We start from the raw sequence: 72,089 nt of genomic DNA on the forward strand, positions 1-72,089 counted from the left end.
GGGTGGATGAGCATGTGGCTGCATGCATCTGGTGCCAGGCGGCTTCCCCTGCCCAACGATAACCCGCCATCAAGTTGATGCCCAGAGGTACGTGTCCCTAGGAAGTCGTACATGCAGTCTTTGGGCCCACCACACAGGGTACACTTCCTGGGGGTGGTAAACGAGTACTCCAGATATCCAGAGGTGGAGTTCGTCGAGTCGGTGGTGTTTGAGCATGTGGTGGTGGCCCTGGAGAAAGTCTTCGCCTCTCTCGGTTTCCCCCATACCCTGTGCTCGAACAATGGGGCACCCTTCCAGGGTGAGCAGTTTGCAGAGTTAATGGATGGGTATGGGATTCAACATCATAAGACCACTACGCTCTGGCCAAGAGCCAATGGGGAGGCGGAAAGACTAATAGGAACTCTGAACAAGACATTCCGCGTTGCGCAAGGCCAGGGACGGTGTCTGAGGAGAGCACGCTACCAATTCCTGTGGGTCAACCGGTCCACTCCCCACACATCCACGGGGGTGGCTCCGGCAGAGGCACTGTTCAAGCGGTGCCCAAGGGGACTGCTACCAGAGGTCGGAGAGAAAGAACTAGGGGTCATTGATGAACAGCAAGTATAGCGAGATCGCCGGCTGAGGACCAAGCAAGAAAAAGCCAGGAGAGGACTCCGGCCCCAACACCTGGTGCCTAGGGACGAGGTGCTAATCAGAAACAGGCACCCTCACGGGAAACTGTCTTTTCCCTATGAGCCAGAGCCGCTCAACGTCATAGCCGTGAAAGGCTCGATGGTGACAGCCTCAGATGGAAATCATCAGTCACCCGGAATGTGAGTTTTTTCAAGAGACTGGGGAAAATCAAGAACTGAAACACCCCAGGACCCAGACAATGTGGAGGTGCCCGACAAGGGTCTGGTGCCGGACCCTTCCCTTCATCTCCAGCCGAGGAGACAACCGCTGATGGAACTCCTGTGCCAGAGGTGAGCAGGAGGTACCCCCTGAGGACAGGGCGAGGGAAACCTGTTCACCTCAGTGACTACATGTTAGGACAGGTATCCTGAATGACCTTGAGGGGTGTGGTACTCAGATGGGGACCCAGGGCGGCTGCTATTAAAGCGGTATCGTTGTGTGATGTGTTATGGTTAAATTGGTTAATATGTTTGTTGGGTGTTTAAGTTTAATAGAGTAAAATTTGTTGTCCTCATGAAAAAGGAGGAGTGTGGTGCTCCCCCTTTAAGGGATGGGGCACGTGGCGGAGTGACATTGCACTCTGCCGCGTGTGCTATAAATAAAGGGGCATGCCTGGCCACGACAGTGCGACTGGGGAGCCCGAACACTACAGACATCTGTGGCTGAGTCATTGGGGGTGCTGGGGGCTCACGGGCATTGCGAGGGGGCTTAGGCAGACCCCCAACACTGGCAGTCTCTTTGGTACACTCTGCACATGGCTGTTGACTGAAAGGTTGGTGGTTTAACCTTGTTGGTGGAGTTACTGTAAATTCGCTGAACTTTTATAACATGTATTTGCTTTGGTACATAATGTGAGCCAAATGCAGCTGAAAGATTAATATGAGGACATGTACATGAAAGGAATAGTTAAGTGAAAACTCACATATTGTATTTGAGACTTTTAGTTATGGTATATATTTATTAGACAATTCTTGTATACATTTTGAAATCGTATGGAGGCAATAAGGACGCTATTATCTAAATCGCATTAGAAATGTCATTATCACACCATTAGGAAATGGAATATTACAATAGGATTTATCCCAAAAAAATATGGTTTTGCCACAGGAAAGGTCTGCCAACATGTTTCTCGTGTTTCACACAAAGTGCTCTCCTTCAAGGCATAATAATCTAAACATATAGAAACATAGTATCTTCCATAAAACCTGATAAAGGGAATTTTGAATTATCCTCAGATAAATACTGCCCAACTTTCAAAATTTATATTGCAGCAAAATGATGCAAAAACATGTGAGCCGAATACATCAAATTATTATTATTATTATTATTATTATTATTATTATTGTATTTATTGAGCGAGGACCTAGCTTCAAGAAGCAACAGAGCGCTTTACAGAGGTATACACCAATACATATATAACGGAGCAGTTCACAAAGGTGTACAACATTACAAATGCATAACAGAGCACTTTTCAGAAGTAACAACAGAACAGATATACAGCGGGGGTAGGATACAGAGGGGTGCAGAGGAGGCGGGTGCAGAGGAGGCGTACAGCTGTCCCAGGTAGCGGGGAGGAGAGGGGCGGGTGGCGTCTAGCGAGTCAGTTGGTACGAGGGGCGACGTATTTGCTGGGTGTTTCATATTATTTCTTGACATCTCTTTTTTGGAGTAAGACCATGTTTCAATGTTGTCTTCCAAAAGTTAGATTTACAATAATGTATCCTAGATTGGTCATGTTTTGTACATGGTTTTTTACTACAGTTTGATAGTGGATGCCAGGTATGCACTTCAGTATGTAGAAAACAGTGGGGTATCTAAGAAGACGTTCTATTGTATGTAAACTGCTCGGACTTAGCTCTGATTCTAAGCATATTATAACGTTTTATTTATTTATTTGTTTATTTATTTATTTATTTACAGGAGGAAAAAAACGCTTTTGATCACATAAGAATGTACAATAGATAAGAAATCAGATTGGATGGGAAGCAGTGAGCTACATAGAATGGGGTGAGTTTGAGGGACATTCTGGCCAGGTTTTGGAGGGGAGTAAATGGAACAGTCACCAGGGACAATACATAAGTGTACACACATAGATTAAGGACATCCAACATAGGACATTTCTAAGCGAATGTAGGCGGTACGACCAGCTGTGCTCAGGATGTGACCATGATAGGTGAAGTGCTCGAGTGGAGGCAGAGGAAGATAGAGACAGAGGCAGGTTAGAGGCCAGTGAAAAATGTTAGCTACCAGGCAGATGAGAAGTAGGTTAATAGGGTAACTCAGAGGCGAGGAAGTAGGATTTTATTTTGTTTTTGAATAAATCCATGTGGACTGTTTCTCAGATGTCCATAGGGTAGGGAATTCCATGCAAGTGGAGCAAGAAAAGAGAAAGAGCGGAAGTGAGAGGATACACAGGGAGAGCGAGAAGCCACAAGCGTAGTCGAGAAGGCTTGTAGAGTTGGACAGAGGAGGATAGATACAGTGGTGCCTTACTATGGATAGATGTGTGAACCAGGACAAGAAATTTAAATCTGGCCCTGCTTTGCACCATCAGCCATCCAGCCTGGTGATGTACAAGGAAGTAGGTGTGAAGTGAGGGAGTTGAAAGTGAGACCTGGTAGCGAAATTAATGATTTTATTGAGATGACAGAAAGCATAGTTGGGAAGACCAAAAAGGACGCTGGCACATTAGTCCAGTTTAGAGAAGACAAGAGTTGCTAAGAGATGTTTGGAGGTGTTGAACGGAAGGAGGTGCATGATTTTCCTAATTTTTAGAAGGTTCAGGTGAGATGAGGTTGCAGTTTTGAAGATGAAAGTAGAGAAGGTGCGAGAAGGGTCATAGATAATGCTGAGGTTTCTAGATGAAGAAGAGTAGAGAATAGTGTCAGGTGGGAATTGGATAGACAGTATCCAGGCATTGCATCGAATACATAGTTTTGAATGCAAAAGTATCGAAAAAAATGCATTGAAAAAAGATTTCTTTTGTAGGTAAAGTTTTTTTGACTATAATGGGTTTTAAGGGGTAATACATTGGGGTTTAGGGTGGACGCCCCCGGTTACATTTTTTTATTTTTAAAAATGCATTTTTTCGATGCATTTTTTTTAATGGTTTCTGCATTTGAAGCTTTTGCATTCGATGCAATCACTACGAACCGGATAGACTATTTGTGCCTCATTACAAGCTGGGCGGGGTGAATTATATGCAGTGTTATTACCGTATACCACCACACAGAGGCGTAGCTGGGTGGGAGCTAGAGGGCCTATGGCCATGGGACTTTTGATTGTAGCCCCAGATAGAAGCACAGGAGCTACAATCAAAAGGCTAGCTAGCCCTGAATCATACAGTCCTGACATTAGCGCAGCTCCGGATCTTTTCCAGATCTATCAACACTCCTGTCACCGCATTACCACACCGCCCAACTATAGGTTTGGTGGAAAAGTTGGAGGATTCACCTCCAGCCATGAGCTAGAGGTAAATCTACCCACTTTTTGCCAAATTTGGGCGGAATTACTGCTGCAGAATTACTGCTGTGGTAATTCCACTAAAAATAACCCCATTGAGCCCTACAGACTCAAACAAAATGGGGATTTACACCACAAGTGCCACTTGTAATCCAGCGGTAATACCACCGGACCAAGTGTCAGTAATGGTAATACAGTTTTATGGTATCTGGGCAGATTTACTACCCACATACCACCAAACTCGTAATGAGACCTATTATGTTGAGACAATAATATGTGTGCATGGGATGCACACAACAAAAATCTAGCGGGAAAAGCTGGGAAGCATTGTAGTAATTTATTCAGTATATAGCATTTCATGCTGGCTTCTTCCAGCTTTTAAGAACTCCAGTTTAAAGTCGACAATTTACCAACCTCTTAAGATGAAAGACAATGCCAAACCTCCCCCCGGGATGCAAAAGGCAGTGTGCTCTTAAGTAAATGCAATTGGCACTGGGTCAAAAATTGCCATAGTGCAAATAACATATTCTTTCAGTGGATTGACCTGGGGCAAAAATGGATTGAAAGAATGTGTTTCATGCATTTGATTGCAAGTCTGCAAAGTTCTTTAAATATGGTCTCACAATCACATGCATTTGTTAAACTGATTTCTGGACTTGATGAATTACAATGCCAATTATTTTGACTGAATATTGTATGTATTGGTTTAATTGCTACTTGAACGATTTATTTAAACATGATCATACTTAAAAAATAAGCACAAACACAAAACAATTCAGTTCAGTTTCTTGACCATACATCGACAGAACGTCATCTGGTCCCAATGCGCACAATTGCATATGAAATATTAAAACACTGTGCATCTTCAGAAATATCATAGATAAAACCACATTTTTAAAAAGTAACCTGATTGCTAAATTCACCAAAGAAAGTCTCTTCAACCATGCTCTGTGAACAAACGTGGCCACTGAATATACAATCAATGCATCATCTGTTCTGTGACAAAGTACCCTAGGTTGTGCAGTGCCTCTAATTCCATGCTCCAGAACTCTAGGTTTTAAAAATATTTCCTTAAATTCAAGAACAGCAGGAAAGACAACATAAAATGTGAAGCACCCATATCTTACAGTGACAACTTGTGTCTGTTCTACTGGTAGTCCACTTATATGTCACTTCAGCAAGTGCAAGAGTACCTATTCTGAATTTAAAATGGAGAGCATGTGAGAACTTTTCAGATGATCAAGATACCACACGTTTGTTTTATCGTTCCTTCCACAGTAAGCACTGAGGCTCCTGAACTCATAGATTTTGTATAATAGATGGTTGTCCTCCTCAGTATTATAATCCCTCAATATGATCTCTTTTGACAACGTGTTCATTTCCTTGAGAGTGCTCCATGCCTCTCTGTGTACTATGTTACAGAAGAACCTCTTTAAGATGTGCCCACCATGCTATTTTCGATGCACCCTTCTAGGAAAGAAAATCCTAAACAGAATCTCTATAATTTATTAGTAACCCGGCTAGAGACAATCTGAATGCAACAAGCATTCTGATTGGCTCTGGCCAGGTCCCTACCCGGCCAGGAATCCCTCTGTCGGGATTCCACGGCCTTTGTCCCCGGCGGGGGGCGTGACAACCCCTCAGCCAATGAGGAGGCTCGAAGCGGGGCCATCCCCGCTCCGAGCCTCCCCGCGGCTGAGAGGCTGCCTTCGCTCCCTGCTGGGGACTCGGGTAAGTCTTTTTTTTTTTTTAATTCCCTTCCCTCCCTCCCACCCGCCCCCCCCCCAACTTACCTTCTTGGTCCTGCGTCCCCAGAGGGGGACGAGGGAAGCCTCCACACAGAGACTCGGAGCGGGGTAAGTTTTTTTTGTTTGTTTTTTTTCCCTCTTCCCCCCGTCCCACTCTCGCCCACCCAACCCCACTTACCTTCTTTTTGATCCTTTTTCTGGAGCGGACGCGCTGGGAATACGTTTTCCCTTTCCATGGTGGCGGCCATTTTCTTTTCTTTTATTTTTTGAAACACTGCAGCGCCCAAAATGCTGCAGTGTTTCGGGTAAAAAAAAAAGCTTTTAGTGCCCCGGTCACACAATTTTTGCGGGCCGGGGTACTAATAGCAATAGAACCCTCGCGTCAGGGGCATTAACGACTCTGGTAATGCCCTGGGGCCTTCGGTAAGGCCCTCGCTACACTCAGGTCCTTACCTATGGGCCCCGGGGCATTACCGGTAATGTCCCCGACGCTCGGGTTATATTGCTTAAATAATTTGAGAGCAGTCCTCCTTCTGGCTCAATAACCCACAGTTTAAAATTTCACCAAACATTCTATTCCCTGTATATCAATTTACAAGGAAAATTGGATATTGAGTGAACTAGTGGGCAGGCCTAATATGGATTGATAAATCTATTTTCTATAATGGCTAGAGCTAGAGCACGGCTCCATATATTTCTGCCTGTAGGGCCGATCTATACGCTTCAATCGAAACTCTTACTAAGCCATTCCCATGTACTTTCATAACTCTGGCAACTGCACCGCTGTATCTTTCAAGAGTAATCCCTGCATTCTCAATCTGATTGTTCGATTTGTAGTCTTCCCTAACCTGCAACACAAGGAGTAATATGAACTCACTTGCTAAATCACTATCTCCTCCAGTTTTCCTCCAATATCGAGATTGGCCGACAGTGAGAAGGCTCGTCTCTACCTCCCCTCCCCCCTCTTATATAGCAGGACTACTTTGGCCCTAGTCCAAATTTGGGAACATAATTTAAAGACAGGGCAGCATTGAAGAGAATGCATTACATAAGGTGCCAGAATTGATACTTCAGACTTGAACAGGTCTATCGCTATTTTATAGGGTGAAGGAGCATTTTAATTTGTTTGTATTTTGATAGCCATACTAATCTCTTCCACTGTAAACACTAAGGGATACAGGTAAGGTGGTCTGCAGGAAGTGTACCAGATGTAGAGTCGATAAATGTTCTATCTTCATAGTACACATTTTTAAAAGATCAAACCACTTTACCTATGGGATGTTACCACTGTGATAAAGATGTATTTTCTGTTAAACCTGTTCCTACCAATCTCCAGAACTTTCTAGTGTCCTTTGATTTTCTGACTGACAACATGGTGGCCCAAGTACAAGTGGTAAATTCCACATTTTTATTTTTAACAATTTTCTTAGACTTAGCACTGGCATTATGTAGTGCGGCTTTGCCAATGTTGGCTATGTTCTTTGCACACTCTATGACTTAGTGCTTGACTTCACAACATTCCTCATCAAACCAGCGTGTAATAGATCTTTTCTTGACCTTGTGACCATATTTTGTAAAAGATGCCTGATTTTGCCCATTGTGTCATTGTACGACTGTATTATCATCTAATTTTGGGTGCCTGGGTTCCCAAATATGGCTGACAATGAAGGTAATAATTTCCCATTAAGACCGGGTAACACTATGGGCCTCATTACAACTCAGGCGGTAAGGGGTTTACGGCGCCGTAAACAGCGCCGACCCTTACCGCCTGAGTACGAGGTCCCTTAGCGCCATGGCGGATTTAACACCTGCTTTTAGCAGGTGTTAATATCCATGGCGCTAAGGGACCATGTTGTTAATTACGCCACCGTAATTTACGGTGGCGTAATTAACGCCTTCCCCACTCCCATTATGCCCTATGGGGCAAAAATGGGAATGGGGAAGGGTAAATGGGGATTGGGGACTTACCGCCCCGCCGACCTCGGAATGGGGCGGTAAGTCCGCCTACCACCATGGCGTAAACGTAGTTTACGCCATGGTGGTAAAGTCACGGCCCAGGCGGTAACTTACCGCCTGGGTCGTAATGAGGCCCTATATCTTTTTTTGATTGAACCCCACTTTATTGACTGCCTAGCTTGGCCTTCAATATGTAATGTTGTATATTCTACATTAATCCTTGTTGATTCTTGCTCAGTTGGATCTATTCCTAGTCTTGATATGATATGATATGGCATTTGTAACACGCCTATACACAAGTGTTTAAAGGTGCAACGAGGCAAGGGAGGGGAACAAGGGGGACAGCCAACGATCCTACTAGGCCAGGTGTCATTCAGATAATGCAAGTGCGTGGGAAGGGAGGAAAGGGAAGTGCAGTACATGGGACTAGATAATAACAATAAGTAAAGTAACGGCCAGCATGTGGCAAGTGCATGGGTAAGTGCAGACATCAGCTATCGAGGTCTGGTGGGGGGACTGAAGGGATACAGAACAGTGCAAGGGTTGCCAGCTGGGCAGTGCAGGTGTGTGACACTGGAGGGAGAGGGCCCTGGGCCAGGGATCAGAGGGTGTTCAGGTAGCCAATGCAGTAAGGTTTCAGCCAGGAGGTCAGCAGAGGAGAAGAGGAGAGAAAGTAGAAGCAAAGAGAAATGTTTTGAGGTGTTTCCAGAACCAGAGATGGTTCTCCTCAAGTTTAAGGGAGGCAGGGAGGCTGTTCCAGAGGGAGGCACCAGCCAAGGGGAGGGATCTACCACGAACTCGTTGCTTGGCGAAGCAACGGACCCTGAGGTAGGTGGAGGCAGATGAGCGAAGAGCTTGAGAGGGAAGATATTTAGGAAGAGCAAGTTTAAGGTATTGAGGCCCCAGACCCAAGAAGGCCTTGTGGGTGATGCAGAGGGTTTTAAACGTAATCCTCGCAGCCATTGGGAGCCAGTGCAGAGATTTAAATCCTGGAGAGATACGATCCTTGGGCTTGAGGCCAAGGACAAGTCTCGCAGTCCTGTTCTGGATGAGTTGCAGAGGGTGGAGAGTAGAAGCAGGCAGATTTAGAAGGAGGCTGTTGCACTAGTCCAGCCTAGAGAGAACCAGAGCTCTGAGAGCAGGCAATCTTTGCCTTACCTTGAAATTCCTGGCTAGTTCACATATCTCCAAACTATTTATAATATAATCTATATGACTGGCATGTATCCCACTAGAGAAGTTTGTTTAGCTGGCAGATCACCAGTTACCCTACCATTACAAGTTCCGAGTCCTTAAGAGGCAAATAAAATAGCCACTTCAAGTGCCTTTTTATTGCGTCTTTTGAGTGGATGTGCCGTGAGTTCTGGAATGTCCCACATGACATCTTCATCATCATATATTCCTTATATTATATCTTAATTAATAACAAGTCTTCCTCTTGGCTAAACTTACTACAGCATTAAAGGTTGCATCCACCCAGGTTAGAAGTATCCACTTGAGCGACCAGCTGTACCCTTGAATGTGGGAGTTTCAAATGAGGCACATCCATATAGGTGAATTAAGCAAGTAGCCCAGGTTTCAGGTACGCATATTTTGTGGTGAGATCTAATGAAACTGATCTAACCTTCATGAACCATATTGTTTGCAGGACCAGCAATATTCCCGGAAAGTAGTTTCACCTCCAGTGCAGGAGGACTATCCTTCTCAAAATCGGATACTTTTTGACAACTTGTCTGCACATATTATCTTCTCTTGCATCTGGGGCATGAGAAACCCAAAACATTGTTGGTTGCATTCAAAATTGTTCAGTGTTGTTTCCAAGGAAATTCCCCAGGGTTGTGGGCATCATCATTGAAGGGGTTCTTTGGATTGTTTCTACACTCTTCTGTGTGGGATTTATCTGCTTAGCTTGACCAGTTGCAAGTGGAAAAAGGCTGGTGTGATCACTCAGGCTCTACAATTGACCTTTTGCTCTTCTGGCACACCTCTCCACCCCTTTGAATTAATACCAGCCACTGGAATTTCTCAGGGGTGAGACCAATAATGCAGTGAATGTGGATCTCCCCTCTGTAATGGAACATACAGTTGTTAAGTCATGGCTTGGGAGGCTTCCCAGAGCAACAGTCACTTGTTTTCCATCCACCACTCTTCATTGTTTCAAAGTCTACCTAAGCGGCACAGTTATGACCGGATGTGGGGCTGAGGTTGATGTGCCTAGCATTCCAGGCTACACCTCACTTATTATGCTCAATGGGGCTGGAGCATGTCTGGGTTCACATGTGCTCTCTTGCAGAATGGTTGTGACTAAGCAGTTTGGGCTAGGCTGCCCCTTTTGGAGCGAAAATAAGACTGGTTTGAATATGTTTTCCCCCTTCTATAATGGCACAGCAGTCAGAGGATAAGTGATGTCTATAGCTGCCCAGAGCAGTTTGCAGTGGGTGTTATTCAATGCTTTCCCATCCATTACTTTTCAGTGTTGCAAAGCCACCCTAAGTGACTTGTGTATGTCCAGATGAGGGAATGTACACGTTTTTCTGTTCCTATACTCTGATGGCTAGTTGTTCATGTTTTCAAACCAGATGACAAATCACAGATATCTCAGGCAGATTGACCATTTTGGAACAACATTGGATTGTTCATACTGAATTACATGAGCAGGTATTTTTATGTATTTTATAGTTTTTCTTTATAACGTGCCTAACACCATACCTGGGTGTGTTTTTTAAGCATGGATCGTCGATTCAGGATCCAAACCTCTGTTGCTCTGCTCGGTCTTGCTTACAACAAGTTGTCATTGCTGACATCACACATACAGTAAACACCTGCGTGGCTGGTTGGCAAGACCCTATAATTGGGCAGTCTACTACATAGGGAATGCCAGGATGATATTGGTCCTAGCTCCGTCCGTCCGTCTTCCATCACGTGGGGTCAGTTGGGCTCATCGTCTCCATGGAATGAGGTCACATTCCACATTAGTTACTATTGTAAGACAATGCTAATCTATCATTATGGCAGGCACCTGGGAAGCTCTAGTACTGTCACAGGGGGAGGCTTAAAATCATGCTGACCCACAAATTCTTCTATTAATCAGTATCACACCGTCCTCACCCAAGGTTTCCACCCTCATTGTGGACTATCATTTATTCTTTCTGGTACCTTGTATTACAAAGTGTGTCATTATAAAATAAGGTGAAATGGTTGTGTTATTTTAGATCTTCTATGACCACTGGGTTTATAGTTGATGGTCTGAGATCTCCTACTATTGCGGAATTCAAGTGTCTTGGACTGGGGTAATTGTGGGTGTCATAACTCCTAGTGGGCTGGGTGGGGGAAGGAAATCTGCTTTTGGCCTGACTGTGATGAATGTGCGCAGTGAGGCACCTGGTGCTGTCTCGCGCCCTTGCAGAGCGCATTCCTTATCAGGATAACAAGTATTCGCAACAGTTACAGAACCAAGGGAAGTTTCTATGGGAATTAGCAGCGCATGTCTTTCTGTCATTAGTGCTTGGGCCACTTTCTGGTTTTATTAATTGGGCCTGTATTTTACTATGCAGCCATGTGGGTGGACTGTTACTACAAAAAGATGGCCCTTACTTATATGTGTGCACTAGGTCTATACATAATATTTTGTTTGTGCAGGTTTTTTTTTTGCACGCACCCAGAGTCCCCTGGTACATCACAAGTGTATCAGTGAGATTCGCCTCACTCTAAAGCGCCTCTGAGGGTGGGAGAGCCACATTTCCTTCCAAGCAAACTCCATAACAAAAGAAGATCTACACCTGTGCACTGCTGCATAGTATCCTGATCTACAGGGTATTGACCCAAAAGGTTGTATCAAGAAGACCGTACACATGGTTTTCCCGCATTAGTCACAAATATAACATCACAAATTTGAAAATACTGAGGTAGGTGTGCAGAGGTTGCAGGGGTGTCCCTGCACTCCTACTTTGGTATTTTTGATTTCGGGGGCTGCAGGGTGTCCCCCGCATACACGAAAGTGAATGCGGGGGACATTTAAACAAAAAGAAAGCAAGATCGAATTGCAAAATGCGGCACAGTGGGCCTCAGCATTTCGTCCTACGTTATTTAAACTTAAATCCATCTACAGTGCCTGCTTTTCTGTAGCACAAAGCGGGTTCCTTTGTGAGGGTTGGTAACACGTCTCTCCAGCCCAGGAAGCCGTTAGCAGGAGCAGCCTGGGAAGCAGGCTTCAAAGTACACAACCTAAACAAAAGGATCAGCATACAAAAGAACCATTGTTGCTTTGGGCCTGAGATCAGTGCACAATTAGTGTAGCCTGAAGGAGTTCAGCATAGCTGGGGAAGAATTCCAGCATCTTGCTTTTCTCTACACTTTCGGGGTGATGCAAGAAGGAAAAGATCAGGTGTCACAAGCGCAGGGATTACATCCATTAAAGCATGCTTGATTTCATCCAGTCCTATGGGTCATTTTGCCTATAAAATACCTCAAACTTTTTTTTAATTCATTACTGGACTGCAAGAATAATTGATGTGGACCTATTTTGGGACAGTTGACCTTTCCAAAGCCTGCAGCCAATGAGGTGAAGAATTTGTGTTCCATGCTAGAGGCAACCTCTGCTCCCTACCCATCCCATGGCATATTGGAGAACAAGAGCAATGACTCATCATGTTCTGATGCTCTGGGGTTGAGACTCACAGCACCCTGAAAGCCAGAAGTGCCAGAATCTGTGTTTTGTATCACCTTAAACTAATCAATCTGCATTTTAGCCATGTTGGGTGCATTCAAACCAGCTGGACCTGCAAGTTCTGCCTTTGACACTGTTAGGAAAGATTTCATATTGTAGGTAATTTTCCTTCCATGTGGCAACCCCCAAACTTTTTGCTGTTGTTTTACACCATGTTCTAGACTTTGCCAGAGAAGCGCAGCCTTCCGCCGCACTCCTCTGGGCTTTTGCTCCATTCCTACGGGGAAACTGACATGCCCTTAAGACAGTCAGTACCGGGAAACGTTGTTTTCCTTAGTTCTTTTCTCATGTTGCAGCTTTTGCGCAACATGGCACAAGAGGGCACTGTAAGCTAAGTTACTGCACTCTTGCAGTAATTCTACTAGTCATTCTACAGGCCCTAGAAACTCTCAATGGATTTATAACAAACTGTGCAAGTATGTCACGGACGGGACTGGTGGCAGTGATCGTTTCTTTGTGTTTTGAACTCCCTTTTGCCCTTAACCGCGCTTCTCACGTTTGGCCAAAATGGGTGGCCTGGCTTCCAAAATGGCCAGACCAGGAGGTTCTTTGTCCTGTCCGCTGACCGTCTTGCCCCTTCACCTTCCCCCAGGTCGAGCCGACCCAGGGCAGTCCTTATTTGGTCATGCACTTTCCCGGGAAACACAACGCTTTCGCAGGCTTCTGCATGCCTTGTGTGTGCCTCCAGGATGTGGGCTGGGATGTCTGTTCCCAATACACATCCTGGGTGCCAGAGAGTTTAGTGTGTCTTGAATGCCTGGGACCACTGTGGTCCGTGATAGGTCCACGTATGGTGTGAGTGTTTTATGAGCAGATCTCCCATTGGGCCCTCTCTGTTTTGGCGCAAAGGGAACCCTGGATAAGAGGAGGCTGGAAACACCACTACCATGTCGATCTCCTGAGTTCTCACGAACAAAGGATAAAGGAGCCAAGTATCCTGCAACTAAGAAGCTGAGTCGAGGAATCGCTGGTGATCCGCTGAAGGTTTGGCACCCTGCACTGCTGTCGTCCTGTGAGACCCCTCTGCCTCTGATTGAACGAGAAGGCCTGTACTGGCGCTCCGACCCTTTAGAATAGTGGGAACAACTATTCTCGGCATCTTCACCAACTCCTGTACATAAGCCTTCGGAAGCGTCCCTGGGCCATCCAGCGGACTCACCAGCCTACACAGGAACCTTGCTCTGTTACCGCCGGCCTGGCTGCTGGTGAAATCCAAGCCCTCGACACTCTCACAAGCTTCGTACCCTTGGGGCTCCCAAGTCTGAAGTGAGAAGTGTACATTGGGCTTGGAATACAAGCGGCTGCCGAGTTGCCCTGCTGAGGTAACCATCTGTGCGTGTTCGCTGCGTTTAGGACACCCTTGACCCTGAATTCTGCTGCCACGGAATCTACATGGCGCCGAGACGTCCCTCTGATCGCATCTGAACCTGCCAGCGAAGAAACTAACTCGGAGAAGCCTGGGTCTGCCTGCATCGGACACCGGTGAGTAGTCAATACCCTGAACCGGCTCCCTCCTGCAGAAGCCTGTGGCTTTCCCCCGCTGTTTAAAAGCAGCACCCCTTTCTCCGTACTCGCACCCTGCTTCTGCCCACAAGTGGAGACTGCGCTTGAGTAGCGGAGGTCTGTTCGCCATCGTTTGTTCACCTCTCTGAACTGCCTGATTTCCCTGAAGAGACACTCCTTGGCCCGTTGGCACCCGCGTGTGCAGGTACTTTTAAGCACAAGGCTCCACTCTTCGTAGGGCTCGGACTTCCTTCTAGTTAGGTGGTCTCTGATGTTGAACTGGGCCTAACGATTATTTGCACTGCCTGTTTTCCTCCCCATCTAGGTGGTCTGCATATTTTGTGCTCCTAACTCGTTAGACCCCTCGGTCTTGTACATATATTGTATTGGTTGTGATGTGTTGGTTTACGTGAGTTTTATCATGATTCTTTACTATGGTCAATGTTACAAAGGCCTTGTAATAAATGTGTCTATATTTTTAATATAACACCTGCCTGGAGTAATTTGTAACCGTCCTTGCTTTGTGTGCTCATTGCGGCCTTTCAGTCACCCTCACCCCTCTTGAGACCTAGTCTTGACCGTCGCCATCGCTACCCTGATTGGTCTGGCTTGTCCAAAGGTTACCCTGTTCCAAGAAACGAGGCTGGCCTTCTGAACCTCTGCCCCTCCAGGACAGAGTTCAGAAATCCATCTTAACAGGCACTCACTCGAACTTTGAACTACTGTTGATGCATCTTTGAATCATTCTGCCACCGCACCATGCCAGCTGAGTGTATCATTGCCTGAGATTGAACCAGAAGCTCACTGCTGCAAGAAACTTCAAATAGTGGTGCTTAGACCAAGTGCCTCAAGCCACCAGCATCTTTGCTTTCAACTCAAAAATCAAGTATCGAATCAACCAGTCAACCTTCTTCATTGAAACATTGCATAGAACCGCAACATGCCTCCCTTTGAACCCAAATCGATGCCTGCTCCCTGTCTGGATCACTGATACTCACTGCATCCAAACAGGGACGTCATTTAGGGGTCACCAGGGGTCGCACCTGCAACCCCAAAGGTCTCCCTTGCTACCCCTGTGGTCTCCCTTGCTACCCCTAAAAAAAAGAAAAATATTTTTTTTCTTTTAATCAAATAGAATGTTGCTCTTAGTTTCTGGATTGGCTGGTTTTCTGATAGCTATAGGCCGTAAGGTAGCTGAGTGGGTTGAGTGCTCATTGCTGCAATGTGTGTGTGATCTGCAGGTGGCAGGTTCGACTCCCGGCAAGGTTAACTCAGCCTTTCATTCTGCTGAGGTTGAACACAAAGCAAAATGGGACAGTCGGGGCCACCCAACCACATGAGTGTGTCTGTGTGGTATTTGTTTCCTCCACCTAACGCACCATGCTGGGCCCTCCTTTTCAGAGCAGGAAGGCAGGGCTCCAGGCGATATCGCATGTTCATTTCCCCTGCCATTGAGAGCGAACAGCCAAGCCGTAGCGCCAGTGAACACTGCAGTGCAGAAGGCTTTGTGCTGGCAACCACGTGGGCTCAGCCTGTCCACAACAGAGAAGCAAGGGGAGAAAGTGCAGATGCGGCCCTACCTCCACATTAAGTGTGAACAGTGCCCCTGGTGGGCGAAACACACAAAACAGCCACACAGGAAAAGAAAACAAAACAGTACTAAACAAAGTAGACAGCCCACACGCCACCAAAGTACACCAGTAACACGTGCTAGGAGGAAAGTAGCGCCCATCACTGTGCGGACACAAAAACCACATGCTGGGATAATGTAAAGCTCCCCCACAACCAGCTACAGCACACATGCTGCACAAGGGAGAAAGAGAAAGCAGAACCTAAAGATGCATGCAGAGCATAACACAATTAACAACAAGGGACCCACATAAGCAAAGGCAGCCAGATACCCCACACAAGACACAATGGTGGATGACCAACAAACCCCACACAACAGCCACATCAGGTCCCCGGAAGAGTGCCCCAGCACAGCAAACCCACAACCAGATAGGAGTTCCTGACAGGAGTCAGCGCACAGAGCGTTCATGAAGCCCTTTGACCCATAAGCCGATAGAGCGGCCATCCGGTGGGAGCTTTGATTGTAGCAATATGAGCTCCACCTCAAGTCCAAGAAAGTCACAGGAGATGAAGAAAGCAAACCCTACTCATGCTGAACCTAGGCATGCTTGCGCTGTGACTTTTCAACACGCTCCCAAACAAAGAGCTAGAGAATGAGTACTAGGCAGCAAGGACCGCACTCAACGGAAAGTTCTGCCCCAGCTCAACCCAGACTATGAATTGTTCCAGCTCACCCTAGCAAGACAACAGCCGGCAGAATCCATTGATTACTTCCACTCAAGAATCGGCTAATTGGCCATTGGATACGAGTTCCTCAATGAGGAGTTTTTGGTGAGACAGCAAGTCATCCACAGAATATCCTCTGAGAAACTCTGAAGGGAACTCTTATCAGCACACAACATTCCCTAAGACCGCATTCTAGAGATGTGATGCCAAAGAGAGAGAACTGACTTCCAAGTTTCCGTGATGGAAGGAGTCGCCTGCCGATCGATGTGAAAAAAAACTCTGCCGCCAATTATGTGTTAGAGACCAAAGGACGGGCACCTGGATGAAACCCTATCCTACTGCCCCGACCAGCACGGACACAGCGGCCAGGCAAAGGATGTGGATGTATGTGGCACCACGATGAGCCCTGAGCAGCCATTGGAGCCACATGTCGTAAATGTGGGAAGCTAAACCATTTTGCCTTGATCTGCCTCAGTTCCAGCCAGCAGGGGGAGAGCTCTGAAACCCACTCATGTGAACAGCCCAGGTCAAGAGGAGGGTGACAAAGAACCAAAAAGGCAAGGCAAGGCAAGGACAGTTGAGCGTGGAGCATGTGCCAGCAGCAGTGACAGCGAAGCGAGTGAAGACTCAGAAGATGACTCATCCCAAGTACGACACACCTCGCGCCGCAAACATTGAAGCAAACGGGTGCATCTTATCTCTGCAGTAGAATCACACAACAAGTCAAGAAAGAAGTCACGCAAATCTCAGCGTACCTTAAAAGTACTCATGAGCAATATCCCAACTAAGGTAGTCATCGACACCGGAACAATGGTGAACGTGATCCCACTTCACAAACTAGACTCTATTTGCACCAAACCAACAGGGCAGCGTAAATCTGTTCACCTGTATGCATACAGGAGTGACACATCCCTTCCAATGAAAGGGTCATTTAAGGCCAACATCGTATACAATGAGGCGACCTTCTGGAACGGGTTCTGCATAGTGGACGCTGGCGTAGAGACCCTACTGAGTTGCAGAATGGCATAAAAGAAAGCTGAAGATCATCCACTTGGCCTCCATCTCCAGCAGCCGGAAGTTGTCAAAATCATTGCCAGACACCTGAAACTATTCAAAGGGATCAGCTGTTTAAAGAATTAGACAGTAACACTCCATTTCAACCCGACCATTGACCCCAAAGCTGTCCAGCATCTCACCACCTCAGGGCAGCCATTGAGGAGGAATTCAACAAAATGGAGGATCTCTGCATCATAGAAAAAACATCTGGGCTGACACAGTAGGTCTCGCTCATGGTAGTCACAAAAAAACTAAGCAGCCAAATGCAGTAAGAATATGTCTCGACATGAGGATGTCGAACCAAACCATTGGGTGTGAGTGGCACATCAAGCTGACGATCGATAAGCTAATTGTGGACTTAACGGCCGCAAAAGTGATCAGCAAATTAGACCTCTGATCTAGCTATCAGCAAATACAATTAGCAAAGGAGTCCAGATACATAACATTTACATCATACCTAGGACTCAGGCGATACTGTCGACTCAACTTTGGCATCTTCTTTGCGGCAGAGGTTTTTCAAAATGAAGTATGCAAAGTTCTGCAGGACCTGCCAGGCACAATGAACGTTAGCGATGACATCTTGGTGTATGGCACGTCCACAGAAGAACACAACTCGCACCTAACAGCAGTTCTGAAACACCTAGAAGACTCTGGCCTCAGGCTACCTGCCGAATAATGTTAGGTTGGTAAGGCTGAACTGTCTTTCTTCGGCTACGTTTTAAATGCCGGAGGATTTTCATCAGATCCAGCAAAGGTCACCGACGTGCAAAGCACACAACCCTCAACATCAGTAACAGAGATTCAGAGCTTCATGGGAATGGCCTCATACTGCCGCCACTTTATACCAGACCTGGCCACCATTGCGGCTCCACTCAGACATCTGATGAGAAAAGAGGTTCATTGGAAGTGGGGACCCGAACAAGAGGACACATTTCAGCATATCAAGTCGTCCCTTCTAACCAACACCACCATGGCATTCTTCAACACAACATACAAGATGGAGCTCCTAGTGGATGCCAGCCCAGTGGGACTCAGAGCTGTACTAACACAACTTGACCAAGAGGGGAACATACACCCTATCGCATTCACCAGTCGAGCACTGACAACACCGAACAGAACTACGCCCACATCAAGCGAGAAACTCTTGCCATCCAGTGGGGCTCCCGCCACTTACAGGTATACTTACTGGGAGACCACGTGACAATATTTACAGACCGCAAACCCCTGATACCCATTTTTAAGGGGTCGGCCCCATACTTCAGCCAAGCTAGAACTTTGGAACTTCAACCGTTTGACATTGAGGTAGTGTACCACTCGGGCAGCGATAGCACAGCAGACTTCCTGTCCCGACACCACTGGCCAGCCACACCAGAAGAACAAGACAGCACGTACGAAACCGACAAACACATTTGTCATGTAATCGTGTGCGCCAGGTCAAAATGGATGAAACTGGAAGAAATCATTAAGAAAACAGACCAAGATCCTTGCCTCAAGTGAGTCAAGGAATCAATCATGTCTGGCAAGTGGAGGAACCTACTTGCAGCAACAATGAATCAAACACCAGCAGCCCAAGAACTACAGCAACATCTATTAGGGATATGACATGAACTCTCAAGATCACTGAAGGGATAATACTAAAAGGACATCCGATTGTCAGACCTTTGACATTAGAAGAGCTAGCACTGTGCCTTGCACACAAACGGAATGAAGGCATCACCAAAACATAGGCCTTCATCAAGTCCAGGGTGTTGCTGCCCAACATCCAAACAAAAGTCACAGCCCTAGTAAGTCCATGTGCTGCCTGCCAAGCGACACAGAGACAAAACCCCCCAGAGCCCATGTGAGTCCTCCTCGCTGCCAAAAATGGTGGGATGTTATAAGCCTAGACTTCTGCACAGTAGGCAATGAGGGGTGCCTACTCGTTGCCATCGACAAGTTCATCAGGTACCAAGAAGTGGAGCAGGTGCAATCCACAGATACAACCTCCGTCATCACTGCCTGGAAAAGATGTTTGCAGTACACGGCATATCCAACAAAGTAAAAAGTGACAATGGCTCGACGTTCAAAGTGCGAGAGCTCTGCAACTTCCTAAAAAGCCTGATCATCCAACATCACTGCATCACCTCATATTGGCACCAAGCGAATGGAGATGCAGAACGCTTTATGACATTGCTCAACAAAGTAATCCACAATGCAAAGGTAAAACAGACTTCATGGCTTCCAGAGGTATACCAGTTCTTTGGAACATACTGACAGATGCCTCATTTATCAACCCACGTCTGTCCAGCTGCACTGATCTTTGGGCTCCCAATACAAGTAGGACTGCCTGTCCACCACAGCTGGTAGTCGCCAGAGCCAGAGAATTAATAGTAAGTCAGAGACAAGCCCGAAATGACAAAGAAAGCTGAACCTTATGGGCGATCAACAGTGAACTGAGCCCCGCAGACCAAGTGATAGACATCGGGCACCCCAAACGAAACTGGCTCTCCAGTACGAACTGACCCCATGGGCAGTCACCCAAAAAGAACACAGGAGGATGACAGGCCAGCGAGGACAAAAGGACGTGACAAGAAATGTCTCCCACTTCTGGAAGGTGCTGCTAACAATGTGGAAGGAGGCACCCCTCTCAGCGAAGGTGCCATATGGACTCCAAGCTGATCCCCAGGAGATGCCTGAGCAGCGTTGGTGGGGTTGAGAGAGATATGACCATCAGCAGCGCACCAGCCGTGGCGATCGATGGCGAGCAAACACAACAAGAGCCAGCCACAATCCTGACACATCGACTGAGGCACAACGAGTCCCGCTATGAGCTGAGGGATAGACCCCCAACATCCACGAGACTGAGCGGGTTTGTTCTACACAGCATCTACCAACAAACTGTAAGCTAGACATGCACCCCAGAACTGATGTAATGTATACATACTGTCGCACTAAACAAGTGTATGGAAATTTTCCTGAACGTTGGGGAGGGATGTGGTGTATAGAGAAAAGGCTCCTGAGGCGTTTTGACTTTGCAATGTAAGAATGCAAGCAATATTATAATAAGGAATGACACCCCACCAAAATAGGACAGCCGGGACCACCCAACCACCTGAGTGTGTGTGTGTGTTGTTTCCCCCATCTAACACACCTTGCCAGACACTCCTTTACAGAGTGGGAAGGCAGGGCCCCAGGCGATATAACAGGTACTTTGAACTACCTTGTCTCACTTTTTCAGCATTTGGGGCCAGTCAGACTGGCAAAGACCCTTTTTCACCTTCTTCTTAAACGACATATCCTTGTTGAATTACTTGATTCATTTTCTTGCCTGTATTCCTCTGTGCTAAGTACCTAGTGTGCTGAATCATTAGTTCTGCATTTCTCTGTCTTCCTTTACAAGGGTGGGCTTTTATAGTGTTATTAATAGTTAGGTGCACAATTAATTTGAGCAAATTAACAAATATGTGTTTATACAACCTTGGTTGGTCATTCTTCTATTTTGTAACTGTCGTACGATTGATATTTGGGTTGCTACTGGATCAAATTTGCACTCCTTCTGAGAGTATAGCTTTCCCTGGGACCAATTTACCACAAAGGACATATCTATTTTAATTGTTCCTGTTTTACTTTTATGATTGGGATCACTGTTGATTCGTAGAAGTGTAGGGGTTGAGTAGACCCTTTAGCGACTATTCCACCTTGTACTCCTGCCAAACATAACTCATTTCAACACAGTCATTTTTGCCATTTCCAAAGAATTCAATCATAACCTGGTGTTGCAGGACGTATGGGATAGAAAAACAGAAGAGGGACATCAAGAAACATGCAAGAAATATTTTAAAGCCAACCAGTCAATACATAGAACAAGGCTGAAAAAAAGTATGGACTTCCTTCCTCTAAAACCCTCTCAACTTGCATACAAATCGAGGAGAATAGAAAAGGTAACATGGAACGAACAGTAATAAAGAAAAGTCTGCTAACTGTATAGTCTGACAGCTGGTAGAGCAGACATAGTTGTGCCATTACTAGTATTGTTATGTTATGTTAAGTTATGTTATGTTAAAGGTTCTTATCGCACAGATTATCTGTAAAGCAACAAGGGAGGTGGATAATTTAGTATGAGTGAGTGGTAAAAAGAGCAAGAGGGCTGTGATATGCTGTTGGCAGGTTCAGGTGGTTTGACACCATTCACTGAGCGTAGGTGTGTTTTTTCAGTTTGGTAGCCTCCATGTGGTGTTGGGCGAGACTATGTGTGGTTTGTTTCATTGTTGTGGTGTTGTGAAGTGCATGCGGTTTGTTGAGCTGTAGAAGAATGGTTGTGTTTAGTTCAGAGTTTGAGAAGGTGTATGCAGAAGGGTGAGTTTTTAATAGGGTTAGTTAGTGACAGTACCTTTCCTTAGATGGGCTAAATGCATGGGACATGGCTCACTAACACAGATGGGCTAAATGCAGACAATGGCTCACTAACACAGATGGGCTAAATGCAAGATATTGCTCACTAACACATGTGGGCTAAAAACAAGATATAGCTCACTAACACAGATGGGTTAAATGCCGGAAAGGGCTCACTAACACAGGTGTGCTATATGCAAGAAATTGCTCAATAAAACTGATGGGCTAAATGCAGAGCATGGCTCACTAACACAGATGGGCTAAATGCAGAGCATGGCTCACTAACAAAGATGGGCTAAATACAATATATTGCTCAATAAAACAGATGGGCTAAATGCAGGGCATGGCTCACTAACACAGATGGGCTAAATGCAGGGCATGGCTCACTAACACTGATAGGCTAAATGCAAGATATGGCATAATGACCGAAATTATCTATGTTCTAGTAGTAAGTGTTGCCATGCATTTAGCAACATTACATGTTGTTCTTTATCCACGAATGCACAAAGTAATATGCAGTAGCGTTAATGTAAATAAAGTCATTGGGCCTCATTACAAGGTTGGAGGTATTCATGGTGATATTAGAGCCATGACTACCTCCAATACTGGTACCGTGTCCAGTCCCGTTCAATGGGGACTTACCGGTCTATTCCGACCTTTGCGGGACCGGTAAGTCCCCATTAAAAAAGCCATTCCCCATTCCCATTTCAGCCCCCATAGGGCTCAATGGGAAGGTGCTAATAACGGTACTGCAAATTGCAGTACCGTTATTAGCTCTAAAGTTCCTTAACGGGTCCCTTCCATAACGCCAGGTAAAACAAGGCATTAAGGAAGGGACCCGCTAATGGGACTCGTAGTAGGGCGGTAAGGGATTACCGGCACTGGTGCCCTTACCGGTGTCGGTAATCCCTTACCGCCCACCTCGTAATGAGGCCCATTGTCAGTCAAAGAACTTTATTCAGAAAGAAAAATGTCCATCAAAAGTGTATGGATTATAAATAACCCCAAAGTACAACAACACTAGGAAAAGACAAAATCGCCAATAAAAAGGAGTTAAGAACTATGAGGAAAGAAATGCAAATGCCAGAATACATAGATTTTAAAACAGATCAAATCCAATTATGCCATGAAATTCATCAAGTCTTTCCTTAATATGAAAGTCTGTCTCAAATAGGTAAGTAGCTTTCAGGCTTTCAGCAGTGTATCGGCCATCAACAGACAAACTAAGGCATCTCTAGATTACTTTAGAACCAGTTGTCAAATTAATGGCTTAAGTGTTCTATTTCTAATAGAAGTGACTAGGACAAAAAAACTAAAAGTGAATTATATCTTCAAGTGGTCTATTACAAAGAGGGATATCTACCTCACTTGCATTGCCAGTGTTGCATGTAGTCCATCTACTAGTAGCTGCTCGTAATGGCAGAACATTAAGTCTGGCTCTAATTATCAGTCGCCTTTCAAATCAATATCTAGTCCAGGCCAGGTAATCAAAGCATGTTCTGGTTGATGAAATGAAATGTGTTTGGTTAGAAGATTTAGACAATTCAATCTGTTTACAATTCATCATTACCCTTTACTTAATATTGACAATACGATACGATTGAATTGGTTTAAGGCAAAATTAGCAGATAAATTGCCAAAACAAACAGATGAATATTTTGCCAAAAGTCATGTTTTTATGAGGAATAGCAGCCATGGAATATCCAGGAAATGTGCCTGTGTTCTTAAAATATGTTCCACAATTAAGTGCATTAAAATGGCTTTTTCATGTAACCAAATTCTCATTTAGAGTTTTGCAGGTTCTAGAGCTAATTCATCTTCACGGTAGGTTAAACCTAGTTCAGCATGAACAGAAAATCTTGATGCAGAGTTAGGTAGGCCAAGTATACATTTCAAAAAGCCATCATCTAATATGCATAAGCTTGGCACCCTAGAATAAGCCCACAGTCCTTCTAAGCCTCTTCCTCTAAATATGACCCTGGACGCCACATCTTCATTTCAATTCCTTCACAATGAATGACTCACATTAGACAAAAATAACAAAGACTATGGGTAGGTCACACAAATGGACTCACAAATGAAGGGGACTAAAACACAGTATTCTCTGATTCACACACAAATGCAAATGTCTTTTAAGTTTGACGCAAACAAGCAGAATTACAAATTGAAACATGTTTTTCTTACTTTTTAGGGAAAGACGAATGAAAAGGAGACAAACAGAAGATGTTATACAAGGTCCAGTAGCACACACACATAGCCACATTGGATTGAGACTGCTTTTAAAACTTTTTGTGGTGACACTAAAGGAGAAAAAGTATAGGGAAACGTTTTAGCTTTTTCAAACGTTTTGTGAGGAAGAGAAAAGGTAAAACTGGAAACATAACAAAGCAGGTTCACTTGTCAGGAAAGATTTTCTTTTTGAATCTTTCCCGCAACAGATTTGTATGTGGCACCTTTTCTTTTTGCTTGTTTTGAGTCCTGTTCTGACTCTTTGGAGGTAAGTGAAAACTTTGGCTTTATTTCCCTTGGCTGTCTTATGTTAAAACGGACTAGTCCCTAAGACTATCAGTACTGCAAGACTATACATTGCAGCTAGAATACTTCGTATCGTTATAACTCTTTTTGTAATGGTGTGTTGGTTCCTTTTACAGTGTGCCTTAGACATGTTGTTGGCAGCTGTGTTATTTTGACAATTTCGGGGGATATTTTGCTTGTTTACTTTTGTGTTTACCACAAATGGACACGAAAGGTTGCTAGCACACTAAGATGGCCGTGCCACAAGGTTTTTTGGTTTTTCTTTGGCCGTATTTTTCTTTGCCCTTCTTCCTGCTATCTCAGGCCAGGAAATGCTTTAAGTTGAAGTCCCGTTCCTGGGAAAAGCTGTGGTCTTCGCAGGCAATGGGGCATTGTGTGTGTGTCAGAGAAAAGCTCTGGCACTGCCTAATCCCAATATATAGAAAGAAATACAGGTTACACCTCCCTCTTTGCACCTACTTATTTTGCAGTGACACACTTTCTTGTTGCAACATTATGTGAATCATCAGGTTTAGCAACAGAACTTCTTTTTACCCCCAAAATATGTACATTTATTTTTCCATTATTTAAAATACGTTTTTGTTTTTCACACCAGTTTGCATACAATTCATTACACAATATCTAAAACATGCAAACTTACTCTCAAAGAAACATTAATCTCAAAAAACATTAATCTCAAAAAGACATAGACAAAGAACAATTATGTCCAGGAGTTATGATCAACAATATAATTAATCTATACTAAAATACAATATATCACTACAAGGCAGATGCTCAAAGTTTGTATCCTTGCAAAAAAAAGTTTAAGTCGACAAAAAAACACACATAACCCAATTGGTACAGTGGAATTAAAAGGATCGCCTAGTTTCATCTTTGAAACACATTGGGCCTCATTACGCTATTAGCGCCATGGCTGCCTCCAAACTCATTCCGACTCCGCCCTAGTGAATGGAGCAATTACCGGTCCATTCCAAGGCTGGCGGGACCGGTAATTCCCCATTCACCAGGGCCATTCCCCATTCCCATTTGAGCCCCCATAGGGCTCAATGGGAATGGGGAAGGCGCTAATAACGGTACCGCAAATTGCGGTACAGTTATTAGCTCTAGAGTCCCTTTGTGGGTCCCGTCCTTAACCCCTGAAAAAAACAGGCGTTAAGGAAGGACCCGCAAAGGGAACTCATAGTAGGGCGGTAAGGGATTACCAGCACCGGTGCCCTTAACAGTACCGGTAATCCCTTGCCGCCCACCTCGTAATGAGTCCATTGTGTATACAAGCTATATAAATAAACTATCATGTCATATCATCAAGTCTAAACTCTCCTTCTTAATTTCTTAGTAATTTCATGATCTACTTCTGTGTCGTGTTGTGGAAGAGAGAAAGTCAATGTCCCTATCGGAAAAACGACAAGTCAATTGATGGTTTCTAGGCGTGTCTGTTCGACACAGTGTGTTTCGGCCCACTTCCTGATATACGCAAATCCACACTTAAAACACTTGTGTAGAGGCGCGTTATAAATGCCATATCATATCATATCACTGCGTTTTCACAGTGTTTAGTCTTGGGCCTTCATCAGGACAAGTATATTTATTATATCTGTGAATCAATCCAATATACCCACGTATATTGTGTGAAACTACAAAGACACAAAAAAGGTGTGTATCAACCTTTCATGTCCAAAATGTTTCTATTTTTAAGGATTAACTTTTTTGCTTTGTGCTGTTTAAAATTCTCAAGTGTATAACGTGTCACCGACCCACCTTATTTTTGAGTCATATGTGCTGTAGAAACTTTTACTTTTATTGGATTTTTGCAGTGTCTTTTGAATTTGACTTATCACGTGAGATTGCATTCCCTTCTGTGAAATAACAGACCATTTATTCAAAAATATGCTGTATTATATTGGGCTTTTTTCTTTCAAAGCATCCCTCTTTGGTTTTCACTAACCTCTCTACTTGAGTGTTGTCATTAATCACTTTATTGAACTGTTTTCAATTTCCTTTTCTTAGTATTTCTGCTCCTCAAGGACAATTCTAAAAAATAGAGCAATGTCATGGATTCTTGTTGATGCTGTTTCTAGAGCCTTAAACAACTACTAACGTACATATAAATACGATCTTTTACATGTTAATTATTCTCTCAGGGTTTTTTTCTTACCGGGTCTCTGCGCAGTCATACTCCTGCTGGTTTTTCTGTTGCACGCTGCTCGCAAGCCGAGTGGTGGTGCAAGCGCTTGTTTAAAAAACGGTATCAGAATGCCACATTCGTAGGGGTGCTTCATCTATTCCAAGTGTGTTCAATTTACTTTGCTTTGTATTTCTGTCCTTCTCAGCCACATTTCTAGAGAGATCAAGTCACGTAACACGTTTGAGTTGGTGCTAATTTTAAATAACTTGAAGACTTCAAACATAATTAAAAATGCAAACTTTAGCATAATAGTTATTATCTCAAAAGCTTCCTCCTTCCTGAGTTGCAGCACAATCGTGCTTCTACTAGTTTCTCTGCTGTCCGCTGCTTGAAAACCGAGCAGCAGCATCAGCACCTGTTTATAAGGTGCATAACACCACTGTGTACGTGAGTACGTCTTATCTATTTCAGGTGGCCATCTTGGTGAGGTCACCCATTGACAATACATTGGCTCTCTTCATAGTTTTATCTACCTAAATTGACATTAATTCAAATTGCGGACTGACTAGACCAAGGCTTTTTATCATGTTGTGCATGCTGTTCTCATTCGAACACTACTTCAAGATTACCAACTTAATTGTACTGCGTCACAGTATAATTAAAAATGCAGTATTCCTCGTGTTTCAGTGTTTAAAATTCACTCTATTTTCTGCGATTCGCATATTTGATACAGATCTGTGTGGACACTTCACGACAAATCACACCATCCCTCTAAACAAACTATTAAATGCGCGCATCTCCATTCTTCTTTAAAAATGGGTGGTTTTGGGGGTGGTGTTTTAAACAACAGTCGGTGATGTACAATGACTCAAACCCCTGTCACGTTTATTTGTTATTGCAGTCCTCCTCTGTGCCTCTTTTCAGCCCATGTCAAATGTATTGCACCTGTCCAACTCAACATATCATGCTGGTATGGACAAAGGCCCATCTAGGCTGGACAACTGTTTGAGAGAGATTATTTGAGAGAAAGACTTATTCTCTAGAGATCCAACCTTAATATCAACTTACTTAGCAAACCTATATGGATATATCTACCATAACTCAAAATTGCTTGAATTGAAAGTTGTCCATTCATGTTACTCATACATAATCAAACCACACTCACAGGGTAATTCATAGAATTTCGCAGAAAAGTGTCGCAAGCGGCTGGCGCAGAGTGTCCGCGTGCTATTGTCTGCGCCAGGCATGTGCGCTAAAACCGATTTCCGCGCACAGCGTATTCATGGATTTTAGGCTCCCAAACCAGCCGTGGCGCAGAGTATCGCAGCGACCCTGCAGCAGCGCCAGTAACGCCCCCAAGAACGCCCTCGCGCAAGGAAAAGCCATCACAATCGCTAAATCATCGCAAAGGGCTGCGCTAACCCTGGACCAGTTTACAGGGCTGCCAAACAAGGAACGCAAAGCGGGTAACGTTCATATCAGGGGTAGGCGGGAAGTTTTACACGCGATTAGCCAGGGTACGTGTATTAGAGGGGTACGTGTGAAGTTTTACACGCGATTAGCCAGGGCACGTGTATTACAGGGGTACGCGGGAAGTTGAACACGCGATTGGCCAGGGTACGTGTATTAGAGGGGTACGCGTGAAGTTTTACACGCGATTAGCCAGGGCATGTGTATTACAGGGGTACGCGGGAATTATCACACGCGATTTGGCTGGGTAGGTGTATTACAGGGGTACACGGGAAGTTTTACACGCGATTTGGCTGGGTACGTGTATTACAGGGGTGCGCTGGAATTATCACACGCGATTTGGCCAGGTACGTGTATTAAAGGGGTGCGCGGGAATTATCACACGCGATTTGGCTGGGTACGTGTATTACAGGGGTGCGCGGGAATTATCACACGCGATTTGGCTGGGTACGTGTATTACAGGGGTGCGTGGGAAGTTACACACGCGATTAGGCTGGGTGGGTCCTCACAGGTGTTCCCTGTACACCCTCCACGGCCCCTGCAGGCAGCCCACAAAACAGGGGACTACCCTGCACACCTGCTCATGTCCCCCTGCACCCCCACCCCCCAGCCACCAGGGGCAGCCTCCACCAGGCCCCCACTCATGTCTCCCTGCACCCCCATCCCCCAGCCACCAGGGGCAGCCTCCACCAGGCCCCCACTCATGTCTACCACCCCACCCCCACCCCCCAGCAGTGCAGGGGCACCCTCCACCAGGCCCCCACTCATGTCTCCCACCACCCCCACCCCCCAGCCACCAGGGGCAGCCTCCACCAGGCCCCCACTCATGTCCCCCATCACCCCCACCCCCCAGCCACCAGGGGCACCCTCCACCAGGCTCCCACCCATGTCTACCACCACCCCCACCCCCCAGCCACCAGGGGAAGCCTCCACCAGGCCCCCACTCATGTCCCCTATCACCCCCACCCCCCAGCCACCAGGGGAAGCCTCCACCAGGCCCCCACTCATGCCCGACTCATGTCTCCCACCACCCCCACCCCCCAGCACTGTGGGGCACCTGCCAGCAGGCCCCAACCCATGTCACCCACCACCCCCACCCCCCAGCAGTGCAGGGGCAGCCTCCACCAGGCCCCCACCCATGTCTCCCACCACCCCCACCCCCCAGCCACCAGGGGCAGCCTCCACCAGGCCCCCACTCATGTCTCCCACCACCCCACCCCCCAGCCACCAGGGGCAGCCTCCACCAGGCCCCCACTCATGTCTCCCTGCACCCCCATACCCCAGCCACCAGGGGCAGCCTCCACCAGGCCCCCACTCATGTCTCCCACCACCCCCACCCCCCAGCCACCAGGGGCAGCCTCCACCAGGCCCCCACTCATGTCTCCCACCACCCCCACCCACCAGCCTCCAGGGGCAGCCTCCACCAGGCCCCCACTCATGTCTCCCTGCACCCCCATCCCCCAGCCACCAGGGGCAGCCTCCACCAGGCCCCCACTCATGTCCCCCTGCACCCCCACCCCCCAGCCACCAGGGGCAGCCTCCACCAGGCCCCCACTCATGTCTCCCTGCACCTCCATCCCCCAGCCACCAGGGGCAGCCTCCACCAGGCCCCCACTCATGTCTCCCACCACCCCCACCCCCCAGCAGTGCAGGGGCACCCTCCACCAGGCCCCCACTCATGTCCCCTATCACCCCACCCCCCAGCAGTGCAGGGGCACCCTCCACCAGGCCCCCACTCATGTCCCCCTGCACCCCCACCCCCCAGCCACCAGGGGCAGGCTCCACCAGGCCCCCACTCATGTCTCCCTGCACCCCCATCCCCCAGCCACCAGGGGCAGCCCCCACCAGGCCCCCACCCATGTCCCCTATCACCCCCACCCCCCCAGTCACCAGGGGCAGCCCCCACCAGTCCCCCACTCATGTCCCCTATCACCCCCGCCCCCCAGCAGTGCAGGGGCAGCAGGCAGTCAGGCAGCAGCAGGTGGGAGCGTGCTCGGGCTCTGGGGGGCAGTAGTTCGGCCTTCCGGGCAGGAGCGTGGTATTCCGTGTGCGTACGCGTGGCCAGCTTGGTACGGAGTGATTTTGCACGTGAAAATCCTGCACGTCAGCGTGAAAACTGAGGAAAGGCCCTCAGCGCGTAAGCGCGTCTGTGACGTGACCCGTGATGACAGAGCACACGTGGAAAGACTGCACGTCAGAGTGTAATCGCGTGTGATTGGTGGAAATGGCCCTACACGCAGAAGTGACAAAGCGTGTGATTAGTGGAAATGGCCCTACACGCAGAAGTGACAAAGCGTGTGATTGGTGGAAATGGCCCTACACGCAGAAGTGACAAAGCAGAAGTGACAAAGCAGAAGTGACAAAGCGTGTAATTGGTGGAAATGGCCCTACACGCAGAAGTGACAAAGCATGTAATAGGTGGAAATGGCCCTAGCGCGTACACGCCGCGTAAGTGACGCTGGACGTGTGGGCCTGTATAAAAGGTACGTGTAGAACACGTTTTCCTTGTACGTGCTTTTCGTGGAGAGCGAGTGGGTGAATTCTGTACTTCTTGTCGTTTCACACGCGATTTACTTCACAGCGTTTCAAGTTCGTATTCCCTGTTACCTCTGACAGCTTTTTCTCTTTTTTCTCTTTTACTGGTTTACCTGGGCCTGTTCCCTCAAACAGTGTTCCCTTCTACTGTTGTCCTGTCTCCTCAGACAGCGGACAAATCTTCTTTTGGCGGGGGTGTTGCCAACCAAACGTGCTCCTTTTACACGCTCGTTTACCAGGCAGACGGTGAGTCACGCACGTATCTAACATCTGTGCTTGCCCCGTGTGTAGCCTACCCCTTCAGAGGTCATTCTAGGCTGCGTGTGACACGCATACGTTCATTCTTGTGTTTCTGGGTGCCACAGCGTAGTGCAGGTTTTTCTTTCTGCACACGTGGTCTAGGAGGGGTTGCGTGCACGTCATCTCCCTTTTTTGGGCCTCCTGTGCGTTGCGTGACCCGTCATCTTTCCCCAGGGGTTACATTCAGCCTTGCTTGAGCACTAGGGTACAATTACCATCTGGTACCCAACCCCTTTGACCCCCAATTGCCCAGGACAATAGTCTACATCCACTCCCATACGCACATTAACATCAGTGCCATGGCTGGGAGGCGAGGATTCCGTAAGGGTGGCAAAGGTGGAAGAGCCACAAGTGGTGGCCGTGGTGGATCCGGTAGGGGACGTGGTCGTAACTTGCAGGGTGAGCCTGTCCCCCCATGTGTGGAGGACCAGTCACGGGCACCCATAATCCCCCCCCCCCCTCTCCCATTGAGGCTGATGTGGCTGACACCATCCATGCTCAGCCCTTGTTGGACCAGCCCATTGTGGCACCAGACCTGGCTGACTTCATGGCTGACTTCCAGGTCAGCAGGGCTACGACACGTGCGCTGGTGCACGTTGATGCCATCATGCCACGTGGATCTGGGGCAGCAAGGTCATCTGCTGCACCAAGGAGGCAGGGCGGAGAGGCTGCAGGGGCAGCTGCGGCTCCATCCACCCCAGCCCTCACACACCCAGCCAGGACAGTGTCGGTCCTAGTCCATGCTGCTGACATTCCCCCTGACACCATCACACTAGAGCCAATGCCTGCACCAACTCCCATGCTGAGTGTGCAATCCCACACTCCTGATACAGAGTCCACCAGGGCTCCTGCCCCTAGTGTCCAGAGCGGCGCAGGACACTCAGGATCACCACCACCTTCCAAGCGGAAGAGGAAGAGTGCTCGTCCGGCACAGGCTGATGCCCCAGACACGGCTACACAGTCCGGCCCGTCCAGGAAGCCCAGCTTCACGGATGACGAACTGAATGCACTTGTCGAGTATGTGTCCAGACATGACAATGAGATGGTCATTGTTGCAGGATCCAAGACCACACCTGCACAACGCCAGGCACACTGGCAGACCGTTGCGGACATCGTAAGTGCCCTTGGAATCGTGAGGCGCACAGCCAATGATTGCTATAAGCGCTGGAATGACCTAAAGCGCAGGGCAAAGAGTAAGCTGGCCTCTAGTCATGCCGCAACTCTAGTGACTGGAGGTGGGTCTCCAGTAGTAGACATGGAACTCACTCCACATGAGTCAGTCGCTGGGACCTACGTCACGGAGGAACAGATCCAAGGCGTGGGAGATCTGGCTGATTACGAGGCATTGTCCGGTGAGTGCACATGCATGTGTGTGTCATCCATGTGCATGGTGTGTGTGTGAGGGCTTCTGTTCGGGTGCCAGGTGAGAGTGTGTGCGCCTGAGTCGTATGGGTCAGCCATGTGCTTCATGCAATCCTTCCTGCGCAGCTGCATTTGGCCATAGCAGTATCCCTTCTGCCAACAGTAGACATCTAGCCCAACTGCACGCCAGTTGCCCTTGAAGTGTCACCTTGCCACAACATATTTGCTTCTTTTTCACTGTTCATTCAGTCAGTTTGTTTGCATTCCACCACTTTCACTAGGCATGTCGCTGTCCACTAGTCACATGTCTGACATGGCTATGGTAAAGTGGAGTGACTTGTTACCTGGATATCATTTGTACACACATGTCCCTGTGCAATTTGACCATTTCAGACTGGCAGCTCCAGGTGAAAAATCTGACCTGTTAGAATTAGAAAAGCAATTACATGCGGGAACTGGACTGAATGAATAGGTGCTGCCCTCCTCTCCATCTTCACTCAATAGCATGTGTGTTTCACCTGCCAATCACAGGCCAATGTGTGATGCCACTGCCAGGCAGCATGCAGAAAATGTGTTCATCTTCCATCTTGGTGTCATCAGTGTGTGCCATTTGCATGCACTTCATACGCAGTGAGGGTGCATGCATGGGAGGGTTTTAGTCATGTGGGACATGTGTCAATCAAGTACTGGTTCTCTTGCTTCTCAGCCCTCAATGTGTGCCATGGTGCTAATGCCTGTTTCCATTTCTTTGTTTTCATGACTTTGCAAGGGAAGACACACCTGATACTGCTGGGGTTGTGGAGATGGTGAAGACCCAGGAGGGGTCGGAGGGCCGACCAACCACCAGTGAGGGACGTGGTGTGGTGGTGGGGGAGAACCCACAAGTGCTGCAGGTCGTGCTCTCAAGGGGTGTCTCTGGCTGCACCTCCCCCGAGCTGTACTCAGGTGTTGATTCGGATGAGATCTACGTGCCGTCGCAGGTGAGTGTTCCAGGGAGGGATTCTGTTCTGTCTCACCCACCTGCACCAGGGTCAGAACCCTCCATGGGGATGTCAGTGTTGGCAGCTACGCCTTCGGTGGTTACGGATGCAGGGTCACACTCCGCGACATCTGATCCTGTTCCTGGGCCAGCAGATCAGAGGGGGAATGCAGTCCTGCAGCCTCAGGCAGTGCCGGCACAGCAAGGCGCAGTTCGCCTTGCCCCAGACAGGTGTGGTGCCCGCCGACGTGGTGGCCGTACGCCACCCGGCAATACCGCATGGGAGCAATCCATTTACGGTATGGCTACCCAACAGGCTGCATCATCCGAGATGATGGCTCAGGCCATGGAGAGGGTGGCCACTTCCATTGTCCCCCCAGAAAGGCTGATGGAGCGACTAGAGCAGGCAACCGACTCCATCTGCCAGTCACACAGGGAGGACATGTTGGGGTCCAACAGGGACAGGCGGGCGGCACTGGCGACTCTGCAGGAGGCCATCTCCATTGAGTCCCAGGGCCATAGGGAAGCCCTGAGGCAGGAGCTCCTTCACCTCAGGACGACTCTTGTTGAGCTTGAGGCTTCAACACACCAAAGGACAGAACAGCAGCTGGAGCGTCTCACCCGTACGCTCTCAGCTGAGATGCAGGCAACGAGGGCGGAGGTCCGGGCATCCCGTGAGTTGTTGCATGGGGACCTCCGCACACTCATCCTCCAGAACCAGACCTACCACACCCGCATGCTTGCAGCCATGGAGGAGCAGACTAGGGCCTTGCGTGGGCTGCCTCCCATAGTGCAACCACCTCCGGATGCAGCTGCACAGGGTGATAATAGCGACAGCAGTGATACTCCCACAATAGGGTAGCCGTGTGGGCCATGAGCCCATGGAGGTGTTTTATCTTCCCAGGATCCACGCAGATGGGTTCTGGTGTGCATCCTGTCCTCGGACCTCCTGGGTGGCCTCCCCAACCCCCCCGGGCCCATCAATGGCCATTTTTGATTGTTTCTTATTTTTATTTTTATTTTGATTTCTTTTATTCCCAATTTTTTTGGGACGATCTGTTGGCTTCCGTGGTTCCTGTGGGCATACGCTGCATTGTGGCTGGGCACATGCAGGCTTGTAATGTATTTGGTTCAGATGCTTGGGTTTGAGTCACACACACCCCTCCTGCTTCCCGTTTCCATGGGCTTGCAAAGGGTGTGCCCAAGTGACAGTGAATTACACAGTGACGTTGGACTCCCATGAGCTGTGTGGGCAGTCTGTAGTCAATACTGTGTATACATTCCTAGTGCATATTGCTGTTGTGTTGTACACTGCATGTTGCATTGATGTGTAACTCTTCTTCTGTGTCTACCTCCCAATTTGCAGGTCCCTTCCTCATGTCCACACAAGGACCTCTAGTCTGGAGATGGGGTCCATGTTGGCAGCAGTGCACCTACAACTCTACATGGCGACAACACTGCACAGTTGGTAGTGGTGGGAGTGCAGGCATTTCCAGGTGGTGAGACTACTAATATGTAACATTTGTGATGTCATGTTAATGGTACTACGTGCTCAAGTATGTTGTTGGTCCGGCATTGCTGTGAGCATTTCAGGTGTTTCAGGTTTCTAATAGTGCCACTGTACATAGTGAGACTGATGTCATGTTGTGGGGATTACTTTGTTTACCTGCAATTAGCATGACATGGCACGGTGTGTCGTGTGGCGGTGCTGGGGTTGGGTTGGCTGACATGGCACTGTCCTCTTGTTGCATTTTGCAAGTGGGTATTCATTTTAGCTGCTTCAATGTGTAACTTCACTAAAACTGCATTGGTGGTGTCTGTGTGGGTAGGGATGCACACATTGTGACACTTCCAGGTGAACAATCTCAGGCTGACATGGTATTCCCGGTTCATTCTCCAGACATTCAGGATCAGTGTCAGGTTGAGTCATCATTGATTGTCAGATGGAATGTGCCAGGGCAGTGTGCACTCCACAGGGGTGTGATTTCTATGTGAAGTAATTAGCCAATAGCTGTGTACGGGCTGCCTCCCCCGTGCCCTTTCCCCTCCCATGCGCAGCGGCTGTGCTTGTGGTTGGGGATGTGGGGCCACCACCATGTCCATGGCCAGGCCCCGGCGTGTTGCAACGTTGTGCAGGACACATGCTGCCACTATGATCCTGCACACTACTGGGGGAGCGTATAACAGCTGCCCGCCAGAACGGTCAAGGGAGCGAAAGCGTGACTTTAGCACTCCGAATGTGCGCTCCACTATGCCCCTGGTTGTAATGTGGGCTGTGTTATATCTTACCTGGGGTGGCGTGGTGGGGTTCCGAATTGGCGTCATCATGTGGGGGCTGAGAGGGTAGGCACTGTCCCCTGTGGAGGTGGTGATTGGTATCATTGGTGGGGTTGTGACCTTGCTCAGTATCCAACATGCATGCATGTGCAGTGGCATACATACTCACCAAGCAGCCATGTATCGCCATGCCGCCCAGCTTCTAGGTCCCGGCTTAGGGTGGACATTCGGTAAATGAAGCTGTCGTGGGTGGAGCCGGGATAGTTGGCATATACTGAGGTGATGATTCCCTTGGCATTACATGCTACCTGCACGTTGATGGAATGCCAGTGCTTGCGGTTCCTATAGATGTGCTCAGATGCCCTGGGGGGACGTAGAGCCACATGGGTGCAGTCGATGGCACCTAGCACTTTGGGGAATCGTGCCACAGCGTAAAAATCCAGGGCGGCAGCATGCCTTTCTGCAGGTGTTCTGGGCAGGTATATGTGCCTGCGGACTGATGGGCGTGCAGTGATGATGTTCAAGACCTGGTGTAGGCAGCGTGACTGGGTGGCCTGTGACACCCCACCCACTATGGCACTTGTCCGCTGAAATGATCCAGTGGCTAAGAAGTGCAGTACATTGAGGACCTTCTCCAGGGGGCTGAGTGCTTGGGAGCACAGGGTGGGTGATGTGAGGTCATCCTCCCACTCACTCACCAGGTCCAGTATGATGTGTGGTGGAAACCTGTACCTCCCATACACCTGGTCATCAGGCATCCCGAAAAGGCTGGTTCTGGGTGTGAATATTCTGGCCCTGACTATCCTCCTCCTCCTCCTTTGGTAGCCCACTGCCACTGCTGCTAGGAACGGTATGTTCATCCTGGCGTCTGAGCTTGTTATTGTTAAAGTCCGCAAATTTATGCTTTGCGCGTGTTCTAGGCGAGCGTGTGACCCGCGCACCCCTGGAATCCAGTTCCCAGTCCAATAGCGTGTGGAAATTCACACGCACCACGGGATACAGCGTGTGACCCGCGCACCCCTGGAATCCAGTTCCCAGTCCAATAGCGTGTGGAAATTCACACGCACCACAGGATACAGGTTCGCTGACGTACTTGCGTGTGTAAGTGCCCGCGCACCCATTAAATACACGTACGTAGGCCAATCGCGTGTACGCGCACTTTTGTCCAATTACACGCGATGACACTCTGACGTGCAGTATCTCCACGTGTGCCCCGTCATCACGTGCTGAGTGTGGAACACCCGTGCGGGTCACGTCACAGACGCGCTTACGCGCTGAGGGACTCTGGTCCAATAGAATCGCGTATGCGTGCTGACGCGCTTACGCGCTAAGGGCCTTTCCTCGGATTTCACGCTGACGTGCAGGATTTTCACGTGCCAAATCACTCCGTATCAAGCTGGCCACGCGAAAACACACGGAAGACCACGCTCCTGCCCAGAAGGCCGAGTTACTGCCCCCCAGTGCCCCGAGCAGCCTCCCACGTGCCATCTGCTGCTGCCTGCCTGCCTGCCTCCCTGCCTGCTGCCACCGTGCCCTGCCATTTGGTGCCTGCACATCAGCCATCTGCAGGGGTCCAGTTGCTGTGTCCACCCCTGCTGGAACTGAAGACTCCCGACTGGGATTACATCGCTCCACAGCCCAGCCCCAGGACCCAGTTGCCCACCCACACCTGCCTCTCGGGTTGCCATGTCGGGCACTTCCACATCTGGCACCAGTGGCAACCCCAGGCCAGAGGGGCAGAGGGGCACCAGCTTCACTGTCACCGAAGTTGGTGTCCTGGTGGAGCATGTCCTGGGGCAGTATGATGCCCTCTTTGGATCGTCCCGCGCCAGCAAGGAAGGACGGCAGAGGATCTGGGCCGACTGTGTGGTTGCCATCAACGCGGAGGGGGTGGCAACCCGCGACGTCCTGAAGATCAAGAAGCGCTGGGAGGACTTGAGGTCCAGGACCCTTGTGAAGGCCCGGCGCCTCGTGGAGGGGGGCCGGGGCCGCCTGAGTTCCATCCAGATGAGGGTCCTGGAACGCGTACGCCCAGCGCTCCACGCCCAGATCCTTGAGAGGGAGGCCCGTCTGGTGTTGAGCGGTAAGTGTCCATGCATTACTGTGTGAGACAGGGCATGTTGCGGTGTGCTGGTTCTATGATACTTGCCTGTATGTGTGCTATAGGCCATGTATGCATGTATGTGTGCAGGGACATCATGGTAATGCATGTGCGACCAGTGATGTGTGATGCACATGGTTGTTGCATGTGTTGAAATGCCGCATGGGGAGCCCTATGCAGATTTTGAACATGAGAGCATGCCAGTCTCTGTACCTGGACATGGGTGGGGGTGAGGGATGGGTGCTGATGCCAGGTACATATATGGTAGCCATGTCTGTGTGCCTGACCTGCGTGTCTGTGACTTGTGCATGCCATGGATGCATGACACATGTGTGTGACAATGCACAGATTCAGTAAAGCAGCCAAATTACCCTTGTATCCGCTGTGTTTGGTGTGTTTGGGGCCAGATGGATGTGACTGAGGTGAAGTGTGTGCATGTGATAGGCATGAGCCATGATGCATGTGAGTTACATATCATTGAATGTTTCAAGAGTCCATTGGACATGCATGGAAATGTCCATGGCATGCACCATGCCTGTTACTGTGTGTGTTTTGCCTGGACTGACCCATGTGTTGTGGAGGGACATGATGGAAGTGTACTTTGACAGTGGTGCTCATCTGCTATTGCTTCCTGTCTAGGGGACCATTGTACAGTGCCCTGATGCTTGTGTTCTTTGTCTCCCTCTACGCAGTGGCTAGTGAAGAAGAGGGCGGAGACGGCGCTGTGGAGCAAGGTGGCGGGGATGCCCCACGGCTGCAGCGGAAGGGGTGGGTGAGCCCCCACAGGGGCCTGCTACGGTGGGAGACGGTGAGGAGCCATCCAGGTTGGTGGTTTGCACAGAGGAGGAGGAGGCCGCCACTGGGGCACACATGGGGCCTGGTGGGGGCATCCCTGCTGGTGCAAGTGGTGCAGTCCAGGGCCAGGGGCAGGAGGCAGCACAGGTCACCGTGGAGGGGCCTGTGCATGTCGCTGTCCCTGACCCTGTGAGTGCACCACCATGCACCAGCAGGGATGCCCCGTCCCAGGCCTGTCCGCAGGTAGAGGGGATGTCCATGTCACCTGACTCCCCTCCACCTGCGGACGTGGGAACCCCTGGCCGTGCGGAGAAGGTCCTGATTGGGGTCGCTATGCGCACGGCTGTGATTCGTGATGCCGTGCGTGCTTCCCGGGAGGAGCACGCACGTCATCACGAAGTGCACCGTGCCGACGTGGCCCAATTGGGATCGGCCATGTTCGGGGGTTTCCTGCATGTGTTGGCCAATGTGGCGGCCCTCTCCTCCTCTGTGCAGGCTATCCACCAGTCGTTCTCCTTGCCGTCTTCCAGCCCAGATGCCACCAGGGCCCCCTGTGGACCTGCCCCGACCAATGCAGCCAGCTCGGTGGGGATCCCATCCCTGCCACAGTCGGGAGTCAGAGATCCAGCAGGGGTGGACACCACAGCAACTGGACCCCAGCAGATGGAGGATGTGACGGCATCATCGGGCAGGGCACGTGCACGACGGCGTCGGTGGTTTCCATCAGCCTGGATGCCGTCGTGCTGGCACAGGCAGTTGCGTCGGAGGCAGCAGCAGGCTCAACGTGGGAGGCATCATGGCTCGGGGCCATCAACATCAGGGGTGCAGGCATCGGCCGGAGGGCAGGAGAACCCTGGAATGGGAGTGGCTTCCGTGTGGGAGCGGTTGTGCCAGCGGATAGGTGCGGAGCGGCAGCGGGCAGAGGAGGAACGGCTCACAATGGTCAGGGCGGAGGACTCCATGCGGAGGGCGCTGAGGCGGGCTGAGTGCCTCGAGGGTCTTCGCAGGGAGTTTGAGCTTGACACTGCGTTATCCCTGCGGGACCTCGGGGCCAGGGAACATGCCCGCCTCCAAGCCATTGACCAGGAGTTCGATGATGCCCTGGCCCATGACAACAACCAGTGAGCCGTCCAAATAGCCCGCTGCCTTTGTATATAGTTGTATAGTTAGGGTTAGGTTTCCTTTGTTTTTTTGATTTTTTTTTGGTTGCGATTGGACAATGCACCACTTTTTTGTATATAGTTCAGTTTTTAGTTAGTAGTCATAGTTAGGTTTAATTTGGTTGGGCTCATGGACCCAGGATGATCTTCTTCATGGTTCTTCAATGGCTTATTTTAATTTTTCAGATTATTTTCTTGGACATTCATCTTGTTTTGTTTGATTTGCTTTGTGTTTTTTCTTATTTCATTTCCATTCTACTTGCTGTTCAATACATATTTTTTTTTTATCTTCAATGTGTCGTATCATCTCATTGCTTTCAGGCATGTCATGTTGGGTGTTTTGTCATTCACTTGCAGCCATTGTGTGTGACAGACATGTGTTCAATTGCATTATTTGAATTGGGGGTGTAACATGTAATTGCCTTTGATATGTGGGTGGGTGTGATAGTTGGTTGGGCCTTTTGGCAGGGGAGGATGGGCATTACGGACATGATTGGGGAATGTTGGGACCCAGGTGCAGAGGGGCATGGATTGGACATGGGTGGGGGCCTGCTGGCAGGTGCCCCACAGTGCTGGGGGGGTGGGGGTGGTGGGAGACATGGGTGGGGGCCTGGTGGAGGCTGCCCCTGGTGGCTGGGGTGTGGGGGTGGTGGGAGACATGAGTGGGGGCCTGGTGGAGGGTGCCCCTGGTGGCTGGGGGGTGGGGGTGGTGGGAGACATGAGTGGGGGCCTGGTGGAGGGTGACCCTGGTGGCTGGGGGGTGGGGGTGGTGGGTGACATGAGTGGGGGCCTGGTGGAGGGTGACCCTGGTGGCTGGGGGGTGGGGGTGGTGGGAGACATGAGTGGGGGCCTGGTGGAGGGTGCCCCTGGTGGCTGGGGTGTGGGGGTGGTGGGAGACATGAGTGGGGGCCTGGTGGAGGGTGACCCTGGTGGCTGGGGGGTGGGGGTGGTGGGAGACATGACTGGGGGCCTGGTGGAGGGTGACCCTGCACTGCTGGGGTTTGGGGGTAGTGGGAGACATGAGTGGGGGCCTGGTGGAGGGTGACCCTGGTGGCTGGGGGGTGGGGGTGGTGGGTGACATGAGTGGGGGCCTGGTGGAGGGTGACCCTGGTGGCTGGGGGGTGGGGGTGGTGGGAGACATGAGTGGGGGCCTGGTGGAGGGTGGCCCTGCACTGCTGGGATTTGGGGGTGGTGGGAGACATGAGTGGGGGCCTGGTGGAGGGTGACCCTGGTGGCTGGGGGGTGGGGGTGGTGGGTGACATGAGTGGGGGCCTGGTGGAGGGTGACCCTGCACTGCTGGGGTTTGGGGGTGGTGGGAGACATGAGTGGGGGCCTGGTGGAGGGTGACCCTGGTGGCTGGGGGGTGGGGGTGGTGGGAGACATGAGTGGGGGCCTGGTGGAGGGTGACCCTGGTGGCTGGGGTGTGGGGGTGGTGGGAGACATGAGTGGGGGTCTGGTGGAGGGTGACCCTGGTGGCTGGGGGGTGGGGGTGGTGGGAGACATGAGTGGGGGCCTGGTGGAGGGTGACCCTGCACTGCTGGGGTTTGGGGGTGGTGGGAGACATGAGTGGGGGCCTGGTGGAGGGTGACCCTGGTGGCTGGGGGGTGGGTGTGGTGGGTGACATGAGTGGGGGCCTGGTGGAGGGTGACCCTGGTGGCTGGGGGGTGGGGGTGGTGGGAGACATGAGTGGGGGCCTGGTGGAGGGTGACCCTGCACTGCTGGGGTTTGGGGGTGGTGGGAGACATGAGTGGGGGCCTGGTGGAGGGTGACCCTGGTGGCTGGGGGGTGGGGGTGGTGGGTGACATGAGTGGGGGCCTGGTGGAGGGTGACCCTGGGGGGTGGGGGTGGTGGGAGACATGAGTGGGGGCCTGGTGGAGGGTGACCCTGCACTGCTGGGGTTTGGGGGTGGTGGGAGACATGAGTGGGGGCCTGGTGGAGGCTGCCCCTGGTGGCTGGGGTGTTTGGGGTTGGTGGGCGACATGAGTGGGGGCCTGGTGGAGGGTGGCCCTGGTGGCTGGGGGGTGGGGGTGGTGGGAGACATGAGTGGGGGCCTGGTGGAGGGTGACCCTGGTGGCTGGGGGGTGGGGGTGGTGGGTGACATGAGTGGGGGCCTGGTGGAGGGTGACCCTGGTGGCTGGGGGGTGGGGGTGGTGGGAGACATGAGTGGGGGCCTGGTGGAGGGTGCCCCTGGTGGCTGGGGTGTGGGGGTGGTGGGAGACATGAGTGGGGGCCTGGTGGAGGGTGACCCTGGTGGCTGGGGGGTGGGGGTGGTGGGAGACATGAGTGGGGGCCTGGTGGAGGTTGACCCTGCACTGCTGGGGTTTGGGGTGGTGGGAGACATGAGTGGGGGCCTGGTGGAGGGTGACCCTGGTGGCTGGGGGGTGGGGGTGGTGGGTGACATGAGTGGGGGCCTGGTGGAGGGTGACCCTGGTGGCTGGGGGTGGGGGTGGTGGGAGACATGAATGGGGGCCTGGTGGAGGGTGACCCTGCACTGCTGGGGTTTGGGGGTGGTGGGAGACATGAGTGGGGGCCTGGTGGAGGGTGACCCTGGTGGCTGGGGGGTGGGGGTGGTGGGTGACATGAGTGGGGGCCTGGTGGAGGGTGACCCTGCACTGCTGGGGTTTGGGGGTGGTGGGAGACATGAGTGGGGGCCTGGTGGAGGGTGACCCTGGTGGCTGGGGGGTGGGGGTGGTGGGAGACATGAGTGGGGGCCTGGTGGAGGGTGACCCTGGTGGCTGGGGGGTGGGGGTGGTGGGTGACATGAGTGGGGGCCTGGTGGAGGGTGACCCTGGTGGCTGGGGGGTGGGGGTGGTGGGAGACATGAGTGGGGGCCTGGTGGAGGGTGACCCTGCACTGCTGGGGTTTGGGGGTGGTGGGAGACATGAGTCGGGGCCTGGTGGAGGGTGACCCTGGTGGCTGGGGGGTGGGGGTGGTGGGTGACATGAGTGGGGGCCTGGTGGAGGGTGACCCTGCACTGCTGGGGTTTGGGTGTGGTGGGAGACATGAGTGGGGGCCTGGTGGAGGGTGACCCTGGTGGCTGGGGGGTGGGGGTGGTGGGAGACATGAGTGGGGGCCTGGTGGAGGGTGACCCTGCACTGCTGGGGTTTGGGGGTGGTGGGAGACATGAGTGGGGGCCTGGTGGAGGGTGCCCCTGGTGGCTGGGGGGTGGGGGTGGTGGGTGACATGAGTGGGGGCCTGGTGGAGGCTGCCCCTGGTGGCTGGGGGGTGGGGGTGGTGGGTGACATGAGTGGGGGCCTGGTGGAGGGTGACCCTGCACTGCTGGGGGGTGGGGGTGATGGGAGACATGAGTGGGGGCCTGGTGGAGGGTGCCCCTGGTAGCTGGGGGGTGGGGGTGGTGGGAGACATGAGTGGGGGCCTGGTGGAGGGTGACCCTGGTGGCTGGGGGGTGGGGGTGGTGGGAGACATGAGTTGGACATGGGTGCGGGCCTGCTGGCAGGTGCCCCACAGTGCTGGGGGGTGGGGGTCGTGGGGGACATGAGTTGGACATGGGTGGGGGCCTGCTGGCAGGTGCCCCACAGTACTGGGGGGTGGGGGTGCAAGGGGACATGAGTTGGTGTTCATTAGTTCAAGGAGACATGTGCCTTTGCTGGGGGGCATGCCCATGGTGGGTGGGCTGCCTGCGGGACATGACCAGGGATGCAGGGTAGTCCCCTGTGGTGTGGGCTGCCTGCAGGGGCCGTGGAGGGTGTACAGGGTACACCTGGGAGGACCCACACTGTCAAATCACATGTGGAACTTCCCGCGCACCCCTGATATACACGCGCCCAGGCTATTCCCGTGTGGAACTTCCCGCGCACCCCTGAAATACACGCGCCCCCAGGCTATTCGCGTGTGGAACTTCCCGCGCACCCCTGAAATACACGCGCCCAGGCTATTCGTGTGTGGAACTTCCCGCGCACCCCTGAAATACACGCGCCCAGGCTATTCGCGTGTGGAACTTCCCGCGCACCCCTGAAATACACGCGCCCCCAGGCTATTCGCGTGTGGAACTTCCCGCGCACCCCTGAAATACACGCGCCCAGGCTATTCGCGTGTGGAACTTCCCGCGCACTCCTGAAATACACGCGCCCAGGCTATTCGCGTGTGGAACTTCCCGCGCACCCCTGAAATACACGCGCCCAGGCTATTCGCGTGTGGAACTTCACGCGCACCCCTGGAATACATGCGCCCCCAGGCTATTCGCGTGTGGAACTTCCCGCGCACCCCTGAAATACCCGCGCCCAGGCTATTCGCGTGTGGAACTTCCCGCGCACCCCTGGAATACACGCGCCCCCAGGCTATTCGCGTGTGGAACTTCCCGCGCACCCCTGGAATACACGTAGCCCGCTCCCCCAGGCCCGATCGCGTGAGGAACTTCACGCGAACCCCTGTAATACACGTAGCCCGCTACCCCAGGCCCGATCGCGTGAGGAACTTCACGCGAACCCCTGTAATACACGTAGCCCGCTCCCCCAGGCCCGATCGCGTGTGAAACTTCACGCGAACCCCTGATATACACGTAGCACGCTCCCCCAGGCCCGATCACGTGAGGAACTTCACGCGAACCCCTGTAATACACGTAGCCCGCTCCCCCAGACCCGATCGCGTGTGAAACTTCACACGAACCCCTGAAATACAGGTAGCCCGCTCCCCCAGGCCCGATCGCGTGAATTACTTCACGCGAACCGCTGTGATGCACGTACCCTGCTGAAATCGCGTGTTGGACTTCCCGCGCACCCCGGTATACACGCACACGTATTTTTTGTCAGCGGGTGTCCGTGTTTGTGGGTACCCCTTTGCACGTCATTTTTCCTGGAGGGCCACAGTATGGGACATTCATCATGGCAGTATATAGGTGCTATTTGTTGGCGCACCTTTTGGCGCACATTTCTTACAGCCGCAGAGACGCTACCGCCTGCTTTCTTGTGGCGGTCGTGTTTGTGCCTGTGCGCTGGTTTGAGCGTGCGCTTTTTTGCCCTATTCTATTCCATGAATACGTGTTGTAGGCGAGCGTGTGGGCGTTCCGCGCACTTGTGCCCTGTACTTCCCCCGTGACGCCCACGTTTTGGCAAGTTGTTCCCCATTCCGAGTGTTACGCCCGTGTTCCGCCTACTTTTGTTGCGTGCGCCGCGCTATGTGCGAATTTCGCTGTGGCCTGTGCGATTTTCGCTGTGACCTGGCGCACGCTGTTAGATGGCCTGTGCGCCAACGTGCGCCGCGCACTTTTTTATCGCACATCCGCTGGATTTCTCGCGCACGGCCTTCCATGAATCGACGTGCGCTGCTTTTCGTGCGATTTTCGCAATTGCACTGCGATTTTCGCTATTCCACCGCGATTCGCACGTTTTTGCCCACTTGCGCCGCGCTAATTATTCCATGAATCGGCCTGTATATGCTCGTGCTGAGTTCGTTCTTTACTGTACCCAATATATGGATCCACTTTTATTCTGTTTTCCACAGAAGTAAATCTTGATCCCCACCTCTAAATGGTGCCTCAATCATTTGTGTTATAAACCAGAACATTTCAGTGTGCTTATGTTTCATTTCTTTTAAATGTGCCACAATCTGCTACCAGATTTTTTTCATGCAAGACCGATGTTCACAGATCCATTGACTTGCTCACAGTTTGTCTTGCCAATGTATATCAGCCTACCTGGGCATTTTCTGCCATATATGGACCATTTGGTTCTGCAATTAGTTAAGGCCATATAGGTCTATTTGTTTTAAATCCCTGGTCATGCTACAAACTGAGCATCGTCCACACTTGAAATTACCCACCACTGGTCATAGTACCTAAAGTGTTGTTTGTGGCACCAACATTTTTCGTCAGTGTTTGTAAGTGTGTACTAGATTGTCTTTTACATTGTTATGCCTTTTAAAACTAAACCTAGGTTTTTCTGGTGAAAAATCAGAGGTTTTCACAATATGCCAGTTTTTGAGAATTACTCTTCTCAGGTCATTTCTGCTAAGGATATGTGTAGTGATATATGTAATTCTTTCCAATTTAGTCTTTACTTTTTTGTCAAACATTTCTTCCTCTGGGTGCTACAAGCTCATTGTCGTGCTCCTCGTATGATGTTTTGCGGGCCCTTGTTCTTTTAGACGTGTTGTGAGGCACTTTCTGTGTATGTAAAACTCTGCTAATGTGGAACAATTCCTTCACACTGGGAGTAACTGACGTATCAGCAAATTGTTCCTCAGACTCTGTGGGTGGAATCCATTATATCTTAACAAGCTGTTTTTATCGTTTGGTTTCCTATATAAAGTCGTTTCTAAACTACCCTCAGTTGATTTTTGAATTAACAGGTCAAGGAATGCCATACTTATTTGATCGTAGGACATCGTGAAGTTAATGTATTGGTCTTGTTTGCTTAACTACATTAGGAAGAGGGAGAGTTGTTGTTCGAGCCCTAGCAGATGATGAAATCATTGGGCCTCATTACGAGTTTGAAGGTAGCCATGCTGTTTTTAGTGGGATGGCTACCTCCAAACTCGGGTCCGGTTCCCGCAAAAGGGGACTTATCGGGCCATTCCGACCTTGGAGGGCCTGGTAATTCCCTTTCGTAGGGCCAGGACCCGGTACATCGCCATTCCCATTTGAGCCCCCATAGGGCTCAATGGGAATGGGGAGGATGCTAACAACGGGCCCACTTGTTAGCATCCTGTTCTGCTAGCGGGTCCCTCTATGCACGTCTGGTCTGACCAGGTGTGCAGAGCGGGAGCAGCTGCAGAACTCGTAATGTGGCGGCCTGAAATGAACATTGCCAGTCCCTTACCGGCACCGTTATTTCCGTGGCTGCCACATTTGTAATGAGGCCCATTGTCTATATATCGATGCCACCCATTTATATAGATGCTGAATGGATTTCTGTCACTATAAATAGTTTAACATTCAAAATAGTCCATGTACAGATTGGCTATATCATGGGAAAATGTTGCCCCCATTCTTGTCCCGTGTTTTTTATTATAGAATTTTCTTCAGAAGATGATGTCATTCTCTGTAAGTGCAATTTTAATGCAACCTAGGATAAATTCTGATGGGACTTGATTTTTTGTACTTGTTCATCGCTCTACAAAATGCATCATTATTTCAATGCTAGCCATCTGGGGGATATTGGTGTAGAGGGATTCTGCATCTAGAGTTATGAGAAGGTCATTTTGACTAATATTGTTCTGAGAAAGAATGTTAATCATCTCTGTTATATCTCTCACGAAGGATTTCATTTGGCATATAAAGGGACACAAGAATAAGTCTGTATAGATGGAAAGGGGCTCAAGAATGGAACCTATCTCCGACACTATCAGTCTGCCTCAATGTCATTATGGATTTTTGGCACAATGTATAAAGCTGGGATATTTGGATGTGCTGTTGTTAAAAACGTTTGTTTATCTGTGTTTATCCGTCCATGTAGAAGAGCATGTGTCATTAAACTTTTGATTTCTTCTTGTAGCCTCTGAGTAGGGTCATTCTCCAACGTGGTGTAGAAACCTGGGTTGCTTAGTTTCTCAAGACTTGTGTTTGGTAGGCTTCTCTGGACCACAGGACGGTACCGCCTCTTTTATTGGCAGGTTTCACAATGAATTTTGGAGTTTCCTGTACATTTCTGAGATCTGTTCTTTCTTCTGTACTTAGATTTTCATGGTGATGATTTTTCTGATCTAGAAGATTTCTACTTTCAAAAAGTATTTTATTTTCAAAAGCAAACATTTCGGGACTTACCAGTGATGTTACTGGGTAGAATGTTGAGCAGGGTTTAAACCATGTCACACTCTCCTCTCTAGGTTTATCTAAAGAAAGAACACAGACAAAATATTTCAGGCTCAGCAATCTATACAACTTCCGTAATTTCTGTCTTAAATTGGTCTGCGTTTGTTATTGGTACAAAGCTGAGTCCCTCGCTGAGAACACTTACTTCATGTGTTGTCAATATGTGACCAGTCATATTAAAGATTGGTATTACCATTCCTGTTTTTGCCTGTTTTTGCCTACTGTCTTGTGCACATCCTTGACCCTCCCTGCCTGTTCCTGCCCCAAATTCCTCATCCCTGAAAAAATTGGGTCTGTTGGTTTTGTTGCGTCTAGTTGAGGTTGATGCCCTTCTGTTGCTGGTATCTGAGTCCCTTCCATTTCTGCTATTTAAAGTGTCTGAGAAAGTAACAAACTTCTTTCTATCACGACTTACATTATTTGGCCTAGTTCTGGTGTAAGAAGACTTGTTCTGATCTTCGTAGTACTCTGGAACCGGGTATATGTATGTTTTTTCCTTTGTAACTGTCAATATCTTTTTTTAATTTCCAAATCTTTTTATCCAACATGAATTGTTTAAATTGATCAATTTCATCATTGGTCTTATCCAATTGGATTTTTACATCTGGCATCACATTCTCTTGTTGAATCTTATTTTCCATTTCATCTAGTTCCACCTTCTGTTTCTTTGCTTCCTCCTCTGCAGTTTCAATGATCAGAATGAAATGAACCTTACATTTGGGATTATCTATAAAGACTATATTACGAACTTCGACCTCTTTGGGGATCACTCCTGCTTTTAAATATTCCAGCATTAATTTCCCATGTGATTTGGTTCTCACCAATGTTTGCTTTCTTTGGGTAATTCTATCCAAATCGTTAGTCTGAGCATTGATTATCACATTGGGAGGATGGAAAGCACATAACGATGGAAGGCCGAACAATTTTTAATAATGCTCTTCAGAGAACGATACCGAATTCACATTTTCCATTATCTGTACTCAATTTCTGAACCCACCAACCAAAGGATTGTCCAAACACCTATATAATATATAGGCAATTCCTTATTTTCTGTTATTGGGGGACCTGTTATAAGGCAGAAATGTGTTTAGCACTATATAGAAAGAAAAACAGGTTACCCTTCCCTCTTTGTACCTACTTATTTCGCAGCGACACACTTTTTTGTCCCAACGTTATGTGAATCATCAGGTTTAGCAACAAAGCTTCTTATATCCCAAAATATATATACATGTATTTCTTCTTTTTCACACCAGTTTGCATACACATCATCACACAAATTATAAAACACGAAAACTTAATCTCAAAGAAACATTAATCTCAAAAAATATTAATCTCAAAAAGACATCGACAAAGAACAATTATGTCCAGGAGTTATGATCAACAATATAATTCATCTATACTAAGATACAATATATCATTACAAGGCAGATGCTCAAAGTTTGTATCCTTGCAAAAAATCCCATTCCACATCTCTAGTGCTTGAATGTCTGTTGCTGGGCAGATGTGATGACCATTGCTATCCATGATTAGATGGCCACTGGATGTGTGAATGCTACAGATCCTTACCATTGGTGGGCTTGGGTTTGGTCCCAGCCTGAATCATGGATAAAAGGAGGGCTCCTGTTACTGTTCATCAGATTACCATTGGTGCCATGACTTTTCTGAAGAAGAGCAGCCTGCTGACGACTGAGGATGACCCCTGCAGCTGACCATTATCAACCCTGCTCCTTTGTCCTGATCTCAAGAAGGCCTTCACTAGTGCTTTGACCCCTAGATCAGTGAGACTCCTGCTCATGGATTTGTGCTTGCTGAGCCTTCACAAGTGTCTCTGGATCAACCAGTGGACTGAGCAGCTCTCTCTTGGGCTGCCTCGCTGCATCCATCCCTGCACTGAGCAGAGCCTCGGACGGTTGCAGATTCTCAGCTTGTGCAAGTCATCTGCACCTTCATTTTCAGCCATCTCACACTACAGAAAGCTTTGCTGTGCCTGCCCCTGTGTCTGCTGTCGGAACCTGCCAAGGTGACCATCATTGGATCCTGTCATCATCGTGTTGCTGAGGTGTTTGTCCTCAGGAAGTCTTCACCTGTCTTTGTTTGGGTCTTCAACTAGAAGCTGCCTGGAACCAATCTCTAAGTACCGTGACCAAAATAAATGAAATACCGCAAAACAAACCATCTCTTCTGTCTAGACAACCCTCGCAGAAAGAACCAAGACAGAAGAACAAGCCTACAATGAAGTACGGAAACTCCACAAGTGGTATCCAGCGAACTCTGAGTAAGGGAGATAAGTCTACATATATATATATGGCTGTATGACATAAGGTTACATGGGCGTACATTCCTGACCTTAACTCACTCTTACTTGTGCTTTGGTGGTGCAAGCTGGGTTAAGGATCCCTCCCTAGGCATGTCCTATTGTGTTGGGATTGAGTTGATTCCTGATCTGAAACTTTTCAACTTTTATCACTCTTTCGTAATCATAACCGCTGGCAATATAGGTCAATCTACCTGAAGAATACAAACTTTGGAACTGGTGACATTTTGGCTTAAGGCTCCAAACCATCTTAGTGTTCAACTTTAGAACAGTTAGGCAAGCTGTTTTGTAATTATTCTGACTGGTACTGGTGCTGTCAATTTCTAGGCATCTGAATACTTACCTGTGTTTCACTGGTCATTGAATCAAATGTTATTCTATCTCTCCTATGGGTGAATGTATATATCTGTCTTTTAAGGGTTTTGTGTGACAATATTGACCTATAATTTGTATCTGTTTACAGTGTAAACTAAAGGCCCGATAAATAATTTCATTTGCATTCCTACCTGTTTAAATAGAAATAATGGGGTTACTCTGTGTGGACTCATTGTAGCCTTCGGCCACGTTCATACCCTGTCTGGGAATAAGTCTTGCCGCTCTGCTACCTCATCTTGATTGGGTTTGGTTACCCTCTCACCATAAAAGGGGTGCCTCCCAAAATCCTCCTACCAAGGCTGATTTTGGAAATCCATCTTAACACTACTGAACACAGAGACAAAAGTAGGCAACTAGGGATCAACAAGTACTAAATCCTGAGACATTGTCCAAACAACCCACACAACTCATGTGCCAAAATGCCTCTAAAACACAGCCTGACTAGTCTCATTGAATCTCCTTGGGAGAATCAATGACCCTTATTGGTCTGTTGAAAGGAATTTGCACCAACAAACCCCCATGCAGGTTCTGTCACTATTTTGGGCTATATGACAAAGTGACCTCCCTGTATCTGAGGGTTAGGCATGGGTGACCATGGGAGCCGGTTGTCTATATCTGCTAAATATATAAAATAAGAAAACCTCAGAAATGTGCAAGTTATGGTAAGCTAAGCAACCATAACCCACGCCACTACTGCGCAGCTAAGACTAACACCCAGGACATCAAAGATGACATCACATCACTGATGGCATCACATATGTAGGTCACTTGTTTTTGTTCACTGACATATCTAGGCCAGGTGGTTTTGTTCAATAACTATCTTCCTACTTCATGTCAGTCCGACAGTCGCTTCAGGAACCGTGAGCCTGTAGGACCTGCCAGGAACATCCGCCTCAGCTGCAGCCTTCTTCTCCATTGTTCAAATCCGGTTGTCCTTTTCGTTCAGCCGCTGTGAAAGTGTGTGAAACCTTTTGCCAATCCGAGGGCTTGTCCTTCTCCACTCTTTAAAGTGACTATTCGTCTGACCAACTTTGTTCTGAACTCTTGGCAAAGACTTAACCGCAAACTACCCTGAACTGTGTGATCTTGAGCAAAGACTCTTTTCCATTGGATTCTTACCTAACTTTGTCTTTCCCTCCCTTTTAAATTGCTGGAGTGCATTTTGCTCACACTTCATTTTGAACCTAACTTGTCCAGAATGTATTGGGTGTGGTGTAGTGTATTAAGAGTGTGATTTTTCTACTGCTTTACTTTAGTGAAATATTTTACAACTGATGTGTAAATACATGTATATTCTTTTACTCAGAAACCTTGAGTCAGTGTTTGTTTGAATCATAGTAATTGCTGTTCTTTGTGTAACTATTGATACTGCTCAGTTACTAATGAGATAAGTCTGGCTGCTCAGCCATTGCTACCACTTTACTGTATAGTACGGGCTTGTACCAAAGGTGAATTTGTACTGTCACTTGTAGTCTTAATTGTGTGTGGTGTTCCCAAAGGGTACTGCATATAATTCTGCCTAACTCTGGTATACAGCGGTGAGGATCAAGTATAGTGATTACACTTAGAATGCTGTTATTACCTTGGATCAACTAACCACAAGGCTAAAACATCACTAAAAAGCAATATTTTTTTATTTTTTATTCATTTTGATTTATATTTCAGGTGAGCCTGTAATTTTATCAAATGATGTCTTGAGAATTACTTTTGAGGAATCTTTCTTTCCAGGTTCTTCTAAAAAGGCTTTCCACAGATCAAACTAGGTGAGTGATGCGGGGTACGACGGCCTCAAAGAGGTTGTCGCGCGTTTTGTCCACTAAGCTCGCTGCGTGAAAGCGGCCTTATTTAGGGGTGGTCTCGTTGATCTGTGTGAAAGCCAGTTCAACTAGGATCGCCATGGCCACCGTCCACCGTGTGGATTCTCCGGAGATTAATCTGTTCCACATATCGTCTTCCTGGGCCAACAGGGGGTTCATAATCAGCGGTAGCAGATAAGTGGTTCTGTTTTGTTTGGTGCAGGGACAAGTTAGCACCAGGTGCCTGAGCGTTTCCACGCTCCCCGTGTGTTTACATAGCCGGCAGGTTTGATTTTCCACCATGCCTCGAATGGCGAGTATTTCTTTTGTCTGCAGTATGTTCAGTCTCGCTTTCATGAACAGCAGTCTTTTTTTCTTTTCTGGAAATTTGCTGACATACTTGATTGGCACTTTTAGTTTGTTAAACGTGGGCGGAAGGTGTCGTAATAGTTTGTTGTCCGCTGCTGCCTGCAATGTCATAATCCAGTCCCTTTCTTCGAGTTTGCGTTTGATTTTATCCGGATTTTCTTTTAGGTCTGTTTCTGTACATGATATATCCGATAAACTTTCTTCTCTGATTTTGGCCCATTTCTGAAGGCGACGCAGTTACCGTACTACAGTTCTTCTTTGATCAAAGCGTAGATTGGCAGGGAGTTTGCTAGGATGATTTTTCGGAATAGTCTCATTGCACTGAACCCGGCTATCGATGCCAATGATAGCAGTCCCAGCTCTCTTCGGATAGCCGCGATTGCCGTTGATTTGGGTAGCCCTAGGACGGCTTTCCAGACCATACCTTCTATTTTGTTCCATATCGTCTGAGGCATGCTGAGTGAGGCCTCTGTTCCAAAGATTAGCGTCGGCACAAGTTTCATTTTGTAAAAATTGATTGCTGAGCTTAGCGAAAATTTGCCAAATTTCCTATCCAGTGTTCTCATTTGCGCTGACAGTGGCCCTCATTACGACCCAGGCGGTAAGTTACCGCCTGGGCCGTGACTTTACCACCATGGCGTAAACTAAGTTTACGCCATGGTGGTTGGCGGACTTACCGCCCCATTCCGACCTTGGCGGGGCGGTAAGTCCCCAATCCCCATTTACCCTTCCCCATTCCCATTTTTGCCCCATAGAGCATAATGGGAGTGGGGAAGGCGTTAATTACGCCACCGTAAATTACGGTGGCGTAATTAACTCCATGGTCCCTTAGCGCCATGAATTTTAACACCTGCTAAAAGCAGGTGTTAAGTCCGCCATGGCGCTAAGGGACCTCGTACTCAGGCGGTAAGGGTCGGCGCTGTTTACGGCGCCGTAAACCCCTTACCGCCTGAGTTGTAATGAGGGCCAGTCTCTTCGCTTTGTCCCAGATTGCTGCTTGCATTGCCTGATCGGTTTTTGAGTTGTCTAGTTCGAACCCTAGATATCTGATCTCTTTGACTTTTTCAATTTTGATATCATCTAAGTGCCATGATTGCTCTTGTTGGTTTTTTCAATTTTTTCTCAAGTGTCATGATTTTTGTTTTATTTTTGTTTATCTCCAGATGATTTGTCGCGATGTATTCTGTACGGTTTGTTAGTTCCCTTTGAAGTCCCACTTTAGTCTGGTCCATCAAAATGACGTTGTCAGCGTATAGTAGGCGGGGATGGTGGTTTTGCCTATTTTTGGCGGAAATGTTCTGATGTTTTCTTCAGCGTATTGCAGGTCCCCCAGAAAGGCGATAAAGAGCGCCGGCGCGAGCGGGCAGCCCTGTTTTACTCCTCTTTTTACCTGGATTTCCTCCGATAAGGTTCCCTCTTGATTAAGCTTCACTCTTACAGTTTTGTGCGAGTGTAGTGCGATTAGAGGATCGAGCACCGATTGGGGACAGTCCCAGGCTTCCAATTTTTTCCATAACAGGTTTCTATCTATTTTGTCAAATGCTTTTGACAGATCAACAAACGCCAGATAGATCTTGGGTGCTCCTTCTTTTACTTTGGCTTTTAAGATGTTAATTATCAAGATGTTAATAGCTGTTGATCCATTTTTTTGGAAGCCGGTTTGCAGAGTGTCTTTACACTTTGCTGATTTTTCCCAAATCCTCCACTGGTCCAGAATGATCGAAGAGAAGATCTTTCCCATAATGTCTAGTAATGCGATTGGTCTGTAGTTTACTGGGTCTTCCCGACAACCCTTCTTGTAAATCGGGACGATAACAGCTTTTAGCCAGGTCTCTGGAATTTGTTGAGTTCTTTCGCATTCCTCGAAGATCCTTCCAATCAGCTCTGCCCATTCTTTTGGGAATTGCTGGTGTTTGTTAATCCATCTGGACCTGGAGCTCTAGATGATTTCAATTTTCTGATTTTTAATGCGATAACTTCCGGGTTCGAGGTGGATACCCAGGTCGTGATTGTAGTTGTTTCAGTCTGTTCTACTGATTCCTTGGGCTCTTCAAACTTCCTCGAAAGGTACTCGATCCATTTCGCTTCTGGGACAGTATTTGTCGGAGCTGAGTTCGATGTAAGGATGCTTTCTTTGATTAATGACCAGAAGTTGCTAGATTTGTTTGTTGCCAGTGTTCTCAACATTTCTTCAGCTTCCAGTTGGTATTGCGCTGCTCTAGTTTGTTTCCGCCAATTTGCGTATCTTTTTACTTCAGTTTTCCACTCCCGCCAGTCTTGTTCTTTTTTTGAGTTTTTTGCCCTTCTTTTTAGTTTGCGCCCTAGTTTTCTTTGTTCTACCAGCTCTTTGTTATATGCGTGGGCAGTGTGGGGTTGGGGCGTCCTTCTGTCTCCTGCCGGTTTCTTATAGGGCAGAAGCAGAGCGAGATAATTTGGACTCTCTTAATTCTTGCTTTGTTGGTTAGCTGATGTTTTTTTCTCCCAGACCGATTTTATTTGTTCGAGGTTTGCTTCCGTTAGGCATAACCGTGTTTGCTGGGCATTAGTTCCCACCGTGGCTGTGTAGACCGGTTTCCTTTGTCTCCGCCCATGCAAGTACATGTGAGTAAGTTGTGGTCACTATTAATCATTTTTATGACTTCAAAGCTTGTTATGTTTGTTGCTAGGGCTGAGGAGATGAAGATGTAATCTAAGGTCGCTTTAGAGGCACCCCGTTCCCAAGTTGGAATGTTCAATTGGCTGGGGAATAGGGCAGCTGTATTTTGTAAGTTTCTCGAGCTGATTGCTTCCATCCGGGCTTTTCCATGTTCCAAGGTTGCGTCTGTCCACGTTCCCTGGTTTTCTTTGTTGCATTTTGCGTTAAAGTCAACACATACCATTATCTCCATTTCGTCAAACTTTTCATATAGTTGATCGATGGTCGAACTCATCGTTGAGCAGAACTCTTTTAGGGTCATTCGTTGGGGATTCCAATAGCAATTTATAATTGCCAAAGTGTTGCGTTTTGTCCTCTTGCCGTTCTGGGTGGATGGGGACCATGTGGTCAGGGTCACCCACATTTCATATGATTCTCTCCATTCCTTCGGCGCTTCGAGACCCAGGCCGTTTTTTATCGCTGTTAGCAGCCCAGATGATGGTCTTCCTAGGGGTCCCCTCGTTGCTGCTGCGATTTCCAAACAGAATCCCTCCAAGGTGGGTTTCTCTAGCAGCCATGTCTCTTGTAGACATAAAATGTCGAAAAAACCCAGGTACACATCTCCCGGTGTTGTTAGGTGATTGTGTCCTCTGGTGTTCCAGGATCCGAGGGTGAAAAGATCCTTGTCGGGCCGTTTCTCGATGGTCGACGTTGTTCCCACTATTTCGAGGCCCGGCCCTGCTCGCTGCTATTTCGTAGTTTTCGTAGACCAAGTAGATGTAAACCAGTCCCACTGGCCTCTTGAAGGTGTAAAGTTCTGTGTTTTTTGAGGGCTCTTCTGGTTGTCCGCTTTTGCGATGAAATGCCTAGTTGGATGTGGTGTTCGGTCTTCTTTTCCACTTCTTCTGTTTGGTCTAGTTTCGTGTGGACGATGGTTGTCGTCCACGTTGCTTCTTTTGCGCGAGTTTGGGTCTGCGTGGTTCGTGGCCCCTCTCTGGTCTCGTGAAGCGTCTCTACGGTACTGTTTGATGTCTTCATGCGCGTTTTCTTTGTCCTTCGTCTTGTTCCATCGGTTGTGCGCGTATAGGTCTTCTGTTTTTGAGTGATAATGAGCTTTGTAGTTTTTGAATTTTGTTATTTTCCAGTCTTGCTCCTCTCGTTTGGTCTTTATCATTTCGGTCAGCTGGAGTCCCATTGATGCCATTTCTTCAAAAACTGCTTTGTCTATGTGGGTGATGCTCTCAGCCTTTACATGTAAATAGGCTTTCGCCGTCCTGCCCTTGTGATAAGGCTCTACCAACTCGATATCCCTTGACCTCACATCCCTAAGGGTTTTTGATTTTTTCATGATCTGAAGGATGGTTGGTCGGTTTAAGATTAAGTACTCTTTTGTGATGACTTGTTGTTCGAGTTTAAATAGGCGGGTGTGACTCTTGTTTGTCCTTTCTGTTTTCCTGTTTTCTCCCAAGGGAGATTGGAGTCTCGGATTACTTCTATCTCTCGCACTCTCTTTCCGTATAGATGGTTTGTTTGCTTTCAAATGCGTACTGGTGGACGTGACTACGTCGCCTTTTTTTCCGGATTAGTCCCTTTGTTTCGTTTCTTCCCATTTGGCCTTTTCCTCACTTGAGGCTCTTTTTTCTTCGCTATTGTTTTCTACTTCCCTTGTTATTTTGGCTGTTACGTTGGAAGTTAAGTCTTGTTTCCTGTTGTCCGGGTAAGTAGGTTCCCGGTGCTGTGATACGTTCATTAGCGGCGAGTCTGTCATAAATTCTTCCACTGTTCGTGGAGATCTTTGGGCGATGTTCTTCGGGGAGCAGGGATCATCCAGGATTACGATCTCATCTGTTTTCACCTCTCCTTTTTTTAGAGTTATGACCGATTGTCCTGGTAGTAGTTTAGTGACCACAGGGAGTTTGCCGGATGTGCTCGCTCTTGTTTCTTTTTTTTTTGTTTATAGAGAAGTTTGTCTGGATCTTTTCTGTAATGTCCTCCGGGCTTTTTTTCCCACTGAGCACTTTCTGCGTTCTGGCTTCCGGGCCTGTTGTTCCACTGTGCAGCTTCTGTGTTTGGAGTTCTAGAATATTTCCCACTTTTGAACCCTGAGATGGTGTAGGGTTTCTAGTTTGTTGTTCTAGACGTTCAATTTTTCGCTCAAGCGCCTCGATTTTTCTTTCCCAGTTTATTTCCTGGATATTTTTCTGTGTTTCTATGGCCGTTATATAGCTTTCTACATGGGCCATTTTTGCGCTCATATTTGCGAGGATTGCTGTGTTGTCCTGTATTTCATCTTTTAGTGCTTCATATAATTTACAGAAGGGCGCTAATACAATTGACATTGCCGACATGGTTGCTATCATGTCCGGTTTCTGGTTCTAGGTGTCTTTGTGAATGGCCGCAGCAATGTCGCTTAGCTGGCGATTTTTAGGAGAGGTTTGGGTTTTCTCAGCTCTTTTTGACGTGCCTATACTGTGTGGGCCCCGGCGTTCTGTTTGTGAAGTAAGGTCCTGGCTTGTTGACATTCTCCCCGCCTGTAGCTTCTGAGGTGTCCGTTGGAGTTCCCAGTTGCTTGTGGATGGTAGGGCCGCTGTTTGTAGTTCCATGACCAAGTGTGGCTTCGTCCATGCGAGCCGTTGTTCACTGTCATCTGTTAGGTCCAATGGTCTTTGGGTTTCCTCCAAAGACAGGCTTGATACATGATCTTCTAAGGTCGCCTTTGTCCTTTCATCCTGGTTTGTTATTGGGTTTTTTTGCTTCTTTTTGTTGAGCTCTGAGTTTGTAATTTCTGTATCCGACGAGATCTTGGGATTGGAGGATTCCATTTGTCTTTCCTGAGGCTGATCCTCCACCCTGCTCTTGTACTGGGCTTTGGTTTCTCTCTCCTTGCTTTTTTCTGTACATGCTGCGACGTTTGATTTTTTTTCCATAGGTGTGGCATTTTTAGTTTGGGTCTCGTCTGTTTTTCTTAGTTTTGACCCTGGCATGATTTCTTTCGCTATTTCGAGCATCTCTGCATCTGATACCTCTGAGTCCACTGTTAGTTTGCGTTTGTACTGTTGGGTAAAGAATGTTTTTAGGGGGCAAGATAGTAGCGGTGCCGGAAGTTTTGATGGTGTTTTTCTTTTAAACATCTTTCCTTCTTCTCTACTTTTTGTGTTCGAGTCTTTTATACACCTTTTATTACCTTGAGTTGAAGTTGCCTTCCGAGGTGTTTGGTTTCTCTTAGACTTGAGTTTTTTCTTTTTTTGTTGATTTGCACCGGTCTTTGAACTCTCGTACTCTGTTTCCTTGGTTGAGTCCTCCTGGTCACTTACTCTGTGTGCGTCCCCTCGTTTGTTACCTTCTTCAAAGACTTTGTCACTCTCTCTGTCTGAGGGCGATTCACCGGAACTAATTTCCACTGGTTCCTTGTATTCCTTTACCTGATTTTTGTACACGTCTGTTGTGTTTCTCTGGTCTGTGTCTTGGCTTTTATGGTGTGAGTGAATCATTGCCTTGATGTTCAAAGTTTTCTTAGGGCAGTCGATTTTTTTTGCTGTTCCCACGGGGGAAAGCAATGTCTTTTTTGTTCCTTTCTCCACGTTGTTTTGGTTCTGCACATTTGTCCCCAGTGCATCCACTGGGGCTTGGCTGCCAGGGGGGTTGAGGCGTTTCTCCAAGGGGGTGTTACATGTAGGGGGAGTCCTCTCGCTGGCTGCTACGTCGACGTTGTTGGGCATCAGGTTACCCGCTGGCTCCTCCAAACTCGGGGTCTTCCAGACGTCGTCCACCTCCTCACTCCGCCCTTCCCCGCCCACCCCACAGCAGAAGCCCTGCAAAGGTGGCGACGCCGGTCGTCCTCCGACAATCCTGACGCCACCACCACTCGTCTCTAGGACGGCGGCTAGGGCCCCCGCTGCATCGCGGGCGTTTGGGAAGGCAGCTGGGTCAACTATGCTCTTTTTCTCTCTCCCGCCCAGCCCGGCTGGATGTTCACCGTGGCAATGGCTCTCCACTTCTTCCACCTCCGTCTCCGTCTCTGCCGGCTGGCTTCCTCGCGCTCCACAATCTGCAGGCACTGCGTCGGCGGGGGCGTACCCGACGGGAGAACTCGGGCTCACAGTTTCAGGCGCGCTTGCGCTCACCGGCGTCGAGGCCGAAGCCCACAAAGCCGGTAAGCTTGTTTGTGCTTGCCTCTGATGCATTTTCACTATGAGATTACCTCTGGGGGTTCTTGCTTTTTTCGCTCTCTTGACCACAGCCCCAGAGGCGTCTGAGGCGTCTGAGGCGTCAGCCTCTGGTGCCCTCATTTTCTGTGTTCGTTTGGACGTTGATTCTCCGCATCCCTCTAACTCCCTCTAACTCCCGGTAGGACGTCTTGGCCTTTCCTACTGGTGGTGTGGGAGGACGCACTTCAGGCTCCATCGCGCTTTTACTCCCTGTCTGCAGCGGACTGCTGCAGACTGCTCTCACCTCGACTCGCAGCTCCGCTCACCGCTCTGCGGTGTTCTGGGCTAATTAACCACTTCCTGGCACAACGATGTGGTAGGATTACAGGACTGCTGCAGACTGCTCTCACCGCGACTCGCAGTTCCGCTCACCGCTACCTCATAGGTATTGCTTCTGGGTATCTTGTAGCATAGTCTACTACAACAAGGATAAACTTGTTCCCTGAAGATGTGGGAGGGTCAAGGGGACCAACAAGGTTGATGCCCACCCTCTCAAAAGGAACTCCCACCACTGGGAGTGGCACCTGGGGTGCCACATTCTGGGCTCCACTCTTGCTAGAGGTTTGGTAAGTGTGACAGCTCCTACAGAATTTGTCAAATTCTGAACCCATCTTAGGCCAGCAGAAGTATAAGGAGAACCTTTCCTTGGTCTTTTTGAAACTCAAATGACCAGCCAAAGGTATCTCATGGGCCAGCTGTAGGAACTGGAGTATGTTGGCAAGGGGCACTACAGTTCTTTTGCAGTCCCCAGGGATAGACTCAGTCGGTTCACTGTAGAAGAGGCCATCTTCCCAGCTTAACCTATGCTTTTCAACTTCTTACCCATCAAGTTGATTAGCAGTCTGTTGTCGAAGACTTTTGAGAGTAGGACCCTCTCTTTGTCCTCTGCTGAAGTCTGCCCTGTTGGGCCCACATTCTGCCAGTAAGGACTGCAGCTCAGGGTGGTCAACAGGGTCAAGATCTCCAACCAAAACAGTGTCTTCCTCCAGATCTGATTCCTCAGAAACTGGATCAACCACACAGGGTTGTACCTCAAACTCTGCCTCAGCAGGTGGAGGAGTCACAGGTGTGACTTTGGACAATCTTGGGGATGTCTTTGTTGGTAGCACAGGGGTGCTGTCTGACTTTTTTCTTGAGGTCTTGGGTTTCCCCTTTGCCTCTTTCTTTCCAGAAATAGCAGTTAGCAACTCCTGTGGAGTGGGAGTGATAGTTTCCTTTATCAACTCCTTTGGAGAGCCTCTTAAGGTCCTCTCCCTTGCAGGCCTAGTGAGCTCCTGTTTCCTTTTACTAGGAGGCCTGGGTGTGCTGGACACAACTCCAAGAGTTTTCAGGTCATTACCGAACAGTACTATTCCAGGCACTTCACTCTGCACACTAACATGTACCTTGACCATCATATCATTACACTGGATGAGAGCTGGTAACTTGGGAAGCATTTGCACAGTTCCATCAGCTCACTTGGTGAGGCGTTTGGGTGCCTTAGCAACATCCTCCACCTTGAAAAATTATTCTTCCAGCACAGTTATGCTGGCTCCAATGTCTCTGATGGCTCCAATGTCTCCTGGCCATTCACAAGAACACCATCTTTATAATACTCTTTAGTATTATCTGGGATGGAATTGTAGACATCTAAATTCTGTTGTTCCCACAAACCCAGAGACACTAAAGAAACACTAGCTGAGACTCTCATGCGTTCATCAGCCAGTAGGTGAAAGTTTCCACTTGCCATAGATACTTTTTCATCTGGGGAGAAGGCTAGGGAGACAGTGTGGACCCCTGAAGGTTTTCCCTTACATCTGGGATCCCCTTTCACATGGTCAGTTGACCCACAAACATAACATTTCCCAAATGTCTTGATGAATGGGGGTTTGTTCTGACCTCCATCAGGTTTGGGTCCAGATGGTGCACTAGCCTGATTGGGTTTCTCTGGTGGTTTACCCTTATGTTGCTGTTTGTGGCCCTCTTTTGGATTGTAGGTATTAGAATTCTCCTTGTTGTCTTTCTTTGGCTGATTTCCCTGATCCTTCTTCGGAGTTGCCCCAGAATCCATGTGAGAAGCCCTGTTGGCAACCCACAAGTCAGCAGCCTTAGCTAACTTCATGGGATCTATCTCCTTTGAATCAGCTAAGTGCTGTCTGAGCTCAGGAGAGCCGGCATCATAAATTGACATCAACATAACAAGATTTCTCATACCTTCATAAGTGTTTACTCTGTAACCCTTAACCCAACCATCTAAGTTTTTCAAACATTCACATACCCAGGTAGCCCAAGGGGTACCATCATGCTTTTTGAGGGTCCTAAACCTCTTAAGGTACTGGGAAGGGGTCTTCCCAAATCTAGCAATTAAAGCTAGCTTCACACACTCATAATCCATTTTATCCAAGTCCCTCAACTCCATCACACCATCAGATGCAACAGTGGGTAGCCTAGAGAAGCACCAAAGAAACAACTGATTCCCTGTGAGACCTTGAATACCATGGTTATATTCAAACATTGCCAACCAATCCAAAATATCAAGCTGAACCTCATACATACCCACAATTTCTTTAGGCATACAGGGTCTCTTAGGACTAGAAGATCTAGAAGACTCTGGGAGAGAAGCATTTTCAATAGACAACCTTTTCATTTCTAAGGCATGGTTCATCTCCATTTCTCTGAGATTAAGTTCTTGATGCTTTTGTTCGGTTTGACCATTTAAACGTTTAAATTCCAATTCAAGTCTCATCTTTTCTAGAGCAATGAATTCGGGACTGAGTGTAGGACCTGCAGGGGTCCCAGTGGACAAAGGTTGAGGTTGCTGAACATGTAAGGGAGCAGTGAGGCCTATATTATGAGACACATCTACTTCCTCTAACTCATCAATAATAGACACATTATCATCCTTATTATTTTCCACATTTGCTGAGAGGTCAGGTATTTCAGACCTACCCTCCAGACTTTGTTTCTCTAACAACTTTTCAATCAATTCAGACTTTTTGCCTTTGGCAGAGAGATTCCTTTCTCTACACAGATTTTTCAGATAATCCACAGTGTAACCAAGGAGGGTCTCCTAATTGTAACTTTCCATAACAGACATAACAGACATGATTAATATTGCTTACACATAATTGGTGGTTAATTAGCATATAATTCTGCCTAACACACTGCAACACACTACTCTGCAGGGGGGCAATTTCGAAGAGCATTTGATGCTGTAATCTAAGAACATTAGAAAACATGTCCCCTACCTTAGATGTAACACATGTGCAACATCTTCCCCTGTGATCCAGATTTGTGTAGTTCGATGATCCTGTGATTGGACCCGTCTTGTATAGCCAGCATTTAGTGCTTCCCATCTCTTCTCTGAACAGATACTAAATGTTCCTAAGCTGAGTAGTACAATAAGTTCATCAATAACGTTATTGACGCCGATGGAGAGTCCTCCCTATGTGGTTCGTCATCATTAACAGAGTTTAAAGTACCTCTCAAAGATGGCTCCACTTCTCTACCCAGGGGTTCCGGTCAGATACAGTTCATCCTTGTGTTTGTAACCGTGGGCTTCGGGCTCACTGGGATTTGCAAATTCCTTTGGGATTTTCTCAATCATTAGATTTTCATTTCTTCCTGTTGCCCATGTTTTATTTTTTTAAAGTTGTTGCTGTGGTTGCTTCAATCCCTGCTGCTTCTTTATCTTTCTCCTTGTGAACATTGAATAGTCTTTAGCAATTCATGCATTCATTAGAGATGGGCTTGTTGGTGTAGGACCTGTTTCATCAATTCACTCCCTGCGATTAGGGGAACTTGAACGTATAATGGATACCGTTTTCGAAGGAGCAGATCCTTCAAACTCACATAGAAGCTGGTCATTGATGGTACTGCTTGCTGGTGTACTTAAACACATTTGTGTTGCCTCCTCTGGATTGCCAGAAGGCATAGGAGACTTAGGGTCCACTAAATTATGGTGTTGAATATTAGCTAAGTCCCCCTGTGGAACAGATAAACCCACAGAAGTGGAGAACTCCACACCCATTACATAAACATTCCTGGTTGTCACTCTCGAGATTGATATTACAGTCTTGAATTAGGGGCTTGTACAGACTTTTCAATGTATGCAGGGAATGATCTAAGTTCTTATCCAAATTGCCTTGGATTGCCATGACAAAACATTCAATAAAGATTAACTTGGCAGCATAGTTGTGTCATCCTTTAAGTTGTCATTCAAGGACTCATACATCTTAATGAAGGGAGTCAGTGAGGTGGTTGGAGCTGACATAGAAGCCACATCAATACCAGCCCTCCCCTCAATCTTAGCTGGTTGCTCATTTTGTCTACAACGGCAACTTCTTCTATTAATGTTCCTTAATTGCGATATGTTCCCTTCATCTGAAGAGTCTGAGGTGATCGTGCTTCCTTGAGAAGTTCTCTTAGGAGTGCACTGCACTACTTCTTCAATCAACTCCCTATTCAGGTTTTTACAGAGTTGATTGTTCATGACCCCAACACAGCTAATAGATGAGTTGTTGTCAGTCAGTTTAACTGATCGTTCAAATTTGGAAATACTAACTTTGTGCTTTTGTGTACCCCAGGGGAAGATGCCTTTACCCCGTTTCACTGAAGGATCTTCTTCTTCCATCTCCTCACCCTCTTTTGAAGAGATCACACTTGTCTTGTAATTCATCTCACTGCAGACTTGGTTGTTAGAACCATTCAAAGTGCTCTTTGTAGACTCTATCCATTCTGTAATCAGGCTATTTTCGTCCTTTAGTGAGCACTACTGTTCAACCTCTGTCTTGACTTTGAGTGGCCACGACACTGGCCGTCTTGAACAACTGTTGCTTTTCCCAAATGAGCAATCATTACGATGACTCATTAAATGCAGACAACATGTTTTCCAGAGGTGTCACTGGTTCAGCATAAAATAGCAACTCTAGATGTTGTGTTGACTCCAGCAGTACACAATCAGGTAATTAATTCACTTTCCCTATTACTGCCAGGGACACTCTCTATTGAGGACTCCTACAGGATTTCACTTTTTTTTCTCATTCTGCCCCATTGTAAAAAAAAAGTGTGTCTTTAAAAGATCATCATTAGGACCAGTAGTATCAAGCAAAGCCTTTGTTGAAGGTAAGATTTCTAAGATTTTTTGACCTCAGGAGGTAGAACCAAAGGTGACAGGGTTCCGTTCACCCTAGCCTCCATCCTATCTCTGACCTCTTCTAGATCCCCTTCTAGATCGTACAGTCTCCTGTTCACTATGCCTGATAATCGTTCATCCGATTCCTCGGGCAAGACAATCTCCATATCTTTTGAACATGTCAGTAGTGTGTCAATCGAAGTAGGTCTATTCAGTCACTCCTCCCCTCCCTTCGACAGAGCAGCCGCACCCTCAGCCGATTCTAGAGTCTAATTATTGACAACCAGGGCTCCCACCTGTCTAAAACCAATGAGCGGGCATATCAGATCTCTCGGCCCTCTACAGCTTCCCACAGCTGTTGGATGTTTTAGCATACTTGAATACAGTTGTGTCTTCGCTCTAAAGACAAGGGCACATGGCTGAACAGCAAGCTGTTTTTTTTTACTGACATTTCTTTGAGTCAGAGAATCGCCCACACTTATTTCTGACTCAAGTTAACGCTATGCACATCGAGCAAAAGACAATTGTTTTTTAAACTGTAATGAATCATTTTGCAATCTTGACTAACCCCTAATGTGGGGAGCGTTTGGCGCATCCCTTATGTCTTCGAAGTGCAGACTAGGCTGTGAATCAGTGTTTCCAGGGTCTACACACCTTATCCATGCCTTGTGTTCAACAATCCTCTGGTCCGCGGTCCCACCGTGGACCACTGCAGACAACACACTTGTCTTCACACTACAAGCAGGCTGCATGCAGGAAGAGTCATTTCATTTGAAATGTATCCGCCTCCTTCTATGTAGAGATAGAAGAGGTACTATATTCTTTTCTCTTTCATAGCTACAGCAAGGAACATAGTAACGGGACGCCTGCAGACCACACACTCGTCTACACACTCTGCACGCGCTCTGCACGAGCTCCACACTGGAAAAGCCCTTTTAAAGGTATCCGCCTCCTTTGATGTAGAGATAGAAGAGGTACTATTCTTTTCTCTCTCATAGCTCCAGCAAGGAACGTAGTATCAAGACCACTGCAGACCACACACTTGTCTGCACACTCTGAAGAAGGATTTAAGAGACTGAGTGGGGGAGATAAGAAATAACAGAAGGAGGTGGTGAAAGAACAAATGAAGATAGTGAGAGAAATGAAGGAGAAAACAAGAGAAGAAAGAGGAAGTGAAAGCAGATCAGGTAGAGGTAGCGAGCGAACAGAACCAGAAGATAGGCGTCTAGGAGGAGCAGGTGGAGAGAGAACAACAGGAGGAGGTGGCAAGAGTAGGTGTGTATTGAGCAACATAAGGACATGATGAGAGAAGAATCGGAGGATGTGGTACAAATTGAAAGGGAGTTTCAGAGAGCATGAAAGAAGGAGGCAATGAGAGAAAAAGAATGGAAGAGTAGGTTGGGTTGTGGGGTGGTGAGGCAGTGAGACACTTCAAGAAAGAGGTGATAAAAGGTAACAAAAAAGAAAGTACAGAGAGGAATCAGCTGCCTGAAGTGGTGCAGTGGTAAAAATAGTGCAAGAGTAGATCCAGAATGATACGCCTGGGAAGGCTAAGATAGAGAGGGATGGTACCCCTGGTAGGCCACTCAGCAGGTTGAGCAGTGTGTTCAAGGAATGGAGGTCTGATCACATAGAGAAGCATTAAGAAGGAGACTGGGGTCCATAGTAAGGCACATTATAGTATTGTAAAACACATTGAAACAAAGGAGGGTTGTGCAGTAACACAATTGTTTCAAAGGCATGGGAGAGTAGTTAGTAGAGGGAGTTGGATGTGTGATTAATCCTATGGATCCCTTACTAAAACCCTGCCTAAAGTCTACTACCAGGTGGCCAGGGCAAGGCAGACACTTCCTGATCCTGACCTTGGGGGTGGCGTACTGCGGGAGGATCACCTGGGAGGAGACAAGGCCCATTGTGGTGTTGGAGACCTTGTGGGATGAGAGCCAGTAGTTGTCCTTTAAAAGGGAGAACCTTTTAAAATTGCCAGAACAGGTAATGGCCTATTGTCATTTTGATGTACATGAACCACGTAGAAGACCTGTGACTCTGAATGCAACTACCTTTAAATCTGAACAGACCTTAGTAACAGAAAGACCATGTAATGTACATTAGGATAAAAATCCTCCCTACTCCCAAAGATATAATGAAAAGGAAACTACACATATTGCCTTAAGTAGACTATCTTTCTCTGTTACAACACATTCTAATGATTCATCCTTACATAACATTAAGTGAAATAAATAGATAGATTAAAACCGAGAAGTTATTGAAAAGAACAAACTTTGTTGTTGGGGACTACAAATCCCATAATCCCATAAATACTGGGATGAGGAAGAGTACCGAAGAGGCATGATGTGGTAGTAGTCCGGAAATTAAGCCTAATAGCCCACACCTGAAGGAACCTGAGAGGCATAAAAGGCCCCACCAGGTGCAGATCATTAGAAGGAGCTGGAACTGTGGCTGGAGTTTGTGCAGAAGTAGCAGAGGCAAAAAGAAAAAGGCACAGTGTTGGCAATCCAAACAGAAGTAGGAGAACCAAAGGGATATTAGAACATGGATACAGAGAGAGTCCTGTTCCCCCAAACTCTGAAGTGCAGAAGCTGTGCAGTGAAAGGCATGCAATAAGACTGTCTTTCCCCATCTAAGTCTAATTGGGGAGATTGATGTGCAGGAAAATTGTCCGAAGACCGAGGCGAGGAGCTCTTGTGAAACTATGGGTCCCAGGTGCGAGAGGGGCTCCTTAATTGAGTGGCCAGACTGTAGACACCTTCAACGAGGAAGGGTGTGTGTCCCAAGTGAATCCAGAAGCAGTAGAAGTTGTGCCAGAAGCAGTATCAGCGTGCAATACATGGAATAAGGATGACAGAAGCCGGTGAGTCAAACGTGGCATTCTGATTCCTTGTGCAAGCACTTCCAGCTACAGTATCCAGCTTACTATTCACTCATGTTTAGTCAGAGGCGAACTGAAGTTCTTTGTTTAGTCTTGAAGGGACAATCGATAAGTAGCACCTGCGTGTATTGGGTAATTCTCACTTACTGGCATGAAGAGCAAATTCTGCGAAAGACCATTGTTAAACCACTAAAGCCTGTACACATTATAAAGAAGTGGTCGAGTGTCTGTCATTACGCAGAACAAAAGCTGACAAGGCCATTGTTGAACATGTAATCTTTCAAAAATCATTAAGATATGGTTGCATGTGCCTATTGTGCTTTTCAAAGAAAGACTGAACTCTACCTGTTTATGCACACTAACAATCATTATTCATAAGTGGTTAAACATTGTATCTGCAGTTGAAGAGAGAGCAAGCATTGCCCAAGCCAAGAGTATTTCCCTTTTAAGACTGAAAGCAGCCTTTCTCAAATCAAGAAAACAATATAACCAATACTGTGAACCCAATAGAACTTTAACCTTGCCTAAAATACTAGTGTGCACGCATTACCTGAAGCCAAGAGTGTGGCACCAAGGCTTCTGGGCAAATAGTTGGCTAACAGTTGGCAGAAAGATGAATACAAAGTTGGGGAAGGGAAACCTGTTTCTCACAAATATTGTTTGACATTGACACAACCTATATTGCCAAAGACATTAAGCAACCGAGAGAAGTGTGTCATAAAAGCAAACCTTGTGGATGGAGACATAATAACTGTTAACCAAGATTTGTGTTTCATAAACAATTCTAGAGGAGGTGTTTCTTTTGAACTGTGACAAGTTGTCTTGGTTGACTGGAAGTGGTGGCAAAGCATTGTGTCTGTGAATAACATTGATGATATCTTGAGGAAGTGGAAAGTCCTTATTTCACCAGAAAGAAAAGCTTCACTACTGTTGCAACTTTGGTTATCAAAACCTTATCTTGGCATTGGAACATCAAGAACTGATCTGAGACTGTACGACTTATACGGATTTCCTTGTTTCTTTTTGCTGAACATTAGAACAAAATGTACCTCTAATCCTGTGGAAGGGAGTTCATCCAGGTTATTAGGAGGTTATCAGGAAACTGAATATTACTGGTAATGTTAATTAAATTGGCATATCTTTGTATATAAGTGTGAGGGCCAGGCATCCTGTGTTAGAGTGTTTTCCCTTAGTTTTGTTTGGCAGGGACATTTTCATCAGAGTAGGGACAGTGAGGCATTCAATAGTATTTACAACTTAATAAATGGCATGTTTTGAACAATCATCAAAAAGATGTCTGCCTCGCCTTGTTGACCCCTCGCAGGTGTCAGTAAGATAGTCCGCAGATCAGGGCTAAACAAACCTCTCATCGTCCCAGCCTATCAGACAAAACACTGAGCACTAGCCACATTCCAGTGATTTCCCAGAGCTGGATGACGCTAGCTGGAAACACCTTGGAGAGGCCCACAACAGGAAGAAGGAGCAGACAACAAACATCAGGCATTTTAAAGTGAAGTGCACCGCAGACAATGAGTGGCTGAAACCGTTCCAAGGATTTTCAGTGGGCTGCCTGTACCTTTGAGACTACTGAAAGCCAGAACGTTCTCTTTGGTTGTTTTCTGTGTTGGACCTGCAAGGGGAGGGAATGGCTGACACAAGACACAACGAGGGCACTAGCCTGACCTTGCTGCATGACAATCTTTTCTACATGGCTTGTTATTTTGTCCCTCACAGTTTACAGCAGAAAACCCAAATAACCACCTAGAAACTCTAAGAATGGTGTCTGGCTGATGTAAGGTTCACCGCCTCTTTGTGATAGTTGCTTCCATGTCCAATGGGATCTCACAGCTCCATTGAATACTACCCTTTGGATTTGGGGGTCCTATAGCGTGAGGGGTGTTTTAGTTCGTCGAGGCTAATACATCATCAATGAATGTTCTGTTCTACACTTGTTTAATTGCACATGAGACACATTCCTCCTCTATGCTGAGCAGTTGCTGTTTTGTTATCAATGCGATTAGGTCTCAGCATGTTCTGCTGCTGATTATCTCTTCTATGGGCAATGCTTGAAAATGAAGGCACTTTATCAGACTACTAAATAGCATAAATGCATCCGCACAATGGTGTGGCTGTTGCCATTTAGTATCCAACTCAAAAACGACAAACTTTCAAAAGATATCCAGAGTTTGCCATTTGAAAATATAGCCTGTTTGAAATGCAAAAAGATTCAAGAGATCTTAGGACCTAGGCCATCACGTTTCCCCCACCCGTGCCACCTGACTTGCTGGACGCCATCCGCCCCTCAACTCCGGCAAACCGGCACAGTAAAGCTGTACCCCTGCTCTGTGCCCCTCTGTATCCCTCCCCCTGCTGAATATCTGTTTGGTTGTTGCCTCTGTAAAGTGGCCTGTTTGTGTATCTGTATTGTTGTGTACCTCTGTAAAGCGCTGCATTGCTTCTCGAAGCTAGGTCTGCACTCAATAAATACCATAATAACAATAATAATAATAATAATAATAATAATAATAATAGAAGTAGAATACAAATACATGGTTTTAGCTATACCATACAAGGCGTTTTCCTGCTGTGATTTATCGACAGCAATCTAACAGAGGAATATATTTAGTGGTGAAGATATTCTAATGGCATTTCAAAACTGTATGAAAAAGGGCAACATTAGCATCCAGCTGATATGGACAACATGTGTTTATTTCTTTTTCGCCACCTACATACACAGAAGACGTGGGTAGAATGTTGCGCAATAGGTTCTACAAGAACAAGAGCTCTGGCCACTGTCTTTGATGCTGTCACTGCACGTGCAACTCCAGGTCTTCTTTGTGTAATTAGTGTCTCTCGGAAAACTGCAGGTAATGTGTACACCTGTAAACAAACATCCAAAAAAAACTTTAACTCGCTATATAGCCTGTGTCCACCCTGTGTGGCAGTCAGCAGGAGACTCAACCTAACAACAACGATGTCTTCAAAAATCTGAAAATCGGAGAATCCTAAATACACTTTTTTTTCAAGTACTTTGATGAAATCTTGATGTGGGACTAGCTAGCAGGCTTCGAATGAACAACCAGTGGGGGATCTTCGGCGGTCCCTAGTCAGCGGGGTGTCCTTTAAAGTCGTCCTACTGATGTGTCTCTCTCCTGTGCAGCCTCTTGGCTGCTCTTTGCTGCTCCTCTTCACTCACGGAACGCATTGAACGGTGCCATTTTGAAATTCACCTTCTGTGCTCTGTGTTCTCTTTTAATGATCCAAAGGATTCCATTGGTTTTGAGCAGTAAGCACACGCGGACCTCTAATGCACATGTTGTTGTTATAATAGACATATGGGCAGAACTATGGGTATATTAGAAATAACACTGTCTGGAAGAAGCTTAGTGGGATGTGTCAACAAAAGCAAAGCAAATAATGATCTAATGAAAAATGAAATTGGATGGAAGACAAATAAACCAAAATGTAAGATCATCTGCAATGTATTTATGTGAAAACAGGTTGCTGGACACTTGGGTCTCATTATGATTATGGCAGTATGGAGTAAATGTTTCGGTGACAGAATCACTGCCACTTTCACCACTCTGTTGAAATAGGGCTACTGCAAATGGTTGCTAAATCCGCTGGAGGTTAACACCAGCAGAATTACTGAAGGCATATGGAGGGGTTAGCCCCTGCGCTAATTCTACAGCTAGAGTTACCGCCACAAGGCAAAGTGGTATTTCCAGTGTATTACAAGTCAAAATAACGCTGAAATAAAACAGGAACAGGGCGGTAATTCCTCCCAAAACACAGTGCAGTTAATGCATACAGGTGATGAGAATTAAGCCACAAGTGCAGTGCACCCAATTCACTCGGAAAGGGTACATAAGACACAAACCTGCCTCAAACACACTTTCCAACACCATGCTGTCACTAGCAGTTGCAAACTTCGACATGCAGCATCTCCTGCGTTACATTGTGGCGCAAAGGCCAGAACAGCACCACAGCATTACAGGAAGCACAGAGGAGGAGGAGGCGACATTCTCATCCTGGGTATTAACAGATGTCCAGAAAGCTACTCTCCCTGATGCACAACGGCTTCCAGAACATGATCAACATCAGAACTGCCTTATCCCAGCTGCTGAAGCCTGTGCCTGTGCTGCATTTTCTAGCAAGTGGCACCTACTAGCACTCTAAGGGCATGCTGCATGGCATGTCTCAGCCCACATTTACAGTAGTCCTTGGACACGCGCTGGAAGCAATATAGTGGCACCCAACCCAGCGCATCTCCCTACCTACAGCTCCGATACAGAAAAATCCAACAAAAGCACATGTTTACTCTGCAGCCCACCTTCCCAACGTTATTGCCACTCTGGACTACTCCCAAGTGGTCTTGGCTACCCCCAGCCAGCAGAAGAGGTATACCGCAACCAGAAGTAGTGTCAGTCTACGAATATACAGGTGACCTGCGATACTGACCTCACAATCACAAAATGCTGTGCCTGCTTTCCTGGTCTACACAGGACACTGGTCCTGTAGAACAGCACAGTTCCTGCATACATGCACATCCACAGAGGGCAAAAGAAATGGATGCTGGGTAAGTACAAGTGCCATCACACATGATAATCTTTGCATCACAAGTAAAATGCTATGTGAAGGGGGTGGGGGGCATTACAACCATTAATCAATGCATGCCCAGGACATGTAGGGCCTGCCTCCTCACCCCTCACATGACATCCACAAACTCAGAGGAATGGGCCATGCAGGACAATGCAGTAGCATGTCAGCAACGCATATTGCTCAAATAAGTTCATAATCCACAAAGGGAGGACGATAGGTACCTCAGTGCATAGGGAACACATACCTACACAGCTAATACCGCAGTTCAACACTGCACAATGATAATGCTGGTATTGGCCCAGAATTGCCAGACAGTTTCGGAATGTAAACTGCAAACCATTTACATTAATCCATAACAGCAGGAATGCAGAAACCTCAAACATGCACAACCACAACCAAACACCCATCAGGGCACATGCATGACAGCACTGACAAGGCCAACACAGACAATGTGGATATTGCAAATCCTATCACAGGCCATGAATGTAATGGGGTATCTCAAAGTGACAATGCATATGTACCCCTCTAGTATATCACACATCATTACATTTATGGGATGGAAAACCATATTATACACGAGATTGTACAGCA

The sequence above is a fragment of the Ambystoma mexicanum genome, chromosome 5q (assembly GCF_040938575.1).
Source record: "Ambystoma mexicanum isolate Mex_15411 chromosome 5q, UKY_AmexF1_1, whole genome shotgun sequence".
Classification (NCBI taxonomy): domain Eukaryota; kingdom Metazoa; phylum Chordata; class Amphibia; order Caudata; family Ambystomatidae; genus Ambystoma; species Ambystoma mexicanum.